General features: G+C 44.7%; 2 protein-coding genes across 7 annotated transcripts; one reads left to right on the forward strand and one right to left on the reverse strand.

Moving 5' to 3' along the window:
• Positions 1–590: 590 nt before the first annotated feature.
• On the forward strand, positions 591–2,317 carry rnf128a (ring finger protein 128a). The gene has a single exon (XM_034581836.1). It carries the CDS (start codon positions 1,100–1,102, stop codon positions 2,186–2,188), a length of 1,089 nt encoding a protein of 362 aa, XP_034437727.1. The 5' UTR covers positions 591–1,099; the 3' UTR covers positions 2,189–2,317.
• Positions 2,318–24,432: 22,115 nt separating this feature from the next.
• On the reverse strand, positions 24,433–45,884 carry sema6dl (sema domain, transmembrane domain (TM), and cytoplasmic domain, (semaphorin) 6D, like). Of its 6 annotated transcripts, XM_034581829.1 has the most exons (22): positions 45,737–45,884; positions 44,741–44,800; positions 38,338–38,506; positions 37,701–37,812; positions 36,677–36,737; positions 36,367–36,429; positions 36,139–36,240; positions 35,803–35,893; positions 35,394–35,513; positions 34,975–35,063; positions 33,941–34,158; positions 33,719–33,850; positions 32,936–33,091; positions 31,885–32,058; positions 31,422–31,562; positions 31,162–31,239; positions 30,961–31,019; positions 30,302–30,358; positions 29,595–29,777; positions 28,394–28,635; positions 25,067–28,288; positions 24,433–25,012 (listed from the first exon to the last, which is right to left on the reverse strand). In XM_034581829.1, exons 3-21 carry the CDS (start codon positions 38,456–38,458, stop codon positions 27,146–27,148), a joined length of 3,342 nt encoding a protein of 1,113 aa, XP_034437720.1. In that variant the 5' UTR covers positions 38,459–38,506; positions 44,741–44,800; positions 45,737–45,884; the 3' UTR covers positions 24,433–25,012; positions 25,067–27,145. The 6 variants fall into 6 exon arrangements, with proteins under 6 accessions (XP_034437720.1, XP_034437719.1, XP_034437718.1 ...); XM_034581828.1 differs by lacking the exon at positions 45,737–45,884 and having other exon boundaries at positions 44,741–44,879; XM_034581827.1 differs by lacking the exons at positions 44,741–44,800; positions 45,737–45,884 and adding an exon at positions 43,745–44,007.
• Between the last annotated feature and the right edge of the window lie 26,205 nt (positions 45,885–72,089).

Raw genomic sequence — 72,089 nt, forward strand, 5'->3', positions numbered from 1 at the left:
GAATTCACTTCCTCGTGGTGGAATATTTTGATAGTGGAAAACTAAACATTTTCCATCTTTAGATAATGCGGTACAGGTCCAGGTCTCACATGGTGTTTGACCTTCCGCTGTGTGTAAAGTAATTATTTCAGTTTCAGGAACTTAAGTGTCGTAGCAGTGCTATTGTTCCTGTTATCAAGGAGTGTGAGCTGAAGTAAGAATAAATACCAGGCTCTCTTTTATTTACAGATTTTTGTGCCAGTGAGATATATTATTCAATGGAGGTGTGTGTGTGTGTTTGGCAGGAAACTTTTCCATCTCATTTGTCAGTGGAAGCTTCTCTGTGTGTGTGTGTGTGTGTGTCTGTGTGTGTGTCTGTGTGTGTGTCTGTGTGTGTCTGTCTGTGTGTGTGTGTGTGTGCGCGCTTTCACTTGAGAGTAAGAAGATACAATGGAAACTTGACACCAGTCTGTCCCAGCTCAGTTGTCACTGGTATGCTGGCTGTGTGGAATACGCCTCTAGCTATAAAGTGAAAACCTATATTTAGTCTAATGGAGTGTAAGAGCAGTAGGTGGAGGAGCAACACTTGTCACTTCGCTTTTTGACAGTGAGGTCGGTCACAAACAAAAAAAGGGGAAGGAAACCAGTCAAACCAGATAAACACGTCCAGTTGCCTTACTCATCGTTACACAAGGAGAAGTCAGCAGCTTTTTTTAGTTTTACTGTCTGGCTCAGTGTTTCTGACCTATGGCCACACGTCCATATCGCTGGCTTATCACGTGTTGCCTCCTCGTACGTTGTTCCTTGGCTCTGGAAACAGCAGGTCTGTGTTTTTATGTGCACTTCAACTTGTTGAATACCAGCACCCTGCCCTCGACGAGGAGTGCTCACTGTTCAAGGTTCAGGAAGATAACGAGAGGTGAGTGGCTGACGCAGAGCTGGTGTTGTGTTACCACAGGCTCATATCAGATTACCGTGGACGGCAGGTTGGGTGAAACCGTAGCAGTCGTCAGATCGCTGGGGATTGAACAAAACAGGAACTAGGAGCGACAAAGGATTTTTTGGAAAGAAGCTAAAGAAGCTAACACAGGTTGCCTGTTGTTTTCAGGAGAGCGTTACCATGGGCGAGACGACACAACACTCTCTGCTGCTTCTGCTGTGTCTGTCAGGGCTTGTTCACCTTTCAGCTGCCTTTGTGTTTTGGACAGCCGAGGTGGAAATACACTATGCAGAAAAAGACAACAAGACCGTGGACAAAAGGTGCGAGTGCGGGGTGTATGGTCGTAACTCTCCCCTGGATAGTGTCACAGGTGTTGTTGCACTTCCCACGAGAGACCCCGAAGGCTGTGGGCCGGATCCTGGCTACAACCGTAATGCCAGCTTACCAGGCTGGATAGCCCTGGTCAAACGGGGCAACTGTACCTTCAGCGAGAAGATCAATGCTGCCAGACGTCTCGGAGCAGTTGGCGTGGTGGTGTATAATGTGGACGGCAGCGGCGACAGCACCACTCACATGTCTCACTCGGGTACAGGTGAGACCGTGGCTATCATGATTGGCAATTCTCAGGGCCTGGAGGTATTCAAGTTGGTGGAGAATGGGACAAATGTGGAAATGACTATTACAGTGGGCAGCCCCCATGGACCCTGGATGGACACCTACTGGCTTTACTTCCTGTCCATCGCCTTCTTCATTGTGACAGCAGCCTCAATCGCCTACTTTGTGTTTATCTCTGCAAATCGTCTGTACAGCATGAGACAGCAGAAGAGCTCTGACAGGAGGCTGAAGTCTGAGGCCAAGAAGGCGATCGGCCGCCTCCAATTGCGCACACTCAACAGGGGCGACGAGGAAACTACGTCTGATTCCCACATGTGTGCCGTGTGCATCGAATCCTACCGGGCCGGCGATGTGGTGACGGTGCTCACGTGCGGCCACATCTTCCATAAACCCTGCATCGAGCCCTGGCTGCTGGAGAGGAGGACCTGTCCCATGTGCAAGTGTGACATCCTGAAGGCACTGGGGATTGAGGAGGAGAGGAAGGAGAGCATTTCCGATTACTCACCAGAAGAGGTCACTGTGATCACGGTGGCAGGAGGAGAAGCCCTCTACGACGTCCCACTGACTGGCCCAGGGAGCTCCGACCCAGCGATAAATCAGCATCGCTATGACAACAGGGCCTATGAGGAAGACACAGAGGCAGCGCGAGTATGAGCAACAGCAACAGAAACAAAACGGCAACCGTGGATACGCTGAACCAGCAGAATTATAGAACTTTAATCTTCCAACAGGAGAAACTCTGTTCATCTTGTAGCCTAATGCAGGCGTGCTAAAAGAAAGATTAAAAAAACAACAACAATCCAAGGATTTTAAATGTTAATGGACGTTGTCTAATTAGCTTTGCATGCAACTGCATTTTCTTTGCATCCATCTCGGCACAAGTGTGTAATTATTGGTAATTATTGGGTTTGTTGATAAAGTGACCTAGAGGTGGTTAGAATAGATTCTGGAAACTGATCAGTCGTGGAGTGATGCCGGTGTCAAATGACTGTTTTGCATAGTAAGCACACCGGTTAGGGAGGAGGTGCAGCAAAGCATTTGAATACGTGTTTGAAATCAAGGCCAAATTTTCCTCCTTGTCAGCTTCTCTCAGTCCCTCAGAACCGTCCGATGTCTTTTCAATTCACAGAAGACTTCGTTTCTCTCAGTTGATTTCAAAATGTTTCACTTCCTCCTGATCTTCTCTAAATGGAATTTTTTTGTGTTTCCATTCTGGGTTTTTTTTCTCTGTCATGTTACCAAACGTGATTCACAAAACACACCCTGTTGAACACACCCTGGACTGGAAGTGCAGCATGACACACATTGCACTGTGATGAGTTCGAGACATCAGCCTGAGAGCTTGGCATTCTTCCAAAAAACAAAGTCCATAGAAACATGTTTACCACACAAGAGTTTGTCTAGTCCTTCCTGATTGCTGGCTGGTTTATAGCTAAATTCTGAGAACCAGAAATATGGCGGTGCAATAAATGTCATAGGAACTGTTGATGATTTGCCTCAGAATGTGTGAAAGTTCTGGTTTTTTGAAATAATATTCGGTGGAGCGGTTGCACTTTTCACGAAGTTCAACCTGTTAAGTTAAAGGGAAAACATAAAATATCTGTCATCAGTTTTCATGTCTAAACAGCTGATTTTCATTTAAAGTACCAATTGTTCTCTTTAAACAGGTTTTCCAGGTTGTGCCTTTTTGGTTATATGGAAATGTGTATACAATCCCTGTGGTTTATTCAATCCCTGTGATTTATTCAATCCCTGTGATTTATTCAATCCCTGTGGTTTATTCAATCCCTGTGGTCTACCTCTGAGCTCACATATATATTATACAAACACTTAAAGATTCTTCAATTCCAAGACTGAGTGTGTAACTCGGTTAATGACGAGACTTATTTCATTTCTTTGTTTGCTGGTGGGGATAAAGTGATTATGGGACTTAACATAGGACTTAATATATTTTTCTATATTGAATCATTTTCACGGCTTTTACAGATTCTTAAGTCTTAAATTGTTCTGTTAAAAAAATGTACATGCCTTGTTGTATTAAATCACATTGATGCTTATTAGAATGCAATAAATCCCTCAAAGTGAGGCCAAGCATCTGTGCTTGTTAGACTGGTGTTTCTGGATGTGTGTGTGTGTGTGTGTGTGTGTGTGTGTGTGTGTGTGTGTGTGTGTGTGTGTGTGTGTGTGTGTGTGTGTGTGTGTGTGTGTGTGTGTGTGTGTGTGAGGGGGGGTATACAGTATGAGTGAGTGCGCAGGTGTGTTACTCTACATCAGGCAGGTCTATGTGGGGTTCCAGTGTCTCTCTCTCTCAGAGTTATGGTTTTGTTCCTGTAAACTGTAATTACCTCTGCACAGGTGGGAGCCGGCCCGCACACACCCCGGGCCTGAGCTGGATAATCATCATATCACATAAAGGGCCTGGCCGGGCAGGCACAGATGTGCAGCTGGGTGGAAGTGGAATGTGAATATTAATTATTTTTTTTTATCCTTTGGCCTTGTTTCAGAAGTACGTCCACAGTAAAGTCTGGAATGAAGATGCAGGATTTTCTCAGGTGTTTTTTCAGCGTCAGTCAGGACTTTGGTCTTGTGTGATTATAACCAGCTGATAAAGTGTAAAATGAGCTTGTTCTCTACAGGAGAGGTTCTCAGCTCAGTTATGGCCCCTCAGGACAGATTGTGGCTTTGATTGTGACATAAGATGAGTGAGCAGTTGAAACACAGTCTTTTATCTCCTCTCTGATTGTCTCACGTATCTCATCTATCTCTATATATCTGATATATCTCAAATTTGCCGAGGAAGTTATGTTTTCTTCTGCGTTTTGTCTGTTAGTTACCAAGATAAAGGAAAGACTTTATTTCTCAGAGATTAACTGATGGATCTTGGTGCCAGAAATCAGGCATCTTTAGGGGACTGATGTTTGTGAGTGTAGGAAATGTGGTACAGATCCAAATAAAAATCGGATCTAGTGAATTTAAATGTGGTTTCATAAGGGGACTGTTGGGCCTTGGCAGAGCTACGAGTCTCTGAGTTCTCTACGGGATATGAAATTTCTCATATTGAATATTTCATTTTTAATATAAGCTTCTGTGCCTATAGGGCCTTCTTATCTAGTTCTGTGGCCCTGCTGGTCAGTGGGCTTCAGGCAGTAGCTCCATATTCTTGTGTATCCGTCCATCTCTTCGGGCTCTGCAATAAATATTCATAATTATCACAATATCATATTCATCTGTGTCAATATAACAAAGGTTCAATATATAATGATAGATTTCTCATGCATTGTGCTCAGCTAGGAGGTAAAACACATAATGTTCTACCTCAGATTTATTAAATGTTTAGCTGTTTATCAAGTTTTTGTCTTTGCTCGTAAAGAATTTAAAACTACAACCGTCACTCAGGAGCAAAAATCGGTCCTAAATATATAATGTGACATTTATTGTGATAATTATTTGGAATTATTATTTGGCCATATTGTCCAGCCCTATTTTCACCTCCGTATCCTGCTTTTTGATACAGTCATGCTTAATCTTTGAGTCTGTGTGTGTGTGTGTGAGTGTGAGTGTGTGTCTCTGTCTCTGTGTGTGTGTGTGTGAGTGTGTGTGTGAGTGGGGTCAATGCCAGTGATGTGTCGTGGCGAGGGGGGGGGGGGGAGAGGTGAAGCCGCAGGAAGACGAACAGAGAACGAGCTGAGGGCAGAAGTTTTCAGCAGCGGCATCACGCTCCTGAGCCCAGACTGAGTGAGACGAATCTTTCCCCTCGGAGGCAGAACCCAGACTGGATCTCACCCCGGTGCTGTGACCTTAGCGTTCATATAGGTGAGATGGTTATAGTGGTTTCACAGCAAGACAGAGAATCGATAGAGATCTAACTGGCCGGGCTGGGAACAGCTGGCGAGTCCTGGGTGAGAGGCCCAGGCTGCTCAGCGGTGGTGCTCCTCTGATTTATTGCAGTTGTTAAAGAGAAAATTGAGTCAGAAGGTTTTCATTTAATGGCATACTAGTGTGTGGCTGTACTCTAATACCACACTTGACCTTCAGCTTCAGATGGGAATCAAACAGTGGAATGAACTCCTGCGGTGGCCCAAGAGCTTATCTGCTCAGTCTAATCACAGCAAATATCTGCTGTTTGCTATTCCTACAAATGAACCTGCAGACGAGAGGCTCGGGACTGAATGAGACAGAAAATAGCAAAGGAAGCAAGGCCACGTTTAAAAGAGCTAATGTTTCTGATAGTCCTGCAACGCCACCTGGTGGAGAAACCTGCAAATTACAAAGCATTTGAAGTGTGTGCTCCATTCTTGCATTTTTGATCTTCACGTACAAGGGCAATTTCTTGGTCGGGTGGAAAATACAGAGTAGTAAATCCCACAGTAATGAAACAGAGTACTTTACTGGCCGTGCACTTTACTGGCCGTGCACTTTAATGGCGGTGAGTTCTTTCTTTGAGGAGCCTCAGAGGACCGTGGTGAGACGCGCTCGGCCTCATCCTCTGAAACAACAAGGCACACAGGCCCATGTCCGCCCAGGCATCCGTCCTCTCCCTCTGCAGTGCACCTTCAGCAGAGCAAGAGAAAATCTCTCTGATTAAATTACAGTCTCTCAGACTCTCGTGCTCCAGACCCCGAGTAATTATCCTAATGAAGGGAGGGAATTTGATTAGAAAAGTGCAGTGGGACACAAATGAATCCATCAGACAATGTTGTAAGTACAATATAAAACATTTATTTGGTCCTCTGAATGCTTGCTCACACCATTAGACCACAAGCCCGAGTACATATATGCAACCTATCACTCCACATTTTATTAGCTCAATGATGAAGTGCAAATATTGATGATACACTTTCTCCCTTCAGAGTTTACGACAAATACGTTAACGTCCTTCTCGAAAGATTAGTTGACGTTTTGCTGACGGTTCAGTCGCCTCATATCTGGCTGCGTAGTTTCGGTGCTGCAGGGATGTTTGCTGCCATTATTATCTAATCAGGAAAAGTCTGCTCCACGTGCTTTGCATATATTTACTTTATTATAACAGCAGCAGTGTTCCAGGCTGGTCCAGGTGAGAGTCTTGCAGCCCCTGTGTGGTGTCGTCGGCCCTTCCTTCCTCTCGTTGTCCTTCTGGCAGATCAGATAGTGCTGAGTCCACTGGACAAAACAACTCTCATCCTGTGTCATTGTCGTTACAGCCCTGTCCTGTCCTGTCCTGTCCTGTCCTTTGACACACTTGCTGGCTCACCCTCCATTGCTCTCTCCGTCCTGCTGACGGAGAGCTAAAGGCCAGGCAGGCCGACGTGCGAGGTTAAAGGAAAAAGAGCGGATGTCCGAGGATGAAACGGCTCTTCCCCTCAAGCTCAAAGGCTGGGGAAGGAAATGATGTCATGTTGTTATCAGTGTCCCACACAATGGTTCCATTGGAGACCATTTAAAAACTCCTCCTGTTATTTTTTGTGTATCCTCCATTGTAAGTGTTGAATCTGGTTTTGTTCAGCTGCTAAATGGGCAGCTCTGATTAACAGTCTGCCATCTGCTGGAGAAATATGAACACAGCATTGTGTTGACGATCTGAGAAATCAGGGGAAACACTGATGATCTTTAGAAATTGTGTGATGTCTTGATTTCTGTGCCTTTGAGCCACATTTGTGTGTATGTGGTGGAGGATGGAGGAGCACATGTGTCACTGGTAATAACCCATTGTACAATAAAACAGAAAATAGACTGAAATATTTTTTTTAAACGAAGCTATTCATCCATAGATGAATAGACTTAATTACAAATTAGTTTTATATTGAAAAGAGGAATTATAAAAATAATTTACAAATGGAATATGATTCCATCAATAGATAATTCAAAGAGGGGTTAAAAAAACCCCACCATCAAACAGTCAATATGAACATCAATTCAAATATGTTAAAAAATATTCACAAATAAATAATGGAATTTGAATGAGAATGACAAATCTGGATTTACAAATTGAATAAAGAATACAGATTTGAATCAGGCATTTAAAGAGGCAACTTCCTTTCTAATTAGCATTTCCATTTCCTCGCTGCTTTTCCTTCTCATATCTGCCATTTGACTGGTTTCGGTCATTCAGCTTCTTCTTTTAGCCTTTTCCAGACACTTTGGGAACATGTGCTGGTAAAATGAGCTCCAACAATAATGCAAATCAACCATTGGCTGGGTCAAGCACTGACGTCGATGTTGGTAAAAAGGTTTTTCTTTTGTGTTGGAAGAGATGGCGGGTGTGGCTCTCCGACCAATCAGAGAGCTTGTTGCATTCCCCAAAGGGAGGCTTCTGTAAACCCCTTTCAATTTGAACTTCTCATTGATGGATTAATATTTAATTTGTTCAATCATCATTTTATTGCCCATTAAAATATCAAATACAAATTTAAATAATCTTAAAGGATGAAGTGATATAATGGATGGGTAGTTATTAATTAATGATGTGCTTTATTTTTTATTTCTGGGACACAAATGTGCATTAGCTGGTTTGGTGTGGGCCACACAAGGTTTTACTGGTTTGCTGCTGCAGATTCCAAACATTCCCAACATTTGTGCAGCTCAGTCCTACAGCACAACACTTATACAGAGTGTGACAGTGACCGCACACTTTTAGAACGGCTCTGGATCTGGAAGCAAATCTCAAAACCTTCATTTTCTCCATTGAAGTTTCATAAAACCCTTATAAAACCCTTTAACCAGGACGACCAGCTATACGAAATGAATCGAGACCATAAAACATTTGATTCAGAGCAAAAGAATGACTGTACTGTACATTAATTTAAGAGTGAAGGAACTACATATCCCATAAATCATTGCGAATGATCCCTTCCCAGCGCCTCTTTCTGACTTCATCCTTATTGGAGTGATTTTCAGCCCTTTGAACTCTTCTCTTTTCATGGTCGCTCTGTGGTAAACTCAATGTAAAGCTGAACAATCTGATGGTAGCCAACAACATTTTCACGGTTGTGGTGAACATTTCCATGGTAACAGCGAGCTCCACCAATCTCAGCTGTGGCTATTACACCTGAGGATTGTGGGTAGTCTATCACTTCTTGACATTCTTGTCATTTTTCTTAAATTCAGTTTATATCATATGGACCTGTAGCTTCTACAGGATCAAGTGTCCCTTGGATGGTTAGAACAGTATTATTATATCATGGCTGATAATCAGAATGTGAAAGGGATTTTTTTTACTTAGGCAAACCTTGTTGTTGGGCTCGAAAGAACAAAGACAGAGAAGGAGATGCTCTGTTTCCCCTCAAGAGAAAAACATCTTTAAGATACAAAAGATCTGAGGAAGCAACATGTTCACATTGAGAATCCTCTTCTGTCAAAGTGATGTGTCAGCACCTGTGTGGCCCCAGACCTGTGGTCGTCATTTGGCTCAAACCCGACTTCACAAATCCTGTTTGTTTTGACCACCAATCACTTTATTTGTATATATTTCACAAAAAAACGATTTGTCAGCAGCCGTTGGACTCAGCGACCGACTCACACACTGGAAAAATATCCTCCTGTCTCACTGTGAATGTTGATGGCCCCCGAGGCGACGTTTCCACCAAAGTTTCCTCGTGGAAGAAACTGCCACTCAGCACAGTCTGACGACGGGAATCAATGATCAAGCTGCTTTTCATCAACTCCTGCCATTTTCTGTAATTTTATTCATGCACATCTTGCTGGAGGCTCGCGCTTCAGAAATGTCAATCGTTTGTGTGTGTGTGTGTGTGTGTGTGTGTGTGTGTGTGTGTGTGTGTGTGTGTGTGTGTGTGTGTGTGTGTGTGTGTGTGTGTGTGTGTGTGTGTGTGTGTGTGTGTGTGTGTGTGTGATTGTGTTGCCTTGTTTGTATGTCAGGCTCTTTCCCAGCAGTCCATCCATCCTGTCTGATTAGCTCCTCGTGTGACCTGTTGCCCGCGGCGATTAATTAATGACCCATTTGCTTAATTGCAAAGCGCAAGGATAGGACAAAGAGAAAAGCAACAGAGGAGTTGCGTTGGAGTCGGCGGGGGGGGGTGATTGTGTTAGGGTTTAGACATGAGGGAGAGAGCAGGTGAGGCAGAGTTGAGAAAAAATAGGAAAATATTTTCTTTGCACATATCCCAGGGAGTTTTTCAGCAAATAGGTTACAGGCTGCCGTGTCTCTGCCTGTCTTTTCTGCTGCCGTGGTATATACATGTCCCTTTGTGCATGTGTGTGTGTGTGTGTGTGTGTGTGTGTGTGTGTGTCCCCACCGTGGGGTGTGTACGTGTCTAAAGTGACACAACAGAAGCTTTAGGTTCTTCTCCTGTGTCTGTTTTTTCTGTGTCACCGTGCTGAGTGTGCTTTTCCTGAACGGGACACACATTGTCAACAGTTACCAGTTCACTCCCACCATCTGTCACAGGCCTGCCTGGGCTTCCCTGCACAGTTTGTCCACAAGCTGTGGCTGCCATTTGGTTTACTAATAAAAGTCACTGCGAGGTTTGTCCTCATTCTTCTACAGCAGGGGTCATCGCTAGGACACGGCTGGACCTCATGTTTCATTATGAAAGAAACGGGGATATGTTTAAGTCAGAGGGTTGCTCGTCTTTTAGTGTGAACATTGAGACCTGTCAGTATTTGCATCCATCTAATATTGCTAATTGTAGATCATGTGTTTTTGATATTAATCTATAAAAGAACAAAGAATAAATAGGAAGTTCTCATCATATGGATAATACAGAGCAGACTCAAGTTTAATCTGTGTTTGAATCAGAGAGATTAATACAACAGGACAATTGTCTAATTAAGTTTTTTATTAATACAAAGTCACATAGTTCTGAGTTTGAATCTGCACACTGACCTGATTTAAAAATGCACTTTATTAATTATTATTTCCAATTTGTATTTGTTGATTGTATTCATCATTTGGTTATTATGTTGATTATTTGTGAATTTGATCGAATATGACTTATTTACTGTTATTTTAATTATAACATCCTGTGGATATTGACGTTATTGGACTTTGCTCCTTCTGTCTCTCCTGGGCTTGCGTACCCCCCCCCCCCACCACACACACACACACACACACACACACACACACACACACACACACACACACACACACCCGTCCCCCCCACGGTGCCGTCTTGCATTGCTGAGCAAACAGAAGTGCAGAAAAGAGACCAGAAGACGTGTTTTCATGTCTACTGCAGGATCCCTTACATCTGCCTGGGTCTTCACCTTCTTTCCCTGCTGGTTTACTTGTGTTTAAAAACCTGCATTTTGGTTTAAAAGATTTATATGTCAGCCCTGTGATGAACTAGTGACCTGACTGGGGTGCACCCCGCCTCTCGCCCAATGTCTGGCTCCAGTCCCCCCCCCCCCCGACCCGCAGAGGATAAGCATATAGAAGGATAAGGTAGAGATAATGGATGGATGGTTAAAACACCAAGTCAACATGCCAGGCTGGATTATATCCCCCTGGCTTAAGTTGGCATATAGAGCAGATGCTCTTACATTGTGAAAAAATTGAAAGTGGATGGAAAAGGCAGAGAGAAGGCGGGGGGGAGGATTGTACAGTAATGGGGGAGTAATTGGAGGGAGAATGCAGAACTGGTCAAATCCAGAGGACAAGTCAGCACAGAAATGTAGATGTTAAGAAAACAGATGAACCGAACACAAACTCCCTGCAGAGAGTTGTCTTCGCTGCAGAGGATAGATGTGTTGACCTCAGGCACAGAACGATCCTGGATGGTCTCACTAACCAGATTTGCAGATCATTTGTTTCACCCGTTGCATATCTGTGTTGTACTCACAGTCAAAACAGTTTATAGGTTTTGCTGTTTCTCCTTCTCCTGACAAACATATATATTCAAACAAAGTCTTTTTTAGATTCTCAAACCTTTTGTTTCTTTCCTGAGAATCAGGAATGTTAAATTGCAGTGGATCCGCTCGTGTGCATCGGGCAGAATCTCAATCAAAATGTCTTTCATTGTTTTTCCCCACCTCCTTAGTTTTGTTCAGGAGAAATAACAGAATCATCTTTCTGTTTCTTTATGACCTTTTATGAACATTTATTTGGGACAATAACATTTTTACACAGACCAGCAACCATATAACCAAACAGTCAGATAAACAGAAAAGGACGAAAGTTAATGATTGAAGATCCTGATTGTAAAATTGTAAGAGTGACTTTCTTGTGTTACAAACTTTTACGTTAAGACAGTTGTCCAGAATCTGCCGGATGTATAACACAAACTTAATTTAAGTGCTGTTTAAAAACAACTTATTTTCAGGTTTTTACTTTCTTTTTATGTATTGCAAGTTGGATCTGGTGACTTTGTGTATTTTAACACAACAATATTACGACACAAAAGCGCAAGAATCACTTCCAGGGACACTTCACACTTATTTTTACACGGATATCACGAGCGATGAGAGGAGGTTGGGGCGGGGACTTGGCTTGTTCAAGTATCTCCAGCCCCCCCAGTCAGCCTCACAAATTAAATAACTAATCGACTCGGTAACTGGTTGTCATCCTGCAGTTTTAATTTCTTATGCTTTGTGTCTAATTTAACGACGTATGTTTTTGACTCTCTGGCTCTATTTCTCTCTGGCGAATGCAGAGTATTTTCCATTGTGAGAGAAACACAAAAGGTGTTGTCGCTGGAGGAGAATAGGAGGCTTTGTCCTTACTTTCTATATGTGCAGGCATGAGTTACATCCCAGTGAAGCTCCCTTTGTCCAAGCAATGGGATAGCTGTTCTGTGGCTGAACCGAGGCCCGGGCGGGGGCGGGGGGGAGGAGGATGTGTTGCCGGAGCTCAGAGAAATATATGAAACCCTGGCTTCAGGTAGGGTCATGTAGAACACCATGTGCTGGGCTGTAAACAAAGCGAGTCTCGGCCTCGGGCTGGAAGAGGATTGTTCTGCCGATAAGAGAGAAAGAGGGAATCACTTGACAAAGTTTGTTTGTGTTCACCTTCTCCGAACTGCAACCGCAGCTCTTTGGGACTTTTCCTGTGTGGTCTAGACTGAGCTGGGATTTGCGGTCGGGGTAATTTTAGGACGCCACCAGGGAATCAAACTTTTACTTGGTGTCAGAAGTAGTGCCACGTTTTTTTCGAACACAAATTGCATAGAGGGACTTCAGAGAGGATTCACACTCCTTCATTTTTTTTATTTAAGGGAGATAAATGTGCCATTTCTTTTAATCCATAATGATTTTCTCTCTCATTTACAAAAGTATTCAGTATGACCCTGTTCAGACCTGATGTCAACATCCATCCTGAGTGATCTGACGTGTTCAGTTCTGAGTTCAGGTCTCAATGCACCAAAATGTGTCGTCAATGCTAAGATCTGATCACTCAAACCACTTTCTTTGTCCTGTGTGAATGTAAATACGTCCTGGGCCTCATACGGAGGCCGTGTCCTCAGCTGACGTCACAATGAACCAAACATCTTTATTCGCTTCTGACTGACCATACTGTGATTTTACTATCAACACTGGAGAAATGAGATCCGGGGACAGGAGACACATTCAGCATTTTAATCTCAGGTGTGAACAGACAAACTCAATTTGTGATCAGATCTCTCTGGATGGATGTTAATACCACGTCTGAACAGGACCTTTATGACACTTCAGATTCTCGTCAGGTCAGTGATCAGGTGCATAGTGTTTACTTTATTTATCTGTGACGTGTCTAGAACTTGATCAGTGCTGATGATCCAGGCCCAAACAACGGGAGGGGTTCACACCAAACACTGCACCACTGGCTCCTTGTGAAAAAACCCATTTCCTCCATCATCATTGCACCATATCAGCTTCTCTCTGAGCACGTTTTAGTCTTGACTGTTGGTTTTGGGCATGAAAATTTCACTGATCCTTGTTTGAACTCACGTCCTCAGTCGACGAAGGAATCTATTTGGTCAGACAACTGACGCTTATTTCCTTTGAATATTTCCTTTTGGTGACGGCCTGAGGAGTGAACCCAAGATGTCAGAGCTCCAGCTTAGTTATTTTACTCCCACTGCTATTTGAAGAGAAACACTTGAGCTCTATGTCTCAGAGATTCTGACTCCGTTGGACGCCGGACTTCAAAACTCACTGAGCGTCCTCAATTTCCTTCAAGCAGACCTTTAAAACCTTGAGTTATATGTTCAGACAACTGGCCTGTATTTTCTAGGGCCTCGGGACATTTACTTGGGTGTTGGACTTCAAAATTGACCATTTCCATTCAAGTTCTAAATTCAACACGCCTCACAGGGATTAGAACCCATCCTAAAGCTTGTAAATTCAATTAAATTCAAGTAAATTTTTGTTCTATAGCGTGAAATCACAACATACACTATAAGGTTGAGGCCTTACAATATTAGGAACTTTTTTTTTGGGTGCAGGACTTCAAAGGACAACAAGTTGCCTGAGGATCAAAACCCAGAACCTCAAAACTTCTAAATGGTCCTGGTACTCCAACGGCCTTAATGTGTGGCCACCAGGACACTGCTCAAAGTTAGTTAAACATTTGTAAAACAAATCCCTGTGAGACAGGAGCTGAGCTTCATCAAACTGCACTCAGTGTGAGGTTTCCAACATTTTTTAAATTTCAGTGATAAGCTGACCTTGAGTTCACACTACATAACATTCAAAGTCGTCAGATCGCTGTACACTACACGACCTGCTGTCACGACCTTGCAGTTGTAGTGAGTTCTAACTACATGACAGTTTATCTTTTAAAATGCTGTCTAACCATTTTAAAACAAAAACGTATTATTGTGGACATGAGCTGAATGAGTTGTTGAAATCCCTGCTCCGGCCTGTGGAGGCAATGTTGAGTCTAAATTTAAATACAGAAACAACCGCTTGACTTCAATTTAAATAAATAAAAGAGTTTTAGTCACAATTAGGACATAATTTAAGCCACGACTAACAGAGGACCTCTAAAATGTCCTCTTGTGGCTCATTGGTCCACTGTCGATGAGCGTATAACAACAAGGAGACCCACTATTTGCTAGTTAGAAAAGCGCTGCAGACACACACACACACACACACACACACACACACACACACACACACACACACACACACACACACACACACCACGCTGACTCTTATCTGCCGCCTGAGGGAGTCAGTCAAAGTCAGCGAGGTCCCCTGCACAGATATAGTCGCCCTGGCTCTCCACGCCTCTTGATTACCGCTTTAGATCTCAGCAGGTGAAGGACAACACTGTTCAGGCATTGTATGAGAATCCCAGCCTCCACCCCGCGGTCCTACCTCCCATTTGCATTTGTTTCTGGCCTACTGACTTCATTCACCTCTGGATCGCTCCACACTGAAATCCCCAAGGAGACTGAATGCAGATTCATTATGCATATTTTCGTGCGGAACCATTTCTTATTTATATTCGTCGACCAGCCTTAATTGTGTGTGTGTGTGTGTGTGTGTGTGTCTGTGTGTGTGTGTGCGCGCACCTGACATTAAATGAGCCATTGTTTGCAACTGGTCATGTGAAGTGATATGTGACTGTGGTAACCTCAGGCTATGATGGGATCTTTTTCCTTGTGAGTGACTCGGTCAAGATGTGATTCTCTTCAGGCCGGTATTTTGTATTTTTAGCCCTTTGAGATTGTCGTCAGATTGTGTGTGTGTTGTTATGAGAGTGCTTGACTTCTTGTATGTATGTTTGCGCTTGTTTGTGTGTGTCGAGAAATGGTTAAGAAATGTGCCTGTCAGAAGTGAATGATCAGACTAATCAGGTGGAACCACAGCAGACAGCAGGATTAAGACACACAGGAGAGAGAAAGAGGTCAACACACACTGCACGCTAGGGGGGGGGGGGGTGTGTGTGTGTGTGTGTGTGTGTGTGTGTGTGTGTGTGTGTGTGTGTGTGTGTGTGTGTGTGTGTGTGTACATACTGTAGACCTAGTCCTGTGATGCCCCCCATGATAGGCCCCTTTCCCATCTAATCGCTTTACAGTGTTATGACACAGGAGTCTCAAAAAATCTATCAACATCCCTAACCCTCTTTTTTTCTGTGGTTTTGTTAGTTGGGAGTTGAAACACACACACACACACACACACACACACACACCCACAAATCAACAACAGCGGTCACACTGACATCCTGTATTATCTGTCTTTTCAGTCGGACGGCCTTTTTGATCACGCTGCCAGCAAACAAACACGCAGCTCTTTTGAAGACGGACCATTTTGCCATTAGCCCTTAATGGCATTAAACTGTCCAGCAGAATGAGTTGTTTTGGAACAAAGCCTGACACGTTGTACACCTCCCGTCACCATCAACCTGCTCAACATAAATGAACCTCACATGCCTAAATGGAGGGATCATCCGCGGAGAAGACAACAGGCTGCATTTATCCTCCTCCATCTATTCATTTAGTTACCAGTCACTGATAAATGCACCTTCTCGCACTAATTTGCTCTGACAAATATTGATGCTGCTGTGGTTCGTAATGCATCGGGATAAAAAACAATCATCAATATTAATGGCCACTCTATTTGTAGAAAATGCTCACATTCATTATCATCCATTAATGTTTGTTTACCTAATGTGATTGGACTATAACCCCCACAAAGGCCCTCATCAGCGCTGTTTTTGTGAGGATTCCTGAAAGTGGGAAAGCTAATTGAACAGGAAGGGGAATCCACCCCTGTGAAAGTTATTCCTATTAGCTGCAATTTCAACCCAGTGGCATGCTACAGAGATTCTCCTGACACCGCCGGGGCTAACCTTTATCATATTTCACATCCTGTTGTTATCATTCACCTCATTACGCTTCTAATCAGACTTGCGCAGCATTGCCAAGCGGCGTGAATCCAGTGTTTCTCTCCTTCGTCCTCTTTCCCCACAGTGATTATGTTTTCTTTTTCATTTGTCTCTTTCTCGTCCTCATCACTCATGTTCCTCCATCTCCTCCTCTCTCTCTCTCTCGGCTGTCTCTCCAGAGCTGCTCTAATTAAACACGGGGTCGGTGGTGGTACAGAGTCTTCCAGCCGAGCAGAGGAGAAAGGCTCTAATTCCAGCTCTCAGGATGGAACTCTGACACACAATGGCCCTGCCATCCTCTCTGCCCCCCCATAGATTCCCAACTGAAAGCCCTCTCCTCAGGCAGCTTTTTAATAGGCCTCCCCTCACCCAGCACACACCCACACACGCATACAAACACACATGCGTAAGCACACGCAAAGCCACTTGCACCTATGCAACAACACACATGTACACACCGTACACACATACACAAAAGCCATTGACCCCCTGTGTGTGTCTGTCACTTGTGCTGCAGCAGCTCACACTGCTTTGGGCTTTTTGAAGTGCTCCTGAGGCCAGACGACAGCCTTTTAACTTTCCACATCATGCAGAGGCACAACAGCTGAGCAAAGCCCACGACTCCGACGAGCCGGTCTTGTAAGAGCTGCACTCAAGGGCAGACTGTCGGGGACTAAAGGTTCCTCACATAATTTAGATTTTAAAAGCACTTGATGCAGGAAGATTTGGCTTGAAAAGCTATTGTGAAAGCAGGTACCTCTAACTCGGTGCAGATTCCCTGCGATGAAGTGGGATTGAGGTCCATTCATTTGTGAAAGAAAAGTAAATCGGAAGCTGTATTTTCCATTGTAGAGCAATTACAATGTCATTAGTTCCACTCTGTTGGGTTTAAGTTAGTGTAGAATATTATTGTAGCTTTTTTAGCTGTAACATTTTTCCAAAATCTAAACTGTAACTTCATTTACGATCTCTGATTATTGAAGGAAACACGATTCTTTAGAAAAATCAAAAAATTCTTTGTCTAAAAATCCCACTAAAAAGACAAAATAAACAATAAATTGATCTTACGACTAATTATTGCTTGTGTAGCCAAAGGGAGATAGTTTATTTCTCTGTAGACTTCCAAAAACATGTAAATGAGTAATATAATTGCCTTTGCTGACATGTGCCCTGAGAGTTTACTAATAACCCGCATCTGAAAATAGACCCAGATGAAGTTATTCCTTTTTTACTTTTTGTAAATTGCCTTTTTTTTTTTCAATAAGGAAAATATATCTGTTTCAGTTTACGTGCTCAGGAGGAACAAAGGGGCTCGTACCACAGCCACTGGAAGAAAATCTAGTTTTTGAGGATTGTCATGCAAAAGCTTTTACGTATGGTTGACGTGGAAAAGTTTATTAATTGATAAAAGCAAAATGCTACAAAGTGTAAATGGGATGAGTTCGCTATTAAATTATGATGAACATGAATCATGTGACTTATGTGCCACATTTCCCCACAGGGGTTCGACTTTTGCACTTTCACATCTGCCGTCCATTCTACTCTGTAGTTTTCAAACACTATTGTTGTTTCTCTTCAGACACCGGCTGCAGAGAAGATCATCTTCTTCCTGTTTACTCCAGCGTTTACAGTTTACGTGAATGGCCACATGATGATCAGATGTGTTACTGATGTTGAACTCGATGAACCAACTCTTAATAATCACATAACAGTAGTCAATGAAACTTTATCATAGACTTTTTAGTTTCCTTCTAGATTGATTTCCACCTTAACAGAAAAACACAAAATAAGTTATCCTTTAAGGATTACTTCACATTCTAAAGGTATATTATGGAATATAATTTTTCCTGGATATCTTCAGAGATGAATATGACTGAAATCTTCCATCAGGTAATGTGTGGGTATGTGCTGTCAGGGATGGGGGTGGCGCTAAGCTGCATCCTGTGAGTCCACGGCATTGGATGGTTGTTGATGTGTTTTTGCCCTGAATGATAATTCTGCCTGTTGGAAAGACTATAGGGTTGTTGTGCAACATCTTGGCACTCGGCTCTTCCTCCTTTTCGTGCCATCTTCTCTCCTCTCCCTCTCTCTCTCTCTCTCTCTCTCTCTCTCCATCCTCACTCCTCTTTTTCCCCTCCAGCTACCCTCCGTCAATCCCTCGCTCTCTCCGACACTATGGATGTGCCTTAACAACACAAAGAGATAGTGTTCAATCAGGACAGGAAGGGCGAGAGAGAGCGAGCTCATCTGCTCGGTGCGATGCCCATTATGTATTGATCTGGACTCTGTGTCCAGGGCAGCGAGGGCACATCTATGTTCGTATCGATAGATGAAAAAAAAGGGAAACAACAACAGGAGGGTCGGTGTCTCGGCCTTGAGCTCAGGATCTCTTTTCTCCTCTGTGATGACCAAGGTTGGTTGGGGGGGATGAGTGCAGAGCAGAGGCAGAAAATTAGGCAGCTGATGCACTAGCATGCTCGTGAAATCTCCCTGTGTTGATGTGTACGGACTATAAGCCCATTGATCTGTTGGGAGAATTAATCTGTTCTGGCACTAATGCAGGAGGGAGCTAACTTCATGTTGTTAGCCAGTGTCAGATCCGAGCTATGTTCAATTAAGCCTGTTAACAAAGGCGGAGTGCTGCACTTAGGACCGCCCCTCGTAATCTGATCCAGGAGACATACTTATATTCTACTATTCTTTCGTGGCCCGTCTCTGAGAAGTTGTGCTCTGATCTGTAATTTTCCTCTGATTTTATCATTCCTATCTGAACAGCAATTAAAGGGGCTCTTTGTTATGTAAAGAAATATTGCTGCACATGGCGTAAGCTTTTTATCATTATTACAGCATCCTGCTCCTCCTGCTGAGCCATTTGCCTGAGGGTGGGTTTACACCACAGGCTGTTTAAATATATATATGTGTGTGTGTGTGTGTGTGTGTGTGTGTCTGCATCGGGGGCTTTCCCAGGCTCCTGGTTTTTGCAGGTGATCCGGGTCCCGTCGGCTGCCATGTGCACCTTTTCGTCACCCCCTCGGGGATAAGGGTGTGTGTGTGTGTCTCACGGTGCGTGACTGGGAAGATGTGATTTCCCAATGACAAAGCTCCATAATAGCAGGCTAGACTTTAGTCATAAAGCAATTGGGATAATCCTCTGGTTTACCAACAAAGCTCTGAGAACACCCACACTGTAAAAGGCCTGAGTCAAGCTGCGGAGTGGGGGTGAATAAAGAGAGTGGAAAGAACCAAAGAAGAAGAAAGAGGGGAAATTGTGTTAATTCAAAGTAGATAAAGCAAGTTGACGGTTATAAAGCAATCAGACGGACGCGCTGTTGTGATCGTCTCTAACCTGAACTCACGATACGGCTGCCACAAGACTTTATTCTCAGGTGTTTACAGTCTCAGTGGGAGAATGTGTGTTTGATAGGCCTGCTGCAACTCGCCCCATCACACACCTCTCCTTCAAAACACTTTAAACACACACACAGACATATCAAATCTGACACATAAGCACCTTTACTTGCAGCCACAGGAGCTGTGTCTGGGTTCACATTGTTTTTTGTCTGCTTCTCATGACACTTTCACGACCAGACCGGCTCGTACAGTCGGGCTGATTCATTTTTAATACACTGACTGACTCGTATCCTGATTCAATACCATGTTGCTCTAATTTCCACACTTAATAACAAGCCAAAGATGGCACTCGCCCCTCAGTGACGCACTCCGTATGTTTCCGACATATTTTCCAGCAGTGGGTGGCATCGTCGAAGGGATCCGTGACGTCACAGGTGTCCGCAGGCTGCCATCAATGATAAAAGGTCAGGGCAAAGAGTTGCTCTAATAGCATAATATAATACAAATGCTGTCATATCGTCTATGTTTATATACAGTGTATGGTCGTATCATCTTCATAAACAGAGATCGCTTTTGTCTCTTCATTATTTACTATGAATTATTTATTAGTTATTTTTTTCCTGTAGTGAAGTTGAGCTTGGCAGGATAACAACAGGATATCTTGTTGAATGCATTTCTTTGTTCATAGTTTGAATTGAGTACAGCGGAAGGATAATTTAATATTAATGAAGTTACACATATTTAACTCACTACAATGTCGTATATCACTGCTGATCGTTTTACATTCTCTATATGTTTCTCACTTCAGTTTAGTCTGTGCTGATAAGAAACTGAGAAATTAATTATTCGAGTGTTGCACATAACTTGTTTTATATAGTGACAGAGCTGCTTTGTTTGAACTGCAATAAAACAAAGGAAAATAAATGAGGAACAACATCGACGTTCCAATTTTTTTGTTTTGGTAGTTTGTGGATGTGATTGAATAACGTTGTGCATTGTCTTTGTATCATGTTCATATTCATCCAACTCATCCTGCACCTCAGTAACCATGATACAACACAGGTGGCAAATGCAGGCATAAAAAAAAAGTATTTCTCTAGAGGTTTCCTGGGAACACATGAGCTATTCACTGCAGGGAAATCTGAGCAGCCATTACGTAATATTCCAATGAATTAAAATCACTGGAGCCTTCTTCTCTTCCTCTTTCCATCTCTCCCACTGTCTCTCTCCCGGGGGTCAATGCAGTTGATTGTGGGGCTGGGCTGAATCTCAGAAGGAAGTGGGAACGCCCCTGGATCTGCAGTACTTCCCTCATTAAGCTGCTGTGTTTATAATTTATCCACCATCCAAATATCGTAATCTCTTCGTAAGTGCATAGTGAATAGTTGATGTCACACAGTAGAGGACATAGCGCTACCAAGACCTAACACTCCCTTGAAATTCAATCAAGCTGCACCAAACTCTACACACGCAAATTGTGTCTGGACATTTTCTGGACGCACCTCAAGATCTTCTGGGTCAGACGGGAGAGAACGTATAGATTCCGCTGTGGAAATCATGTGCTTTTGTTTACAGGACAACGTTGTTGGTCACGTAATGGAAATGTCCTCAATACTCATCAATACTCCCGCTTGCATGAATTGAATTACCAGACATTTTCCTCTTGTATTCTCACATGGGCTCACTTGGACATTTTCATTGTGAGCTTGCAGCCACTGACTCTGACAACATTTATCGAGATCGGCCCCAAATTGTAATGGCGTCTCTCTTGACCCACGTCCCGTCCTTCCACCGAGTTGCGTGGAAATCTGGTCAGTGCCTTGTCATTATCCTGCTGACAAACCAACCAACCCACACACAGACAGAGGTGAAAACATAACCTCCTCGATGGAAGGTAACTACTCTCTTTTCCGACTACACTCTTTTTACTTCTTGCTTTTGCTTGTCTGCCTTTTAAGTCTCTTTTCAAGCCAGTGGGAGCCATTAATCAGCCGTCAATGTGAGGGCACTTGACACACGGATTAGATTTTGATGGCTTTTCCGGACTGTGTAGCCTGCACTGGAGCGGTGTCAAAACTTTTTCAGTCCGACACTAAAGAAATTTGGTGCTGCTTCCCTGTCATTTAATACCACTTTGAAATGAGGCATTACCCTGACGCTCAGTCCGACTCGAATGCGTCAGGGAGCGAGCACGTGCACTTGTTACAGCCCACAAAGAATCCGTCTGAGCACCTTTCCATGACCGAGGCTTGTAAATGAAATTGCTGGTTTCACCTCTGGGCTTTTAAGAAAAGACGACGGGTAGGAGCATAGATGGATGATTTTCAGTCTAATCACCATCTTTAAAATTCTAAAGAGATGCTGCACAGAAAGCAAGAGAAATGGACCAGATCAGCCCCGTGTCAGTACGTGCTGCTGCTCTTACTGTGTTTTCCGTTGCTGTATTAAAGCTTATTTTAACCCGAACTTTCAACTTAAGCAATTTACTTTCATCTTCCTGCATCGCAGTGAGTGGCCTTGATGTGTTCCACTTAAATTTAGGTGCATTTGCTTCGTCTGTCCCTGGAGAAATGGAGGAAACACACACACAAACACACACACACACACACTGACACACTCACACACATACACACTCGCAGCCATGTCTGTATAACAACAAGCACATGCTTTTTGTCGGCAAACAGTCTGTGCTAGTAATGAGACTAAGTGTGGCCGGGCGGACGGACAAATGAATGAAACGGCTACAGAATCACTGGCCCTGTTTGATTTGCCTCCACTAATTCAAAGAGACCATCTGATAAATTGAGAGGATGGGGATGTACAGCAGAATAGTGAGAGGCGCGCTCTTTGTTGTTTCCCATTCCAAACCAAATCACACCCCAACCCCCCTGTCAGAACACCCAGAGGGGAGAATGTTTCCCTTGTGTGTGTGTGTGTGTGGGGGGGGGGAGGAGAGAGAGACAGAGCTGGGTTGCTAGGAGGTGTGAGTTTTCGGGAGGTCCTGTTGAAAGCAAATGAAGGAGCACTTGTGTCAACATTGCGACGGCAGCAGTGAGCCGCAAAGCCTCCGAGCCGATCGTCCAAACGGCCGCATCCCCTTCCAGGAGCAGGCGCTGTACTGCACCAGCCCTCCTGGTCTGGATGTGCAGATCCGTGAGGGCCCACATCCCTCTCACTTTCTATATTTGATAAACGTGTCTGTCGTTGTTGACACGAGCTTCTGCCACAAGTTAGCGCTCAGAATGGAGATTATATTAAGTTGTTTGTGTTGTTTTTACCTCCACCAACAAGGTTATGTTTTCATCTGCCTTTGTTTGTTTGTTTCTAAGCAGGATTATGCTAAAAACTACAGGACAGAAGAACTTACTAAACTTTGGTGCGAATCCGGATTTTCTTTCACTTTCTTTAACAGTGCAACATTTTCATTTTTAATTTTAGACAACAAACCTCTATCACTATAAGTCTCTATCGGACATTTTCTTATGTATAAAATACTTTGAACGTTGACACACTTTTCCATTTTGTTACAAACTGTTTCTTCTGATCAATCTTGTAAATACTGTAATTTTGTCGACGTGTTCAGCTACACGCAGCATCTATTGCACTTCTGTCCGGGAGAGAGATCGCTCACATGTGGCTCTCTGAGGTTTCTACGTTTGATTCCCCCTGTGATTAGTTGAGCTCTACAAATAAAATTTGATTTGATTGATTGATAATTAATGCAACTTGTGGCACGTTTAGAGGACTGATATCTGAGTGTGTGCAGTTTGATGCAGATCCAAATGAAAATAAAATATTCATGATTTATAAGGGGACTGTCGTGCCTTGGCGGGGGGTCTGCACGCTTCTGAGTGCTATTCTATTTTTAAGATTGTGCTTTATTTGATAGTAAACAGTGAGGAGACGTGCAGGAAATGTGTGCTCGGGGGGGATGACATGCATCAAAGGTCCACAACCGGATTCACACTGGAAGATGTTGCTGTAATGCGGTCTGGGTTCTGCAGCCCGCTAAGCCGCCGCGACATCCCGTGTTTATGATTTGAAACAAGTTGGTCTGATCCGTCCTTTTCTCGTTTTTAACAATAAATCCTGTTTTCACATTTTATTGTTCTGCGTGCCTGTGTATTTATGGGACCTAAATCGGGAGTTCAGTTCTACCCCACATGAAGCATATGTGCTGCACAGTGATCGTATGTGCATGAGAAGGCAATCGTTCTCCTTTCTGTTTATCGGAACCACACGGAAAGTAATTATCCTCCATCCAGCTGTTGCTCTTTTATGCTTTGTTGTTGACAGCCGATCTTAATCACGGCCGTATCTGTGCACAACATCTTGCACTGGAGTGTAAGCTACATGCATCTAAGTGCTCTGTATACAAGTGTGTGCATTCAGCCGCAGCTTATTGGTGGCTTAGATCTTGTGCCCTGAGCAGTGGTAAGTCCAGATGTTTGGTGTCTAGAGGAACATACTACTTTGGAAACTTTCCCACGTGCTATCTGGAGTGGTTGACTCTGGGCTGGCCCTCAAACTTCAAAACAACCCCGCTCTAAAAATAGCCTGAAGCCCTCAATCATTCGGCAGACTCTTAATGTCTGATACCTCGCTCACCAAGCTCAGCGAGGACACATACGTTTGACCAACAAGTACTGAATACAGTGCATGTCCCTAAGATGGATTCAAAGCACTAACATGGGATTCAGCTCTCCGCTACGCTCTCGCACCAGAAACACACGACGCTACATCCAGAGAAACCCTTTTAAAACCCATTCCATCGTCCTTCACATTAAAAAACTCTCAAGACCTGTTTCTGTGCAGTAATGTTTTATTTCAACTATACATGCTGTGTTAAAAAAATCAACAAAAAATATCATGAAACAAAGACCATCATTATTATTTACACATTCACAGTACAACTTTACAACCTATCTACATGCTCAAATACTCTGGAGATCAGATATATATATACAGCTGGCCTTGCATCACCATGTTGCACAGTATGTAAATCAACGTTACATGACAAAAATCCGGTTCATCTCCACGTACACAGAGCTCAGACTGAAATATAAAGGCTTCAATTTAGATTGCAACAGAAAGACCCAGTTCATATTGCAATGTACAAGGCAGTTGAGCAGTGTGTGTTGAGTGTGTGTGTGTGTGTGTGCGTGTGCGGAGTAGAAAAGAGCCCAAAACACTGGTCAGATGACAGGCGAAGAATCTTTACATACAATCATCACTTGTAAACAAAAAGTGGCTTTGGGCTAAACAGGCAACTGACACTGGGATGGGATTGCAGATGTCATCCAAAGAATGTACCCGACGCCGAGGGGAAATGATCCCTCGGTCGTCCTTACTGGCCAATAGAAACGACTCCTGCCACCGCAATCCTGGTGGATTTACAGATTCTGCGTGATCGCCGCCCCCCCCCCGTGCCAACAGACGGACTTTCATGTGAACACTGTGTTAATACATTGGCTGTGGGCAGGATGTGTGCAGCATTGAGCCGACTGCTCCACAGTGCGAGATCGAACCACCCTACATCCCACTGTCAAGAAAATACATTCACTGCATGGCACCTCTGTGTGGTGGACTAACATCGCTCTTTTCAACACCAGCAGTAATAGAGAAAGAAACTGATTTATACCCCAAATGCTTTTTTTTGGACTCGTCCTTTTGTGTGACGACCACCCGCTTGTGGTCCGTTTGTCAATTTGTCTCCACATCACGTCGGATTCGGTCGCGACTTCCCAACACACGTCCGGCTGAATTTCAATTGTATAAAAAAATCTTTATATAGTATATGACAATAACATACAGAGGACCAATTGACATTGCCAATATTATATACTGTAGTAGTTCATTTTGTGAATAAGGCACACAATGCACAGAATCAGGTTCACTTGCCTAAAAATATTTATAATCCTTATTTATAGTATTTAAGTATTTACAGGATCTTTGTCATTCCCAGCATGACTCATTTGGACACATTGGTAAAATGTTGTGTTGATTGTACACTGGCCACTCGCAGGGAAGCTGCACAGGGAACACGGCACGACAGATGACAGAGGTGTTACATCCATGTATTGTTCTAGAGTCAGTTTAATATATCCGTAATAGGATTTATGCAGGAGGGAAATTATAGTGCTCCCCTACTAGAGGACACAAATGTTCCAATACAGCAGAAGTGCACTGAAATGTTGAATTCATACACATGAGCTAAACCATTGGTGTTGCTTTAGTTTCATTCTTTAAATAAAACGGCAAAACATGAGAAAGGCAAATCATTTTGTTCGAAATTCTTTTACAGAGCAAGATGTGAAATGTATTTTTTTTTATTAACACTTAAGCTACATAAAGACGTCTCTGGAACCACCAGTATAACTCCCAAACGGGGCAATGGAGCTTTCAGTCCAGGAGAGAAGCATTTTTCTCACGTATCAGCTTTAACAGTGCGTTTGGTTGCCAAAAACTGTTTCACTTGGCCTCTGTCTGCAGTACAACACACACGCTCACACACACACAGTAGCAGATGTGCACACTCATACCAGGGGCTACCCCAGTCTGGTCGAGAAAACAAATGCATCAAAGACAAACCACCTATGTCTAAAATAGCAGCACATGTACTAAAATTTCCCAGTGAGTTCGCGTCAATGTCCCAACTTAACCCAAACCCCATGGAGTGACACGAACACATATGGTTTAGGCTTGCTTCATTTGGGTTCAAATATGACCAAAAAAAAGCTGTTGAAATGAAAGACAGTGACTTGGGTCTTTTACAGGTCTTAAGGTGCATCCTCTGGCATGTAGCAACACTCTAGATTTACCAAGTGTGAAGGCCTAATGTGTGTGCTGGCTTTATATAAGCCTGCTTTCCAGTCAACACACACACACAAATGCATACATCTTCACTCTTCCTTTGTTCGTTGGTTGCTGCCTGATTCAGCTGTTTGTGGTCATGTGTATCTCAAGCAACACGAACCCCACGATAATTGATTTTCCTCTCCTCTGCCCCAGGTATCCTACTAACAAAGGCATGGTCTACCTCTCCTCTCTGTTCAGTTCACATTAGTGGGAAGACAGTGCTCAATGGCAGTGACAAATGACACCCATTCTTCAAGTATTCCACTGTTTGGACCTAGTACCACACACACAGACACTGTAGCAGGCCCTGCTGGCGTCCTAAACCTTGTACCTAACTGGGACCGGTCGACACCCAAGCGAAGATACAATGGGGAGCAGCAGGTTCACCACTGTCCACTATTCATATCTTTGTGGCTACCGTGACAACTGAGGGAGATGGAGGCGTAGGGAGCAGAAAAGCCCCAAGGAGTATCTTTGGCCACATGTGATTTTCCCTTTTTAGTGTGAGTGACTGTGCATATCATTTAAAGGGGAAACACACCTCAAGTCAATACACAAACACACACTCGGCCCTACCCCATCGATAGCCCCCCCAAGCCCTTAGGGCTCAAAGCTCTACGGTCAAGGCCAACAGCTCACTGAGAAGTGTTCATGCTATTTTAATAACTGTACTTATTGACAACTCGCATCTGTGGACTCTGTGGTGAAAACCCGTTGGGTTTGGGGGGCACATCTGGCTTTAGCGATGGGGTCCGTTTAAGCCCTGTGCGAGGGAGCGAGCCATGCCCACTGTAGTTGCTCTGTCGTGACATAGAGGACGGGTGAGGGGAGTGCAGTCCTGCCGCCATCATTCCACTATGAGAGTCAAGTCTGGAGGGGGGTGTTGGGGGCATATAACCACCTCTGTTCATACTGTGTTGGCGAGACAAAGACACTCCCATGGTCACCCCATTTGGTGAGGTGGATAAGGACTGCCTATGAGACGCACTCCGGTGGAGCTGGTACCCCCCTCTTTGCCGCTCCAGAGTGCCCCCCATGCTCAGGCTACCTGTTGGTGTGGTGGGGGTGGTGGGCATGGGGACATCAACCCTCTTAGTGGGGCTGTGCCTCGGCAGGGAGGAGGAGGGAGAGTACAGGGAAGCCTCACGGCTGGGCACCCTGGGGGGTAATTCAGTCAGCTCCTCCATGGGCTCCAGTGTGAGATGCTGTCTCGGGCGAGGCCCTGATCCCTCTTGAAGAATGGCCTTGGGGTTGGCCACAGAGTCATTGAGGTGTTTTAAAAGGTCATTTAGAGTATTTCTGGCATCCACCGACCTCTTCTGCTCCTTCCTACTTCCCCTGGAATCTGGGTTCTTCGGTTTCTTTTCAGAGGAATGTGGGAGTGTATCATCACCACACATGACCACCTCAAGATTTGGGTGGTCATGTGTGGCATTGGGTAAAACAACTGCACTCGGGATGTGGGAGTGTCCTAGGGCAAGGTGGGGGTTGGCGTTGGCGTTTGGAGGAGCAGGAGAGGAAAGAAGGAACTGAGGACTCTTTGCTGCTGCTGATGAGTTGGACTCCTTGCAGGGCCCACTGGCCTTGCCCTGAGCCCTCTCCCACTGGTTGTTGATGGGCTGGAGGCCTTTCTGCTGAAGCACAGGGGTGGACTCCGGCGTAGGCAGGGCAGCAAGCTCAGGGGGCTGACAGCTTTCCCGCAGGATCATGGTCTTGGTATCACCGTTGGGCGAATTCAGGTCTTTGCCATTGCTCAGCAGATTGCTGTACAGCTTGGGGGACTCAATGCTGGTTTGGTATTCCTAAAAACGTTGCAATAAAATCAGAAAGAAAAAGATTAGACACAGATTCACTTCTTGTTCCATTCAGACTTTCATAAAGCACTGGAGCTGTTTTTATGGCTGTACCTTTACTGGACTGTCAAAGAGGCCATTGAGCTTGATGAAGCTTCCAGTGGAGTCAGAGCAGGATGGTGCCGACTCTGTGTCCTTGTGGACGTGTCTCGGCTTACGGAGGAATGAGTCTCGGTAGCAGAAGACAATCAAACCAGCTAGGAGAGCGCCCATGAGAAAAGCTGCAAACACGCAGGTGATGAGGATGTTCATGTGGACCATCTGGTTGGTCTCACCTGCTTGGTTATCCCACACACCTACAAAACATTGAAGCATTGGTTAACCCCCTGGTGACAAAAGTAAAGTGCTCAGTGAAGCGTCCTTCCCCATTCAAGAGCAGAAATGTGCATGTTTGAGTGTGACCCCAACCATGCATCTGTTTCTGCTTTTTTATCTACAGGGTAGCCGCAACCAAATTCCATAAATACGGACACATTGCTATCCAAGAGAAATATGGTTAAAATTGGCAGAAGTTGTTAGGTACCCACATCCATTTCACCAGCTATAAGAGGCAATGCTATGTTAGTTTAGAGGGGAAGAATTAATGTAATAAACGTTCCCTAGGGGCATTTTGTCATGCGTTCTAACTGCTACTACAGGGTTAGGAGTGCACTCTTAAAGAGATAAAGAGCCAAATCAAGCGATCAACCAGAATGAAGATTGTTGGAGTAAAGAGAGACGAGAGTTTTTCTTCCAGGTGTTGAGATAGCTGCTGCTCTACGGAAAGTTTGTTAGTGACCACAGACATTGAAAGAGTTAGTCATCTACCATGCGGCCACAACAGTGATGTGGCAGAGCAGGCCCAGTCAGTGATGTGCCAGTAGACAGTTACTATATCTAAAGTTAGATGACAAATATATGCACCGGCAGAGACAGAATGTAAATCCAAACAAAGGATTGTAAAGAAACAACATGAAAACAGTGACTGGAAATAAATAATCTAAAATGAAGTAAGACTGAACATAGGAAAATTACAACTTAAATGAGAGAAAACAAAAGTAACATGAAAATATGGAAACATAAATTATGTATGAACATAAACACTTAATGAAAAATGTTCATGATAAAATGAAAATCCTAAATAGCTGCCACTGTTCATGTGATTCTCTGCATATGTACAAGTGTGGATTCACATTCGTGTGCCTTAGAGAGAATTGCGGGCAGCTATCAGATCGGGCTCAATGCAGCGTGCTGGCTGCCTCCCTGTGGGCCTTACCCTCTTGGCCCCCTGGGATAGAGTCTAAAGAATGGGAGGTGGCTGGGTCATCCTGCAGCACAAAGCCTGAGCCGTAGAGCTCTGGACCAGGCCCAGGGCTGGGGCTCTGAGTGGGTATGAGTAGTGGGGGGTGTATGGGCACACTGGGCTGGACAGTGACTGGCGTAGATGAAAACTCCATGTCTGTGGTGACAAACAAATTGTTAACAAACCGTGTGGACGTGGGTAAAGCATACTGTTATCATCCCAGTTAGTAGGCCATGAGCAGCGTGTCATTTTTTAAGGTTAGTGTCCAAACAAATAATGAATAAACGTTATCATGGTTTAACAAAATGCTGTTTTGACATTCACAGACCAATGAAAGTACATTTTTGTGTTTTATTTACAGTTTTGAATGGGGAAAAGAAGGGGATACCGAGAGGAGGTGTTGGTACACGACAGTAAGGATGCGGAGGGGTGGTGGTTGGGCATGCAAGAGGGAGGAGGAAGTGATGAGTGAAGAAGAGGAAGTGAATCTGTGCTGAGATAGAGCGCCGACGTTGCCTGGAGGAGTGGTCACATGTGACGATGAAAATGAAGCAGGTGGTGTTAAGCATTCCAAGAGGTGTTTGGTGAGAAAAGATGAATGGAGGCAGCGGTGGAGAGAGACAGGGTTGGAGATGCTGAACTCAAGGAAAGAAACCATTTGAGTAAAAGATCAAACTAACCAGAGGTAGGGTCGCCAAATGATTTGTAATCTGGCGCTGAAGTAGAGCCCAAAAACGCTAAAAGAATTAAAAAGGACAAGAAATCAGTATAAGGGAATTCAGAAGTTAAATCTAAAAATCAAATAAAGTAAAATCCCAAAGAGACACCAAGAGTGCAGTTTACTGGGTTTAACAATAAAGATATAAAGCACTCGCTGACAGTGTCCTTTTCTCTGGAGGCTCTGGAAGCCCTCTGGTTCGGATCAATACTGAGGTTCAGCCTGGGTCATGTTCAGTTGGTACAAACGGAGGGGCGGATGTTTGAAAGGAAAACCGGTAAAGGCCCATTTTCTGGCCGTGAGTGATCCGAACACGTCTGCCTTTTGCACCAGCTGAGCATGACCCTCGATTGTACATGTCCATGTTTTCCGCCCCAGCAGGCAGCATTAGTTACAGGTGGCCATGTACTGCATGTAGATGTGTGTGTTAATACTGCACATAGACTCATGTCGGGGCAAGTTACTGGAGTGGTTACTGGTGTGAGTGTACAGGCTCATGGTGTATGTGGCAATGAGTTTGTGTTTCACTTGTGTAAATGTGTGTGTATATCTGTGTGTGTGTGTGTGTGTGTTTGTAAGCATGTGTCTGAGGATGAGACGGCATGGAGATGAGACTCGTACCGTGACAGTCTCCCAGGTGAGCAGTGTTTCCAAGTTCAACGTCCTGCTCATATCCGGTCCTGTAAAGAGAAGAAGAAGCAGAACGAGACGCGTAAGCAGAGAGATTTATCCACCCCCCCACACACAAAACAAGAAATGCATTATCTCATTTTCTCATCTGTGATATTTGCACTTCATATTGCAGCTGGGACGTGAACTTACAAAACACCAGGCAGTATCCTCTCACAAGCTCCGGGAGATTTCCAGCCACAATAAGGATCCCTTGATGCAATGCAGGACCTGGATACACACACACGCACACCATGATAAAGTCAGGTTTAATCATTCTGGAAGGTGCAGTATAATCATTTGTTTCTGATTGAACATTAACCACAAGGTCTGTTTTCATCCTCTTTATGACACAACCCTATGACCGACCGCACCGACCACATTCTAACCACTAACGTCAGAGTGTCACTTACTTGTGGCAGGAAGTGTGTCTCTCACAGCGACTCAGGGGAATGCGGATGACGCAGCTCGAAAAGGCCACGTACAGGCTGTGTGTGTCTTTGTCCACATGCAGCGAGAGGACACGCTTGTCGTCTTCATGGTTAGACAGGCACCTGGAAAGGGAAAAGAGAAACATGATCAGAGGTTTATCAGATAAGTCTGGCTACAGTTTCAGTCTCGGGCAGATTCAATCACTTGTTCAGTGGAGGGGCCACAAAAAGCGTCTCTCTCTCTCTCTCACAATTTAAGCAGATTTTAACCTCTGAGAAACAGAACTGTGCCAATTTATATCCAAGCACAAAAGAAATGTGGATTGTGCATGTGCATGAACTTTCAATATGAGAGTAGCTGACTCCTCAGACAGAGGACAGACAAGGAAGAGAAAACGAGAACAGAGGCCGACACAGAGAGAGGGTAAAGGGCATGTGTTCCTACTTTGCCCTGTTGAAGACGTCTATCTCCTCCAGAAGCAGGCTGTCATTCAGGGACAAAGAGGTGGTCTTGGCCAAAACCTTGAGGACGACACCTGACTCTGCCCCGATGAACACCACCGTGTAGTTCTTGTGGGGCCCTGCTTCGTTGTCCACAGCCAGCGACGTCAGCCTGTACCTTCACACACAGCAGGGGGGGAAGTGTTATTCACCGAATTCCAATTCAGAACAGGAGAGATCGTTTAATTCAAGGTCAAACTTTTTATCACTTCATCGATTGCGCTTGATATCAACATGCTCTCTATTCACCTCCAGTGGACATTGTGAGACGGGCGTATTATTGTACAAGTAAATCATTGTCCTGTATGGTTAATTGCTCAGCTATCATGTGCAGCTACGTGTTGAACCTTAGTGCTTTTGAGTTCTGAACCGAAACACTGACTGAATTTTATTGTTGAGAGTTTGCATCGAAAGATTGATCAGATTCTCAGTCTTGTTTACTGCTCAGATTACAACTTTTCTACAATTTATGTTATAAAATGTATAAATTATGAATTTATAATGTAATCCAGTTTGTTAGTTAGCAGGATTACGCAACAACTACTCAACCGATTTCCAGGAAATTGTGTGGACAGATGGAGCATGACCCCGATAAACAATCCATAAAATGTTGGTGCAGATCTGGATCAGGGGGCAGATACAGTATTTCTATTTTTTTCACTGACTTTAATGGTTGCAAGAGCGTTTTTCAACATTTTCGTTGATTTCTCAGAGATTAATTTGGGATCTTGTGGAAAAGAGTGTGTTAATTTTAGTGCAGATCCTAATAAAAACTCTGAAATTAAATGTGGTTTCATAAGGGGATTGTTGGGCCACTGAGAGTCATTCTAGCTTCGATTTTTTTTCCTAGTTAATAAACACTGAACCATTGAGGTAAATTAGGCTAATTTTGTTAGATGAAAAAGGGACCTTGTAGTGTTAGTATTCATGATTAAAAAGATGCATGTTTATTTCTCTCAGGTATTTCCATCAGGACACTCATCTGGTCTATTTACCTGACACGTGTCTTGGTGAACCAAGGCTCGTCCCCGATGGAAGGCACAGCTGTGTCCATGAGGGGGTGCGACTTGATGAACTGCAGGGTGTCGTCCGGGAACTCGATGGAGCTCTTAAAGGACGCAGCTGGACCATGACCTGCACAGCTCCCGGGTCTGGGATGAAGGTTGCACAAACACACACAGGGCAAAAGGTCAAAGATCAGCCCATACTATCACACACCAGAGAGTCATAATAACGTGCATTGAAAAAGTGCAACAAGAGGGTGGGGGGGTGGAGCAGGTGCTTATTGGGATCACAAAAAGGGCCTCAGTTGGCTCACATAAAATATACATATGCGTGGTTATCCTCCATCAATGATTTACGGGGGTAATGAGGTGCGTCGTGGACTTTGTGTTTGGGACACAGGGCAGGGCTACAAATATACGTGCTGGCTGTAAACAGGTTAAATATGCAACGGGTCTAATTATGCCAAATTAATAATTAATTCATCAGCAGATGGTGAATGTGTTTGCCGGGTCAAAGCTAATAACCCGGGTCCCTTTGCTGAAAGATTTGATTCCATTGGGTTTGACCTGGACAACGAGGGGTTAAAAAGGGAGAAACATGACAGGTGGTAAACAGCTGCAGAGTCAAGTGGCACCACCTCAAAGAAAGTCAAAGAGAGCCGTGTTTAAAATCTGAATTTTCAGATTAAAGCCCCTTTCTGAGTCTTGGCTCAGTGCAGCTGTAGACAGTTTTGAATTTTTTCTTTCAGAGGAACAGAAATGTTGCGTCCTTACCGCGGTTTGGGAAGCTTCTCCTCCGGATATGCAGTCCACACCGAATCAGGAGTCTTCTGCTCTTTGAACCGACCCCAGAATACTTTTTCTATGTCGGCCATGGAGAAGGCACACACTGCTGACCCTGGGATACTGTGGAGACAAAGAAATGTTGATTTTCAAATTCAAAATTTCAAAATTCTGTCCTTGTTCATTCAGCAACTAACAGCGGCCGTGGCTTACCTGTTCATCTGTGTGGTGAACACACCCACCACCGAGGGAACCCCGTTGATGTCGATGATGTCAGTGACGGACTGGAGCACGTCGAAGTAGAAGAAGGACTCCCCCGGCACAGAGCAGTTCAGCCTCGCCTTCACAAAAGACGTCCAGTGCTTCTCTAGCACTCGCTGTGACCCACCGACGTCATTCTTACAGATCCGGGCCACGCGAGAATACACAACCTGAGAGGAGCAGGGGTTTAAGAGCAGACAGAGGCGGGCGGAAGAGGAAAGCAGCTGAGTGAACATCGCTAAAAACACTTCAACATGCTGAATAATGCATCTGTCCATCCTGTAGCAACTCGGCACAGACGACTTAGCAAAACACACACTCTCATATTTAACTTTGTGTGTGGAGACGCTTCCCCCTGACGGGAGTGCTCGATTTAAAAAAAGATGAACACACACAAATGGCCTTGAGATGCCTAACGCTGCCCCATGTGACTGTATGTTCGATGGCACATGTGTGTGACCAAGGCCTTGAGTCTAAATGAAGTGTGTGCAGCAGTTGGCCGGGACAGATTTAATAATTTACCAACGCAAACCTCCATCAGAGGCCAGGTGTCGCCCCAGCATTAGTAGGTTTGAAATATTTATTAGCCGGTGGCTGACTGAGGATGCTGGCTTCCTGCAGCTCTGCCAGACCAGCTGAGGGATGAGCCACGTTCAAATCTGTAGTTGGCCTCGAACACAGAACATCCTAATGCCCTCAGCAGGCAGTCCGCAGTGTCTCGGACACAAATCGTCCCACTGTGTAATGGTATTACATTAGCTGAATATTCCCAGCAAATGCAGGCTGTTGAAAATTCTCCTGTATTCTAATGTGACGTATTGTCGTCGCCTGAATGGGCCCCTTTACTACTGGGGCCATTTGTGGCACAGATCCATGCACTGAGGGAGGTGTAAGCCTTTTTTTGGGGGTTCAGATAAAAGGCCCTGCATGCTGCGTCCGTGTGGAATATGTAATAGATTACGAACGACAAGTGCACGTCCTCTCACCTTGCCCAGATTGCTGTGCTCCACCGCGATCTCCCGGTAGAAAAAGTACACATAATTCCCATACTCGGCTGCATGCAGGAAATGAGGTTCTGAGGGAGAGACAGAGAGGCAGAGAGTTGAAGTGGATTTCTGCACCGTCACCACCACTGTGCATGTTGAATATTTCAGGGATTTGTGCAAGGCTGTATATGACTAGGGGTGACCTAGATTGCCTGGGAGAGAACAGGCCATATCCCCATGGAGCTTGGCAAGGCGGGAGCGCTGTGTATCACTCCAAAATACTGCTCTGACAGCCAAGTACACACACACACGCCATGCAAAGCCGCTGTGCGTATTAGGCTAGGTGGCAGGTCGACACGTGTACCTCCCAAGAAAAAGCAAGACTAAAGATTGAGAGCGATGGAGAGGCGTTTGCTTACCTTTCAGCCATTTGGAGTCGTATTTGATGGTCCTCAAGGCCGATCCATCACCCATACTGCGATAGATGACAGCGTCACTGGCCTGGAAGTCAGCCACGGTGGCGGAGTACAGCTTCCCTTCTGAAAAACGAACAACGACAAGCAGCAGAGTCAACAAAAACTGCGATTCACTGCTCTTCAATGCTTTGTTGCTCTTCCTCTTTTATAAGGCTTAATTGGCTGAGTTGTTATCGCTGCAGGCCCAGTTTAACTGTGGCAAAGACACAGAGGTGATAATGAGAGCGTAAGTAGGAACACACCAGTTTTTCTTCAGAAAGACTGTGTGTGTGTGTGTGTGTGTGTGTGTGTGTGTGTGTGTGTGTGTGTGTGTGTGTGTGTGTGTGTGGGCGAGTGTGTGTTTGACCCGTACCAGCGAAAAGAGCGACGTTGGTTTGCCTGGAGTCAAACGGGCACCGTGCCAGTCCATAGATCTCTTCTCCATCTAACTCGAGGTTATCCAGCTGAGGAGAAAACAACGGCCGCCCACACGTTAACGGAGGTTTGTCAAGAAACGCCGTGGAAATGAGCACACATAGAAATGAATCAATGAAATGGAGTCAAGTCGTATGTGTTTAAAAGGAAATAAAGATTGCGTTACTTAAGGATATTAACACAAAACTAGTCCGGATTTTGTTTGCGTTCCTTTATGCACATCTCCAGTGTCCAAACTTTGACTTATGAAAATGTAAAGGCACCGGCTACTGACCCTGTAGTATCTGCACATGGGGTTGAAGCCGTTGGTACCGCAGATGAACACCAGGTCGTCGTTTCTGGGAACCAGCACCTTTATGAAGTTGTGGCACTCGTCCTGAAAAAAACAGAGACGCAACAGCGTTTTTGAGAAGCAGCCAGCATCTCTGTTCACAGCTCTTTGTCCGTGCGGTGGGACACGAAACGGAAGCTATTAGGTGAATGATTTTCTTTTTATACGTACTCTGTGTTTTCCCTTGACGGCACACATGTCTCTGTCAGCTTGGCCTGATCGCCACGTTAGCTTCTGTAAGAACCAGCATGGAGCATTAGACACTCGGCACACACAGAAATACACACATGGGCTTGCACACGCTCACACACACGCGCACACACACATATACACACACACGCGCACACACATACACACAGTCTTTCCTTTTCCAGTTTCTCATTTTACAACCTGTCCATTCAGTGATGAATGGCTCTGTATTTTCTATGGAGCCCTTTTACTGTTTGTGGATTGAGAGAGCAGCTTGTGGCGAGAATCTTACCCGGTAAGGAATGATCTCATTCCTGTAGGATTCTCTCAGACTGACTAGGTACACCTGATCTCTGTGGACACACAACAACAACACAACACAGCTTAGCGACACAGCACAACCAGGAATATGTTCATATAAACTGTAATCAGGGTTTACTGATAATCTCTTCTGTTTTGAAAAACCCTTCCTCTATGGATTAGCTGTTCTTTAAACATTATTAGAGGAAAAGGCTGCAGATTCAGCCGCTCACTTGCCGTGTTTGTCTACTTTAGGTATTTATTTGCCGTTATGAGAATATTTTCTGAACTGTAGCTGCCATTTAAAGACCTTATAACATTGGTTTCAGCCTTTTCTTACAGCGACAAACACTAAACTTCTCTTTCCCAAAACCTGAGTTAGAAAAAAATGAAAATTATATCTGAATATCTGTAATATGTGTTGCAGAGGTTTTTTTTATGGCCGTTACATAAAAACCTGAATGTCCGCACTGCTATACATTTTCCGATGACACGTCACTTATTGCTCCGCTTATGTCAGCTGGTTTTATCAACAACTACAGAAAAGCATTTTGATTCCCTTTCAGTGAACACATCGACTGCCCCAACCCGGCAATAGGAGGATCCACCTGACAACAGTGATACATGTGCCGGTGATTGCGGCGGCTCGGGAGCTGGGAGTTTTATACTGTAGATGTCGAGGTGATTTCCTGCAACATTATTAGAGCTGGCGGTCAGATTAATCCCAGTGCCCATAAATACCCAAAAGACATGTAAAGATGCCAAGAAACCCCTGACAGAGCGTCAGGCCGGGATGATAGACCTCTTTCCTGGATCAATGCTGCCTATATACATCAGACGCAGGCCTAGAAGCCATAGATCCAATAACACTAAGAGCTTTTTACCCCCCCCTTTACGCCACTGTTTACCTGCCAAGGAATGACGGAGTATATTGGTGTGGGGGATGTGTGAAAGAGCAAGAGAGAGAGAAAGGATGATGGAGATAATTGATGTGTGTGTGTGTGTGTTGAGTTTACCTGCCAGCGATGAACAGTGTGTCCTGTATCTTGGTCATCAGCTGAAAGTCAAGGCGATGCTGCGACTCGTTGCCAGAGGGCCGGCCTCTGAACACAGGGTACTTCCGTGTAACTGTGAAGATATCGCACACACACACACAGTTAATTGGAAACTCATGGTTAAAGCCGACACTGCTGCGTGGGAAAGCCCCACTCACTTCTTGCCACATTTGAGCTTTTCTACAAATCCCCCTTGCAATCAGTCATGAGTCATAGTACAGTACCAATATCTCCTGTATTTTCCATATTATTATATCTGTGTGTCACTGTGCTTTAGATAACAACTGCCTATGTCAGCACATCTCTCCGTTCTGCCAATAAATCACAGAGATGAAAATGAACTCTACTTAATGGTACAACTGGCCATACAGCAGATTGATTTTATTACTATGGATATGGCATGATAGTGTCTGAACTGCTGATATGACTAGAAGTAGGAGGTTGGTACTTGTCTTAATTCAGTGAAAATATTGTGGAGCAAAATACAAATATACGTGAGGCACATAAAGGACACTTGTTGACTTTTTCAACGACGTTGCCGTTATCCTAGTCTCTACTTCTCCGTGCCTGCTGAGTTAATTTGTGTGCGTGCACTCACAGTGTGCGTCGACGACATCGAGGGGTGTGCTGTCCTCGGGGAAGCTGACTGCGAGGAGAGTGCGTGAGGCTGTCAGCAGCAGCAGCAGCTCACTGAGCAGAAGCGCAGCTCTCTGGCCCATGGCTGCTCACAGACGACACTTCCTGTTTCACACTGGTGGAGTTGTTACCTGTGAGCACACACAAAATGCATTATTGTTGGTTAGCGTGTATAACATTTCATATTTCCCCCTACTGCAAGCTGTGGTCTTATGAGTCAAATACAAAGTCATCGTCCAACTCACAACAATGAAAGTACAAGTTCTGCAGCAGATTTTTCTTTTCTTGTCGCTACACGTCAAATTAGTGAAATGCAAAGAAAGCGCTCTCTGGCTTATTGACGAGTGAACTGTCAGTGGCCCTAGCCGCTTTCCCCCTCCACCTCTCCCTGCATCTGCTGTCTCAGGGAAGGTCAGCCAACTGACCGACGGGGCTCCTCTGTGAGTGTTGGATGCAGCGGATGTCCACTCTGTGAGGGACGTGGCCGCCCTGCTGCGTCTGTACATCTGTGCTTCAATTGGTTTGTCTTGGGCCCGGCTCAACACTAATCAGCACATTTCAACCTCATCACCATCACTGGTGCAGCCCCCGCTCTGACCTTAGCTGACTTCTATTAGCGCTCTGTTGGCTGTTATTGCTCCAGCCTCTCCTCGGGGCTACTGTGCTTTATTGCAGCGATTTACTCGTCTTTGTGTTTGGGGGGCGGGGGGGCCCAGCTGCGCACTGTTGTTTTGACATTGTCATTTTTGTGGATAATAGTTTGCAACGCATCTGATTGCAGACATGATACAGCAGCGGCTACGTCGGTAATAATTTATCGTGGGAGTGGCAGGGGTTTAGTGTGAATGTTAGTGTGTTGAGAAGTGCATTAAAGACAGACTGTGTATGTGCATATTAATGATCGGTGTATGTTGAAATATTTATGAGACAAACAAATTATTCATGCTGGCAAAGCCTGAACGGATATAAACAATTTACTGGGAGACGTCACACGGGCTGAGGGATGGATTAGCTGGGAGCACAGTGGGATACACACACACACACACACACACACACACACATGGCTGCACATACATAAACGCTCTTTCAAATGGTGTAATGCAAAGACTGAAGCATGTGTACGCGCACAAACACACACATGGTATCGACTCGTTTTTCAATTAGCCCCAAAGCACACCTGCTCCAGTGCTGTCTGAGAGCCCTGCCTGCCAAGCCATTAGTGCTTTGATTGATCCACACAGGAAGTGCGGCCCATCAGCGACCAGCGAAGCCAGTGTGTGGACTTCACCACGTCACTGTGGCCCCGAGTGGGAATTTTTTGCTTTTGTTCTCGTAAGAGTTTAAAGATTTCTGAAGAACCACCACACTTGTGAAGTAGAGAACTCGGTTCTTGGCCGACAGAAACGGTATTTTAGCTAAATATAGAGGGATAATCCATCACATGACGTGGCCACGGAGTGTTTATATCGACAGGCTGATGAAAAGTGAGCAGCCTTTTTACGAGACGGGCACTAACAACCCACTTTAGGTCTGAACAGTTACTGTACGATGATGTGTCACCAAAAAATGGAAGTGGTGGTGAGATGGGATCAGAGTAATCCTGGCGTGTTTTAGTCATCAACTGTGTGTAATCATGGCTGCTCAGTTTTCTGTGGAATACTGAGGCCTGTGAAAGAGCAGTGTCATTATGGCTGAGTTAATGCAAGGCCAGGACGAGGAGGCACTTCATCTTAATTAGTCCACTTAATAGTTAAATTACGGGTTTGGTGTTTTGACGGAATAGAAAGATTTCTCTTTCAGCAACTGCAAACGTCAATGAAGCACAGACTCACTACACTCTAATCCAGATACAAATGAATGTCTGGACACAAACAATCGACAAATCTATGCACACAGTCTCGCAGATCTATATCCAAAACCAACTGTCAGCAGCTTAATCTAAACCAGAAGTGATGGCGCTGCTCGGCAAAGAGCAGCTATTTCTTTTTATTACCTGGTTCAGATGCTCTCACACCAAGAAATGTACTGTGTTAAAACCCAAGCAATAAATTGCTGACTTTCGAGGAGAAGCCTGGGACAGGAATAGATACCTCACGCACAACAACAGAAAAAAAAAAGGGGGAGCTATGAAAGGTAAATAAACCCAGCTCGCATATCAATTCTATAGTGCTATCATACAGACTGCAGGCTGCGCTGCGAACCTGAACTTGGCCGTGTTCGCGAGTAAATCATTTCCTCGCTTGTCAGAGTTTAGAGTCCTGCTCTGTATCGCCTCTTCATAAGCTCGCGCGTTCACACCACTTTATTCCTGCTATTCTCCTTCACTAAACAATTCAGGAGAAAAATCAGTCCAACCACAGGCAGAGGCTCAGCTCTGATCCATGATTCCTTGCATGGTAATAGCCACGCTGCGGAGGCGAAGGCTTTCCTCAGAAACTTTAATGTAAAACAGGAACAGAAGACATTCAGAGGTCAGCGATCTAAAATTACTTCTCAATCTCTAGTGAGCCCAGCGTGTTTTCTATTGACTATTCCTTTGCACTCTCTTGTTCCTGCCCTCCAGTGTGTGTGTGTGTGTGTGTGTCTGTGTGCGTGTGCATGTAGGACTCAACAAGCCTAGAAACGCTGGGCTTGTCACGCAACTCGGTGCCATTCAGCCTTGCCTCACTCTACCTCTGTTATTACAGGCTTTTCAATGTCCTACAACCGCGCTCTTTCCCTGCTGATGTTGTTGGCTCAGGCCCATGGAGTTAAACACGGGGAGGGGGTCGGCTGAAATACTGTCTCTGCTGGTCTGGGGGTCTGCAGCTCAACACTAGCAGAAGATTTAGTGTTCCGAGTTTAAGATGACGGATTAACACATTTCCCTCTTAGCTGTGCTTTCACTGGCACATGTCAGCCGTAACCTCTCCTCCACTTCCACACAGAACGGTTTGTCTTTTTGCAGGAGTTGGGGCTAATAAAAAGGAAGGCAAAACAACAGAGGTGCGTGACGTTTCGTAAGTTGTGTGTGAATGTGATGGGTGGATGTAATCCCAGCGGAACAATGGCTGCTGCTGCTTGAGGCTGCTTGACTTGTCATCTAGCACCATACTGAGCTGTAAACCTAACAGCGCAGGAAATCAGATAGCACAGGGGTTCGGTTTCAGGCGCTTCACTCCTCACACTCGGCGAATGTATGCACGTCAAAATGCATCTGCAGGCATGCGCGACTTGTCCGTCCAAAGCTGGATATGTCTGAACTCTCAACTGTGGCTCTGAGAAAGTAATCAAGATTCAGCCACATAGGACAGTGAGCCAGCCAGATGATTAGAGCAGCCAGCGCACAGGCCCAGAAATGATTGCTACCCCTTTCCCCACTTCAGTAATAACCGCCAACCTGAAGGATCACTTCTGAGAGGCTCGGTTGGACTTGTTGCTTCAGAGATTTGGCCGAAGGGAGAGGACTGTGCCACCCCAAAATCTGCTTTCCTGCCTTTCTTCTCTACCTTGACAAGAGGAGGAGTGAAACAGGAGAATGGCTGTGCTCAGCGGTAGTTCTGCTATAGTGGAGCACAAAGGGACTGAGCTGCAGGTGTGACCAGGAAACAAAAGGGGCTTTGGGCAAGTCAACACAATGGAACCCCACCCCCGGTCAGTGGTCCTACGTTCAGGAGAGCTGCTCTGGGGCTCGTAAAAGGGGGGGTTCAACAGAACAAACTATCTAAACATCTTGACTGAAAATGTGCACAAGGTCAAACATTTATCACTCAGCTCAGTTGAGAATGTAACAATATGAATCGAGGCGGCGGTTTTATGGAAACCATAAGGCTGCAGAGGGGTTAACGCTGATCACTGCATGGTTTAATGGTGGTTGTTCCGGGGTTACAGCCGGCTGAAGTGGGGGTTAACGGTGGTCGTTCTGGTCGCTAAGTTTTGACCCTGCGGCCAGTGAGGCGGAATGAGATGCACCAGCCAGCTGTGCTGTCAATGAGCCCAAAGCTGGTTCTGATGTTGGACCTGGCTGGAGTTTGGCGCTCCTGCCATTTATTAAGTTTGTAGTTTCAGTTACTAAGTCAGCGTTCTCCTCTGTGACGGAGATCAGGCACTTCAGATTTTATGGAAAATCAACACAAATGGGAGTTTATGTTGAAATAAATTAACTTGTGTACTTCTCTTTGTAAAGCAGCTGGTTTGTGACAGTATTTTAACCAATGAATTGAATAAACATTTAATAAGAGTGTGTACTTTTACCCTGCATTTAAAAAACATTATTTAGCACATCGGGTTAGTCTATCATGTTAACTTAAGCATAGCCATTTTTATTGTATTTTAATAATTTACTTAATTTGGCCAGTTTTTTAATTATAAACTAAAATGGAACAGATCCTAAAATGACTGAAAATTCACACATTCCTTATTAATCATATGAACCATTATGTTTACCCATCTTCCTTCATTATCCTCTTTCCTTTCTTTCATTCGCTTGTGTTTCTTCTAGTTTTCCTTGGAGATCTTCCGCTCCTCTTTTACGCACGCAGTCCACGCAGCAGCCCGGGCTCTAATGCTCGCATTGTGTCGACCGGGGCGTGAAGGCATTCAAGTTTTATCCGTGGTAAATCTTTTCAGGTCCCTTTAGTCCACATGTAGGACTAATACAAAAGACAACAAAGACGCGGGGGACAGCGGTGGAGTGACAGCAGTGATGGGGCTGCGTTGAGCTGCCTCCACAGGGCTGGGCTTCCGTGCTGATGTGCCTCCCCAAATAAAAAATAAAAAAAGGTTCCGAGCGCTTCTCCAATTCATTATGCAACAGAAGAAAACCATAATGAAATTGGGAAATACATTAAATAGATGAGGGTCAGTCGGGAGCCTTTAAGTCAAGCTGCGCATCCTGTGCGTCTTTTGTTGTTTATTACTGTATTTAGCCGCGTGCTCCGTCCCATCTTGTGCACGGTGTTTTTATTTCCAAGTTGATTTTGTGGAGATGCAAACACTTTAATTCGCGAACCGTTTAACTCCACTCGGAACCAAATACAATAGAGATGAGCTGTTGGGACTGAAACTGTAAAGGACACTTCTCTGCGTGCAAGGTGCGTTGGAGGACTAACATGGCGTGGCTCTGATTTTACTGTGGGTTATTTTTTAATGATGCACGTTTCAGATCCATCCGTGTAAAAAATAATTTACATTTTACTTTAGCACGTATAAGTACCTGATCCCTTTTTATAGACTGTAATCACTAGAAAGTCGCTCCCCGGATGGAATAACAGCCAGGAGTGATACAGCCTGAATTCCATCCTGGATCCACGTTAATAATAATAATAATGAGTGAGTTTGCCCTGAAAACACTCGATATATTAATTAAACAAATAATCGAGGACACCTACCTTGAGTATCCAATTTCACTCATGAACTGGGCAATCCAAACGCATGTCACATTATTCCTTTGGTAATCCATTTAAGAGAAAACACCCAGCGTGTGTATTCCTGTTATTTCATTCTCCATCCGGACCCCACTTTGCTCTCTCTTATCCACAGTTGCGCACAGATTTCAGCTCCGCTCGCCACATAAGAGCATTTCGGATTCCGCCTGCTCTTCCTCCGTCCCCGGGCCCCTGCGCTCTGATGACTGATCTTCAAAGCTCTGGCCACGACCACACAGCCCCCTCCCTCCCTCCCTCTCTCTCTTTCACACACACACACACACACACCAAGGAACCATCCCCTTCCACTATACTGCTAACTTTGGAAACGAAAGGGGGGAAAATACATAAACATTAACGACGGGCTATCCTCGCTTCCCCGCGCTCCGACTTTACGCACAATCATTGATTTCAATCCCGGGATAAAAATAACAGAGGGCGTGTGGACCGAGGGGGAGCGTGATACAGCACGTACCCGGCGGAATAAAGGAAAAATACTAGAATTACGCACAGTTGCGCTTTACACTTTTCTGCGCTCGTTTATCCAAACAGGGTATTGGTTAAATAAATGAGGATTTATCAGTGGGATGCACGTTCTAATAATGCGACTTTAGTAGAAACACTACACAGATTTACGACAGAGTCAAAGAGAGGATAAAGTGCCTCACACATAAAGAGCGGAGCAGAGTATTTGGATTTGGTTTGTTCTCTGTTACGCGGCGGAGAGGCGCTGCACAGATACATGGAGAAACGCTGCCAGGTTTGAAATGAATTGATAGAAAACTGCATTTGAATTACAAATCAAAAGATAACAGTCCGGAGTTGAACTATTTCTGTTTTGCAAGCATCAGTTTTGCAGAGCGACGTGGGCAGAAGAGATATTTCTTTCCCAGACACAAAAAAAGAAAAACACTTTCGCTGCGTAACGCGGCGCATTAAAGTCCATCCACGGGAACTCACCTCATTGGAATCGCTTGTTTTGTATCCTGATTTGTTGCCGTAATCCACAGGAAGAAAAAAAAACACACACAATATTGTGCGCGTCGTAGTGAATCAACTTCTCCTGGCTGGGAGAAAAACAAACTAATGCACGACAAATGGTGTAATTTGACCCGTGCTAAGTCAATCCATCCAGATAGAGCGAGCCGCAGCCAACCAATGAGCAGCGCTCCTGCTCCAGTCCCGCCTCCCCTCCCCCCCACCCCCACCCCCCACCATCCCTCTCTGCTCGGTCGGTCCGGGCTCCTCTGCTTCGCTCTGGCTTCCTTCCTTTCTTTCCTGGAGCCCGCAGAGAAAAAGCGACCCCCCCACCCCCAACCCGGTTTTCCTCCTGTGTGACCCCGTATTGCACCCCCCCCACTTCTGTTAAACCCCCATCCCCCCCCCCCAAACTCCCAAGTCAGCAAGAGCGCCCAGTTAAAAACCATTTCAGCAGAGTTGTGGCCAGCTTTGGTAAAACACAGTTGTGGAAATATTTGGACTGAAGAGGTTCTGCTTTTACTTCTGCAGCTGATCATTAATAAAAAGAGTAAAAGTTGAACAAAAAAAGTATTTTTAAATATCTACTGATTCAGAAAAGATTCTCGAAAACTCCTTTGTCTGTTTTACATAAAAAACAAACAAACACAAACCTCAAGTAGCTTTTTTTCCTTGCAAAACAAATAACTTAACATTCCTTCAAACATCTTAATCTCTATGGGAAGCTTTATTGCCCCCTATTCAGTGCTTTGTTTGCTCGGTCTATACATAGGCATTAGGTATTCTGCATGTGTGTGTCAGCATCGGTGTGAGTACATGTTCGCGTATGCATGTGAACCGGTGAACGTGTCGGGTTATTCCAGCCTGGTGCCGCGAGCGCTGGGACAATGGAGGCCCATTTGCACCCCATTAGAGAAGCAGGTTAGCAGATGTGTGAGAATCTCTCCCGCATGAACGTCCTCACCCACTCACCCCACACACACAAACACACGCACACTCTCCTGACAGCCCCCATTATGAGTGGAGAAAGTGGGATCTGCATCTCAATACTCGCACAGGAAACACTACTTTGCACTGCTGATCTGCCTGATCCCGCTCTGGCACGTCTTCCATGTCTTTGTCCTTGCTTGACCCTCACTTGTCTCACTCTCTTCCTCTTTTCTTTTTTTTCTTGAATTACTATCCCGTCTCTTCATTTGCCAGAACGTCTTTTCTCCCTCAGGCCCCCTAGAGTTTCTCTTTTCCCTCCAATCTTATCTCCGCTGATAGACTGAAGGCTCCATCCATACTAATACGTAAGTTTAAAATCTGTGTTTTAAAACTAAAACAATCTCCGTCCACACAAACTGGAAACGTATATCACTCCTGACCATTCACGTACACTGGGCATGAGTGTGCCAGTGTCAACAGGAAGCAGATTGGTCTGCTGTTGGTTGTGTAGTTACAAAATAATACTGCAAATGAGCAGAAGCTATGGTGGAAAGTAACATGAAGGATTCATTTTCTTTGACCCACGACAAGGTGGAACTATTACTGACAGTAATTTGTTTACAATGTTTTGTATTCACGGCCGCTGCTCGAGTCGCGACTGATAAAAAACAATCAGGAATTGAATGTGGTAGACAGCGCCATCGTTTTCAAATGTCCAATGACCACAATGAAGACGTTGCGTTTTTCAAACTAGTACATTTAAGGCACAAGGAAACTATGGAGCGGTGTGAACGGCAGATGTCACCTTCATTCTTCTCAGTCTTTTGCACTCGACGTTTCCTTAAGTCCTGGGTTTCTTGTGTGTGATGCGTCAGTGTCCTGCGGGGACTGAATCAGCATGAGCATCTATTACTGTGGCAGTGGGGGAAGATGGATAGATCAATGTGTCGAAGATTTGCGTAGACGCAGCCACTGAGTGTCAGGTTGGGTGAATAGATATATGGATCTGTGGGTGTCTGGTGATTGGTGGAGGTATTGATCGGTCTTTTATCCAGTGAAATGGCAGTTTTACTGGGGCTGTAATGGCAATGTGACACCATTTCAGTGGGTTCTAATGGGTTTCGTACATGACTTTTGGCTTTGACAATTCTTAATCTGCTTGTGGAATGTGTTTCTCATCATAAAGGTAATTGTCACCGATGCAGGGAGATTTATTAAAGGATAACTCACACACCCAATGGTTTAACTTCGTCATACACACATATACATATCCACTACATATATCATTTTGGGAGGGAATGGTGATTATTTAAAGAAGGTATTGAAAACGCAGATGCCAAAAAAAAGGGATGCTTTATTATTTGGATTCCTTTGGCAAAACTGTGCTGAATCTTGAGTCGTGGGAGAACAGATGATTAAATTGCGACGGCATTTACAAATATAGCCGTGAAGCAGATGGTTGGATGACAAAGGTCTGAGAGTCTGAGAGTATGCTGGGATTGATAGTGGGAATGGGCAGATGAAGGTATTGATGCAGGGAGATGGAAAGACGGATGATGAAAGAGTGGAGATAGACAGAGGACAGAAGGCCTCTGCTACCACTAAAGCCTGATACGCTCCCCAGGGGCCCCTGCAGTGTGTAGGTCGACCCCCGGGGACATGTGAGGGTCGGCCTCGGGGTGCAGAGGAGAATGTGAGGGCTTGGCCTGAGGTTGGGCCTACCAGACAGTGCACTACCCTACACTCCCTTCTTAACTGCCTGAAATGCTGGTACAGATGGCCATGTGTCAAGGACGGGGGCTGCCGACTTCAAGCTGGGGCGGAGGCCAGAGAAGAGATTTACTCCATCACCACTTTCCACCAGCTATTCAGAGGATTGTGAATATGTAATTCCAACAAAGAAAGACAAGGGGATACATCTTGAATGACAAAAGGTACAAAATCAAAAGTTGTCAAATTTAATTTACGGCTTCAATGCGTTGCCTGTTTATAAAGATGGAAGGAATAACAACTCCCCCAAAAATGGAGCCAAAGCATCACGATCGCCCCCTGGTGGCTGACTGTATAAGTCATAAACCGCGCCTCCACCATGCTAACGAATGGGACATGGACCAAATTAAAGTCAAAATATATGTTAAATACATTTTTCTCAAAGATGGTTTCCGTCATTTTAGGTTGTTCTTATCACACTGATTGGTCAAGGGTGTGTATTGGTCGGACCTGGAAACTGTGGCTCCCTCCCCCGACCGTCCTGCACAGACCCTGGTTCCAAATGGCGTCATCATCGCAAGATTGGCAGCGTTCGTATCCAGGTTATTTTGGTTTCATTTCTGGACAGTGGAAGTGGAGAAACATTGTCCATCTTTATAAACTGTCTCTGGTCAGATGCAACTCAATATCCCGACTGTCATAATGAAGAAAGAACACAGAGCGAGTGGGCCAGTTCTCAGAATTGATGAGATGACGGTAACACAAACAGTGTTGTGTTAAGTAGGAGAAGAGGTTGTTGGCGTCTTGCTTGGCATTGAGTGTTCTATCAGATGGCCGCCCCTCAGGGTGGAGGCAGTCAGGACTGAGCCTCCATGGTGACCTCTGATTGATTAAGAGGCCATTTCTGGCACTCGACTGGCCCGGGGAACCATTTGTCACCTGACTGTGCAGCCCTGTTGAGAAGCTTTGTGTCTTCCAACCTACATGGAGACCTTTTCTCTAAATCCCCAGCTCAGCTGGATCCATTCCGGCCACCCATGTCCAAAATCTGTGCAGTTTCTCTGGTCCGCAGCCTTTTGGATTAGAGTAAACACCAAATGGTAATTTAAAACGTAACACATGTACATTAGTGGTGTCAGAAAAGAACAATATGCTTGAGTTTTGCAACATTATGTTTTGATTCTTTATTGATTCTCAAAATGTGAAGATTTATTGCAGGGCCTGGTTTAATTTGGGTTGTGTTCAATCCTCCCATCTGCTCGATAGCAGTTGTAATTTATCTTCAACATAACAATGTATCTATGTGAATGATGGTTTCTTCTTCTAAAAGTTTTACTAATATTAGATTTAAAAAAGTATCAGTATTGCAATATATCATAATATATAGAAAAGTAACAGGGTAACATGACACACACACACAGGTCACAATTCTATAGACATATATAAATAGAGAGAGCTGTTTTTTTTAAAGCTGATTTAAAGTCATACCTAAAGGAATAAATAAAAAAAGAGGAATAAACATGTCTCAGTGTTTACAGGCTTTATAGGACAGTGACGTACTTCAGTCAACACCACAGTATTTGACATTGCATTGCAGACAATGCCGGCCGTCAAGGGTCCGTCACCTCCTGCTGTGGGAAACAGTCAGAAGAATGGGGCTTTGATCCAGAAAACTATTTATGTATATGTCCTCCCAGAAAAAAATGCATAATATCAATTTCAGTTTGACTTTAAGTAAGAAGCAGTTCATAACTTTTTAGATCCAAATGTCAAAGGGTTATTATTCCTGCTCTTTAGGTGAGCGGCATGTCAAAAATTGTAGATTTGATGATTATGCCGCCCAGTGTGCTTCACCGGCTGCTTTTATAAAAAAATAAAAACCTTTAACCAAAGGTCAGAGAAAGGTGACAAGTTTTATAGACCACGGTTTAATGCACCGACTGGAGGTGTGGCTGAAACATATATCTGTAATTTGCTGTGAAATGACCTGTGCTCTGTTTGCACATATTGCTCCTTCACCTTCCTTTTTTATGAGATTATTTTTTTGCCGAGGGAAGGAGGTAAGCAAATCTATTTTGTCATAACTTGTTCTCTGCTCTAAATGACTCTGGTTTGCCTTGATGCAATCCCGGTGACTGTCACATTTACCGGAGGAAATGCGCAGAAAGGTATGTGATAAATTTTGATATAATGTAATTGTGTTTATTGGAGTTTTCTTGGAGAAAATGAGAATGCTAATCATATTCATAGCCAGTGCTGTGGGTAATTTGCGGCCTGCGATAAGCTGCCATATCACTGGGAACTGCAGATGATTGAGTGACGCACGTGACATTTTCCACTCATTATTTATTGATCCCATTTCAGTTCCTATCTAAATGTTTTAATCCGCTTGGTTATCGAAGCGCTTGCGTACGAGAGCTATACGGAATGTTCCTGGATTTGAGCCGATGGTGACACAGTTGCCCTCCATCTTATGCATGAAATGAATGATGATGTGACTTTAATGCAAAGCCACCTTGGCACCATTAGCGCAATGTTTCCACCAATTAAGCATCATGTCCAGGCCCAAGTCGAACACTGACATTCACTCGGCGTGGGCGGGAGCCCGTTGTTTGAGGGCACGAGTTTTATTTCTTCTGATAATGATAATAAACGCGGACTCCCACACACTGTGTCCTTCATTACGGCATTGATCCCATAATGTCTCTGTTAAAATCTATCAGCGTAGCCCCATTAATGAACGCTGCAAACAGAGCAGGCAACCACGCAGATGATCCACGTTCCCAGTAGTGAAGTTAATGAGCTAACAGAGAAGTCAACATTTTCAGGAAGGAAGGAAATGACTGGGTTTAGATTGGAGGAGGAAAGAAGCAGGGTTTAGGGCGAGGCTGAAGTGTGAACAGGAAAGGAAGAGGTTGCCTGGTTCACACGCTCTGAAATATGGGTCTATTCTTGCGTGTGATCTGGCTGGCACCCATACGTACACAGACATGTGCACAAATGTACACATGCGGACAGGTGCTGTGTGTGGTACTGACTGTCTGGTGAGCAGCTGTGGGTGGGAGCTTGTGCTGGGCGAGGTGGGAGGTAGCTGTTGCATTCTCAGACCCCACCACCGGACGCAGCATTTGACACAGACACACACAGACAGAGGGCAGCTGCAAGGTGCCATTCAAGGGCCCCAAAGCCAACTGCAGCCACACACACAGAGAACACAGTGTCTCTAACATGATACTCCACCATTGAGCGTACAGAAAGATGAGCCTGCCGCGGCTGCACATCCCATCACAGAGGGAACTTCCTGCAGCTATATCCTGCAGCTATATATCTGTAACAGCCCTGCCACAGCTCTGACCCCAACCAGCCCCACAACCTGCCCCACAACCTGCCAATGTGGGCACTTAAAACCAACAACTGCTGGCCCAAATATTTACCTACCCTCTTACCCAACCCCAGCACCAGCCATATAAGCCCAAGCATCAAAAACCCCGTCCCACTAACCTTCCAGGCCGTCAGTCGCCAGCTTAGTCCTCCTTGGAGCTCGGAGGCTATCAGGGATTTAAGGGAAAAGCCCTTTATCCAGGACTTTCTCTACAGGCTGGGGCGAGCATATGTCTCATGTCAGCAAAATACCATAAATGCTGCAAATGGCATCTTTTCTGCTTCTCAGAGGTGGCAAAAGTTCATGGGGGGGGGGAGCAAACACGTGCTATATAGGTTGTAAGGGAAATAAATTATCTGGGGAGCCTCAGTTCACATTTCTGTTTACACATTTCATACAGCTTATTATTTATATTCTTAACTATGCGTGTGGGTATATATTTGAATATCCATGCAGGCAAAATCTTCATGTGCTCATAAAGATTTGCACTGGCGGGATGGGATGCTTCTTGCTGATTAACCCTTAGCTGGATTGTATAGGCTAATCCGGGGGAATAAGCTCCCAGCCCACAGGGATGCCATCGGCCACTAGATCCAGACCAGGTGTCCACACACAGTCAGCTGGGGGCCTGTGTGTGTGTGTGTGTGTGTGTGTGTGTGTGTGTGTGTGTGTGTGTGTGTGTGTGTGTGTGTGTGTGTGTGTGTGTGTGTGTGTGTGTGCGTGTGTGTGTGTGTGTGTGTTAGAGAGGAAATGGCAAGAATGGCCTCGCCTGCATGACAATAGCAAATGCTGGGATTTACAAGGAGGACCGCTATGCTGGAATTCAGTGGACCATCCTCAGCCCTTATCACATTAACATCAGATACCCTCAACTGCAGAGCAAATGTTAACGCTCACACCCACACCGGGCCGGCTCATGTTGCCTCATACCGAAACACACAGTCCCTCGCTCTGGACCCGTGCCCGTTGAACCAGCTCCATTTATTCTTTTCATCAGCTCCATTCTTACTCCTTCTCTGATCCAGCGTGTACAGGCAGAGTGTTCCGGGAAATCAGCAAATACAGGAAGGCCAACGTCTGGTGTTACTCTCGGGACATTGCATAAAAAGTCTCTCATCGCGTTACTGCTGCTCGACGTGTTTCTCCACGTCCAGTTGGTTGTGACCATAGACTGTGTATTGTGACACCCCTGATTATCACAGAGCACCAACAATGAGGAGTGAGAACCAGAGCCCGCGTCACCTGTTCCCCTTAATAAAGGTGGCATTAGGAAAAGGCAGCAGGGAGGAAAGCAGCTGGAGAAAGGTAATCCCGTCTCTCCAGGTCAGCCATCAGACAAGCTGTAGCAGGCCCCACTAACTGGAGCCTAATTAGCACACACCAACAGGGATATCGTTCTTTCTCAGACTCGCAGCGCAGCGCACACCCGTCTCTCCGGCCAGACCTCACAGGGTTAATGCATTCCAGCCTCCACGCTGGGGGTTCGACCGGCTTCGACACGCTGCTCTGTCACACCTCCTCAGGGGATGAAGCGATAGTGGAGAAGGTGGGAGCAGACACGACGCAGAACCACGTAAGATTTTGTGAAATTTCTGTGAAAGTTTATGTGTCAGCGTTTACGTCAGACCTTTTCCGTCATTGCCAGACCGAATTCTTTCACACACCCTCATCACAAAAAAATCTGTTCTTCAAATTTACTAAAAAAACCTCATTAAAAATTAAGTTCAGCGTCTGGTTACTCCAATAACTCACAAAACACGCTGTCCAAAATCCAATTCACTTCAATTATACTGAGGTAGAAGAAGAAACTTATTAGCCAATAAACGTCAAATTAGACCAAAATAATCAGAATGAATAGGGATCAGAAATGGAAAAAAGACTGTTTATTTTGATAATTTGTGCCATCAAATTGCACTCACCACAGTAATTGCAGAAATTTGAGAACACTGTCACAACAAAGTCCAAATGGAGCGGAGCAGTGACCATACAGGTTGTAAACAAGCCAACTGTTCAGCCAGATAATCTCCACCACTTATAACTCGTCTGTCACAAATGACAGTTTGGGTCATTATTCTCCCATTTGGCTCAATCGGGATCAAAAATCGATTTATTTTTCAATCTATGACCGTCGTATTACATGAATTAGAATACTTTTTAGAACATTTGCTGCGTTCCAAGATCTGAGGTAATTAGTAGTTTTATTCACATTATGCAACAAATAGCTACAAATAAAGGTGATCCATTACAAGTAACTAATACAGACATTGGAAGGACATACTAGGCGACTGGCTAGCAGCGCGTTTTCCCTTTGTCATACATCGTTAACCCTTGAAGTTATAGCCGAGACGGTTAAAGCCACGGGTAAAGAGGATATGACGCAAATAAAAAGGCGACCAAAATGAAATGTCCTGTTATGTTTACAAGTCGACAAAATATATAACATAGCTCAAGTTGTGTTTAGACATTTTCATGAAGAATTGTTACAAATTGTATCCTTAACTTTGAGAGTACAGTCGTATTATGAACCAATGAAAAGAAAAACTACAAACATAGAAGTAGAATGTGTCTATTCTGTGAAACTTTCACTCTTACCGACCAGGTGGAATGTGAAACACACACTGCCACAAACACTTGGAGACAGTCCTGTGTGTGTGTGTGTGTGTGTGTGTCTGTGTGTCTGTGTGTGTGTGTGTGTGTGTCTGTCTGTGTGTGTCTGTCTCTGTGTGTGTGTGGTGGCGGGACAGAGATGGCAACCCTGGCGTCTGACCCCTCACACACTCCTCCACAACACCACTGATCTATTTCTCATCCCCCTCCCACACATGCCCTTCTTCAAGAGTGTCTCCAAATGGTGGTGGTGGTGGTGGTGGTGGTGGTCGGGGGGGCGATGGGGGCGTGAGGGTATCAGGTGTCATTTTAAAAAGCAGTTGTCAGGACTGGCTGAAAATGGGGCATGACTTTATTCAGTCTGAGCCGCAGCCTGGTGAAAACAACGTGGCCCCTCGGTGCCCTAACTTCAGTGGAGTGGCCATTTTCGGTGCAGCACAGAGAGCTGCTGTAATGGAACTATATTAAGTGCTCTGTTTTTATGGGATTGATTTTTTCTCCTTCCTGTTGCGCCAAATGAATATTTCGATAGATTTCTGTGCTCCTGCTGGATGCCAGCTGTCATTGAATCCAAAACACGCCTTATATCTCCCACAGGTTCATATTTAAATGAAGTAGAGTGAAATGATTTCTCTGGCTTTCGCATACACACACACACACACACGCACACACACACGCACACACACATGCCCGGCGACTCCAGCTCTTTTCTCTCTCTCTCTATTAGCCTCACACACATAAGTGCATGTCTGCACACAGCTGGCGGGGATTACAGGAGAGGAAGCAGAGCCAACACACAGGGTTTCAGAGTCAAAACAATGGAGCTGGACTTGACCTTTGACCCGCGTGGCCATTCATCTGGTGATAACATCAGTCAGTTTCATGCGACAGCTCCAGAGTGTGTACAGAGCATTAAGTGAACTCCGGGGCAGACCGACAGATGCCTTACCGAGAATCGAAAAAAAACCTCGTCCTTGACAATGCACACTCCCATCTAAAGGATTAAACTTAAGATAGTGATGACTGCAAAGTATAAGGGTATATGATAATGAATGGCCTCCATTAGAGGGAAAACCCTTTCTCTGCACTTTTTCCTGGTGGATGGAGTGCTGAAGTAGCTTATCTCTGTGTTTCTGTCCTACCTGGGGCTATAGACAAGTGGTATCCTGCATGTTAAATAAAGTCCCTCCACTCTCTGAGCCCCTCCTCCGTGCTCCCCACATTAAATCAAGTCTTCCCTGCCTCCTTCTCCTCTCTCTCTCCACCCAGGCACTGTTAATGGGATCCTTCCCTGAATTATGATATCCTGGCGTTCTCGTAGTTTTCTGCTTCTGATATTACATCTACTCCCAGTTTGTTGAGAAGGGAGTATTGTCTCTCTGATAAAGACAGAATAATGAAGAACATCGCCTGTGTATATACCGTATGTTATGTGTGTGTGTGTGTGTGTGTCTTTATCCCTGCAGAGACATTTTAACTGTCATCCGTGTGCATGTGTGTCAGCGCACTATTGCAGTGGGATGTTAATTTTATCTCCCATCAAGCTGGTGGCCGTGTCGCGGACTAAGTAGAGTCATTTACCAAAGGTTACAGCTGCAGTCATGGCTACCAGCAGATGATAAGTCATACCGATGAGCCTTATCTTGGGCAATTTCACTTTATATTCAGTGCTTTTCTCAATTTCTCTGTCTCCTTTTTCTGATGCCCTTCTTTTTGTCTGTGTCCTTTCCCCCCCCCCCAGTTTCTTCCTCTTTCTTTTATCCCTCTCAAATCCTGCTAATTCCCCAATCCTTTATTTTTTTTTTTTGCTAGAGAGGAGCTAACCAGTATGTAGCTGTCAGAGGGTTATTATACAGTCTGCCATTTTCAGTGGATCCACTCTACTATATCATATCCTCTGCTATGGCGATATGGAAATGAGACAGCGGATCTCAACAGGGGCTCTCAAAACAATTATCTATACTTCATAGGCAGGGATGCAGCCGGGCCTGTGGCCAGTGCCCTGGGCTTCCTCATCTCTCTGAGAGGTAAATGTTGCTGAATTGCCGCTTTCGCACAGCGACGGCCCCGTTACAAACAAAGCTGAATGGAAGCCTTTATATATTTTTTTACTATAGTGTGTCCTTGTGTCTGCAGCCAAATGTCAGAAACAACAGGTATTGTGTGAGAGTGAAGTTCGGGGCGTTGGTTCAGCAGAGTGGATCAGTGGAGAGAGGAGGACTGAGGGTGATAAAAAGGCATTTAAATTTAGTTATTTTTTAACATTTATAACCTATAACGGGAATCTGCTGAGTAACGTCTGATCTACTCTCTTCAGCCTAAGAAGGGCCTTAATCTAAAGAAAGCATTGTGAATATATATAAATACTTAAATGCACTGTACACAATAATATAGTGAGTATAAGGAGTGTAAAGTATTGAGTATAAGGGGCGATGCCTGTGTTGATGTCCCTTAAACAAAAACACGTGATTTCCACAGCGGAGTGTAAACATCATGTTCTGTGACTTTCCTTTTGTTGTGAACGCGTCTGTCCCAGAGAATCTCCTGGTGTGTTCTTCACATGTGAAACGCAGAGTCTAGAGAGAATCCCAAACCCGATTGTGCTCACGTGTTCCGGAGTTCACGTCTGAAAACGTCTTTTGTCTCAATCTCCTGTTCCACTTCACTGTTTCTTAACACACATAGAATGTTTTCTTTGACAAAACTCAACCGCGCTTTGTTCCTCCAATTTGCCAACGTTTTTTAAATTCTAAATTTGAAAAGCTGTATTTAAAGACTTTATGTGAGCTCTTGCCAGCTCTATTACTGCAGGCACTTTGATGTCAGTGCCAGAGCTTTGAAAAGCCAAAACACTTTCAAAATACCTATTTCATTTGTAGTAGTGTATCAGTATGAGGGAGAGCAGCCAAACCTGGCCTCTTCAACTCTCCCCCCCCCCGAAGCACCTGGGTGTATCCCTGACGGACCTGGAGGAGGTGGGGGGGGGGGGGGTCCCTGATGCATCACACGGATCACATGGAAGAGAACTGCTCTCTGCCCCTGTCAACATGTAGTCAGCAGTAAATCCATAATGAGCAGTTTGTGCGTCTGCTTTTTTTTTTGTGCCTGTTTGTTTGTCTGTTTGCCTGCCGGTCTCAGCCTGTGCGTACACGTAGGGCCATGACTGATGCGCGGCCAATCCCTAGACTTGGGGAAAGATGTATGTGGGTGAAAAGTAAACTCGGTAATGAGCACTCTGAGCATGTGTATGTGAAAAGATTCTGACTGTGTGCTTGCGAATCAGTCTCTTGCCCAAGGGGGTGCGGGCTGTGGTTTCAAGCTTCTGAACGGAGGGAGTGATGAGGCAAACTGAGCTGTGTGTCAGTAGCATGAGTCCCACCATAGAATGAAGGTTCTGTGGTGGCTGGAGTTCCCCCTTCATCAAGCGCACGCGGTTTTCAGATGACTGTTTTTAGCAGCTGCTGCATGAAAGGTGGAAGACAAGAAGGATTTTTAAAGACCAGGGGATCCAAACACACACAAAAAAAATGAAAGACTGAAAGCCATTCCAGCCATTCTCCTCGGCTCTGACACTTGATTGTGTGGGTAGACCTGATTTCGCTGCCCGAGCATGCCAGCGCTTTGGGCTGCAACACAGTGACACACCTGCCTGAGTCAGCTGAGTCAGTGCATGCACAGCTGGAGACAGGTGGGAGTACACATACAGTATTTATTCTCAGGAGATTGGGTTGAACTCGGCTTTTCTCCTCCTCTCTTGTCGTCACGCTCTTTTGTTGTTTGTGTCGCTGCTTTTTGGCACCACGCTGGACATGTTCCTGAAAGTTTCCTGCTAGGATAACGGAAACATCTGACTCAGTATTCCTGGCAAGTGAGAGGGCGTGTTGATGAGGTTTTTTTAATATGCGACAGTTGTGAAATTCAGGGAGTAATCTGATCGTTGATGATAATTATTTGAGTTGAGCAATAAAATACCCAATATTCCTGAGTTGTGATTCTTATTCTCATGTAAGAATAAACTGAATTTCTTATATTTAATCCGCTTTCAGACATGCAGTGAAATTTTCCTTAAATTTTCCGGAGGGGCTGTATGTGAGAACCCAAATGTCCGAGTCAGTTCCTCTGGACATTTTCCGGAACTTTTCCCTTCAGCCCCCGAGTGAAATGTCTAGAAAACGTCTGTGTGAGCCAACGTGAGAACACAGCAGGAAAATGTCCTGAAAATTGGGGTGGGCATGTTGATGACTTTTCTATTAAAACACAAAACTGGAATAGCACAAATGTCTCAGGATGAAGAGGAGGAGCCATACACGTAGAAGACGCAGATGAAGATGTCGACTCGATTCAAGAGCTTTTAGTGATAAGGGCTGTGTAAACAAAAACACTTTGCTTTCCATAGAGTGGAAACTATAAGTCATGTCCTGCCTCCTGCTGCTCTACCCAGGCGCCACCCTTCACCTTAATGTTCTGGAAATAATCTTGTTGTTGTGAACGTGTCTGACCTGGACAATCTCCTGCTACGCTCTTCATATGTGAAAGGCGAACTCATTGGCATTTTCCATAGTTGATGCTTTAAAAACAACAGCTTATTTCCCTCTCTGTCGCTTGTTGTTGTGCTTCTCCTCCTCCTCAGGTTGCAATGTGTTTCTGGAAGCTGTTTGGATGGAGATCAGCCCTCCTGTCCTCTCTGTTTGTGTCCCAGCAGCTGAACCACAGCTCTTTGGCCACGGGCAGCCAACGGAGCGCGGGACTAATTGAGCAGGTCACTGAGGATCCAGCCTCTCGGAGTCGTCCTCCTCTTTCTGCCTCCGCCTCCCTCACTTTGATGTGGTTCTACTCTCTGCTGTCCACTCAATTACTGCACACTAATGCATGACATCACAGTTTGCACGGCCACGACAAGTCAACTCTGACGTTTGAAACTACAAACCCTAAAAATGCATCGCTCCTGTGGAAGTTTCCTCTCGTTTTCCAGAGAGATTAATCACGTTGGGAATCCTCGTAAGCTTCCGCATTTTCTTTTTCCTCCAGCACAATCTCCGCTCATCTACAATCATTTAGAGCTTGTTTTGTTTCCTCTCCTTTTTTCCTCCTGCAGCGTGTGATGTAGGAAATGTTGGAGATGTTTGTCTTTTCAGGCGGGTTCCGTTGTCTTTTGTGTGTCTTGTCTGAAACAGCATGTCAGCCAGGCGGGGCGGCTCTGGGAGGATGTGTGTGTGAGAAAAGGGAGTGTGTGTGTGTGTGTGTGTGTGTGTGTGTGTGTGTGCTGAATAAAATGTAAAAAGCACTACGCCTGCCTGCACACACACACAGCAGCCTTTGGCCTAATGGGAGCTGACACTCTGACAGGCTCTCTGAGCTCTTTATCTGGGCCTCTCGCCTCAGAATTTTTGTGTATGTGTGCATGTTTGCGCCTGTGCATGTGTGTGTTGTGCGTTCCTGCCTGTGTGTGTGTATGTGTGCGCATGTGTGGTTGTGCATGTGTGACCCCAGCGGTGGTAGTCGCCAGGCCCCTAGAGAGTTCTTTAACCTCCTAACAGAGTCAGACTCATTTACATTGAAATGGGAGAGTGGCAGGGCCTCTTTATAGACTGTTTGTTTTCGCTCTATAGAAAAGCTTCGACTCCACCTCTCTCTCACACAGCATGTGCACACGCACGCACGTACGTACGCACGCACGCACGCACACGCAGTCACGCTCGCTACATGGGAATGTACTGGGGTGCAGCTCACACAGTTGGTTTTCCCAAACTGTTGGGCTGTTGTGTGCCCTCGTTATTGATCTGTGTTGTGTGTGCGTGGAGGCAGAAGTTATGTGGGCTCTGCTGGACCAGGTCTGCGTGACCGAGGCCTTGTGGTTGTTAGCGGATTGTTTTAGAGCTCTCCTACCTTCCTAATGACTGCAGGCCAGAGCCGATCTGGAGTCCCCCAGGTTCCCATCAACTTGCCGGTCCCGCACTTTAGATAAACGCTGCCCGCGGCGCGAGATGCCGGATCAGAGCTGCACCTCCTCAAAAGAACTTCCCTCGTCCTCGAGAGGGGAAAGCACTCAGTCTGACCCCAGACCAGTGTCTGTGCAAGCTCAAGGCAGAGAGGGTTCCCAGTGCTGCTGGTGGTGGCTGCCAGAGAGAGTACGGGTCTAATTATAGCGAGCAGGAAGTGAGTGGGTAGAAACTTTCTGATGATCCATACAATTATATTTCGGTCCTGGACGCGGCTGAGGAGGGGAGCATCTCCCCTCCTCCTCTTCTTTCCCAGTCTCACTGCCTCTCACATCTAGGGAGGACTTCTGCCCTTGTTTCCATCTTAATACCCTGTTTTCTCCACTATCTCCTTTTCTTATCTTTCTTTAAGGAAATAAAAAAGGAGAGCGGGGTGCTGTTTGAAGTCAAGTGGTTGGGTAAACGGTGAACACAGCCGACGTTTTCCACCTGTCTTGTTCTCTAATTTCTTCCTGCTGAACGTTCACTTACTCCAGCAAACCCCACCTCCCGAGTAAATGCTTCTCTTTAAAGATCTCAGAGGAATCTATATTTAGCCTCTTTCTGTGTGTATTGCATGTGCACGCACGTGTGAGTAGGAAAGCCTGCTATGTTTATAATGTCGTGCTCAAATGGACACATCAACTTAAAAGCAAACCTAACGCAGATTATTACGAGACAAAGTATTTCATACTGTCATAGGAGTTCGTTTTTACGCTTTGTGAGGAGCCAGCACAACAGGTGGTCAATAAATAGCTGGGTTAACACTGAGCCATTGGATCTCGCAGCATATGGTTAACTGCGGGGATTGAATTTGCAGCAGACAAAAAACTAATTGTTTTTCTGAATCTTCGCTGTAATTGATATATTTAAAATAAGGATTAAGGTGGGAGTAATTTAGCCGCAGGGAGAACGGCAGAATAGGTGAAGGATACAGTGAAGGGAGGAGAGCGAAGGAAGCCTGTTACTTGCCAGAAGATTGAGAGAAGAGAACAAAGGGATATCTCACTGTTCTATGCTTTCTCCTTGGCTGCTGCCCGTTCGGACGCTCTTCTTTCAGCCGAACACAGTATATAAATGTAAAAACACCCCAGAAGTAGAAATCAACACTCTGAAACCGAAAACCTGGACCTGCTCTAATTCCCCATCATGAATGAAGCGCCTGTGTGCCAGTTGCCATGCTACACAGTGGCAGCCACACTGTATATCAACGGGGCCGTGCCCTGCAGAGGAATGTCCCTGCGTGGTTAGCTTGACTTTTAAACTATGTTTTTAGGATGCAACAATTAATTTTAGGTACAGTTATACATGTTTCAGCTGCACGCCACTTCCTTTTCCTGTCTGGGATGAGTCATTGTGTGTGTGTGTGTGTGTGTGTGTGTGTGTGTGTGTGTGTGTGTGTGTGTGTGTGTGTGTGTGTGTGTGTGTGTGTGGTGAGTTCAGTCACCGCAGTAAGAGCAAGCCACTCTGCCTCCCCATGATGAGATCCAGATGGAAAGTTTCAGTGGATTTGCCCACTCTGCAAACCATTATGGTTCCCAAAATGTTCCCAAAAGGTTTTGCCTTCTTTCTCCCGAAGTCTCTTGTGCTTTAAGATTTTTTGTTTTATACAACAGTGGACACTTTTTTTGGGATCGCACACTTTCTCAATGACTCCTGCTTCCGCAGCAAATAAAATAAACCTAATACATCAAAGGGTTGTTTCATTTTGCAGCATCAAGACTTATATTATTGCCGGATTATCAAGAGCAAGTCAGAAAAGTACCTGCAGTCAGTCACAACAAGGGAGGAGGAGAACTGTTTCTATTTGTCTCAATTTCACCACACACACACACACACACACACACACACACACACACACACACAAACAGAGCGTTCTGAGCTGTACCAAACAAACCCACCAGGGTCAAAAAGCAAGAACGCTTTCAACTTTGATCAAGGGGTCCTCCACTGATCCCATCCATCAGCTCCCCTCTGGGTGTGGGACACAGATCCAGGGTCAGCTAACTGTTCTCAAAAGCACAACACTAGCTTTGTTGTTACATCAGTATTGTGAGGTAACACACTGTTTTTTTTGTTGTTTCCTAGTGGACATCCTGGTTGGGATTTTGTGTTTTTCATGTTTCTGCTGAGGTACAGTGAAGAAAAAAGTGTAATAATCAGAACTTTGGACCTAAAAAAGTTGTAGAAATATGCTGAAATATTAAGTACGATGTCTTGAATACTTTTATACAGGTCTTAAAGCTATGGGTCGGTAATACTAGAAAAGTTTAGAAACAACCGAGCCTCCCGAATCTTTAATTGTTTAATTATGTTAACCTTGATTGAATGCTACTTCTTTATTTTCCCAAGAGAAAGGTTTTGGCGGCATGCATAGTTTGTAATGTCTGTGTTGTGTACTTTCTTAATGATACAGATCAACAACAAGACCAATGTGGAACTGATAATACTACAACCCCCCCGGGCAAACACACACTCTGCTTGGCTGTGGGAAAGACTAAGGATACCTACTGTTTCTATCGCGGTATTTCAAGGGTTATTCTCTACCAGGCTACTTCACCTTATCTTCAGTTATGGGGAATCAAAGTAATTCCGGGACTTTGATATTCCTGTATATCGGTTGTACTTGTCAAAGATCTTGAATTTCATTCATTATGATCTGAAAAAGTCTCAAATTGAACTTGTTTAAACCTGCAGAAACCCAGGGGTGAATAAAAAAAAAAAAACTGGGCCTGAGGGGAAGGATGTGATTTGCCTGTTTGTGGTAATATTTCCATATGTAAAACAGAAAGCGTGAGAGATAAGATCAGTGTGTCACTTTAGAGTGTTCAGATAAATATGTGGCGATTACATTCCTATGTGTGTGTGTTTGTTTATAGTGTTGTGTGACACTGTGGTCTGTGAACTTCATGTTTGCATAAAAGAAAGCTCACGCAGAGAAAAATGCCAGCAGATGATGAATTCGTCCCCGGCACGACACGGTCAAGCAGTGACTTCGAGAACGCACATCTCCCTTTGTTGTTGTCCGTTTCTCCGAGGATGAGGAGGACATTTAAAAAAATTGGAACATGGTATCCTCAGTGTTCCAGACAACACAGGGGCAAGAGGAGGGTCTTCTTATCAGCAGCATCACAGACAGACACCGGTTACATTTAACAGGGAGCAAAGTAAAGCAAACGGAGAAAAATGTCAAACAAAACATGAATCTTCTGTCTCGCTCCTTCACTGACAGACCCCCCCACCCCCCCCACCCCCCTCCCCAGACCCCATGCCTTTTTACTGCCTACTAAAAACTACAGCATTCAAACTTTGCTCAAACCACTTTACAGCGTCGACCCTAAATCTCTGCAGGCAGGCGGGCTACGTGAGCTGTTGCGTAAATTTGTCTATTTTTATTATTTTTTTGTCATGCTTTGCTCGCGGTGAATAATTCACCGGCAGACCTATATATAGGGTTAAGACCACTGGGCTCTGTGTTGTTCATCTGGCTCCTGCTTTTATGTAAGGCTCTTTATATAATCACAAGTTTTAATGGTACATTTCACTGTTGACCTCACTCGTGATGAGCAGACAGCGGGTCGGAGGACTTCGCGTCGGGCTCACACTCGCACAGACACACACTCGCACGGCGCAGTGTGTGTCGTCGGATTTGCGCGAGGATAATGAGCACAGTCGTTTGCGTAGCTGTATAATTTTGTGCCGAATTTGTCTTTTATAAATATCACAGAAACCCTCCATCACCGGCTTTTATTACGAGCTATATATACCAATCTACACACAGCTGTAATATCGCACCTCTGCCTGTCCTGCTGATGAGAATGAGTCACTAGCCAGCAGGCGATGAACAGCCTGAATGGAGGCTGTGGGAGAGTTATTAGTAAACACATTTATCTTCCTGATGCGCCCTCTGTGAGAAGGGACTCAAGTCTGCGCGCACCAGCATCCAGCGGCTTCTTATCTGCAGCTAAATGGAAGTCGTGGTGATAACCACAATTAAGCAGGACAGCACAGGAAGCGAGAGGGTCACACACGTGGTAATTACTCCGTCTCCACGGCGAGGACAGTGACACTAAAATACTGGCTGCGGATCAACGAGAACCCCGACTGAGAGAAATGTACGCATCGTTGAGATACACAGTCAATGAAACGTCTGCACTGTGAGGGTGGTTCACGTCAGGTAGAAGCAGATGACGTCTTCATCAATTCTTAAAAATATCCAACAGAGCTGCAGGGAGGAAGAGTTTTTTTTTAACTCAGAGCTCAACGCACCGCAACTTAGGAAAAACACATGCTAATTAAGAAAGCATCTTCATCAGCTTGACAATACACACGCTGCAAATACACACAACACAAAGCAATGCACAGCGTGTAGCACAGCGACACCGGGGCTGAAAATACACAACAAATATACAAACATGCTGCAAATAGCACGGACGACAACAGGAGTGTTTCCCAGTGATGAACCCAGCTGGGACAAACTTGTTGTTCGATGCTTTGCGACTTTTGAAGTTTGTGAAGTCAGCTACTTCTCGGTGGTGTTGGAAAATCAGCTTTTTGGTTTATTTTAACATGGTGAGCACATGATTCAGGTAACACAGCGTTGTGACTTCAGCTTTTTGCCTAAACCCACCTCAGGTTTGTCACTTGTTTGTGTCTCCTAGAAACACCTCCATTGTCGTCTGTGCTATTTGTGGCGTGTTTATCTATTCGATTGTGTGTTTTCAGCCCACGATACTGTCTTAATATGCTTGTGTTTTGTCTATTCGCATGTTTTCCCAGGTTGAGCACTCAATTTTTGCTGATCGACTTCAGAAATAAATCCCGAATTACCTGAATTTAATTAAAATTGGGCTCTGAACTCTTGACTTCCAGCGGAGCAGCACATGTCTGGGGAGCTGTGATACCTTTGACTGGGCTCTCCCATTTGTTTGCTGTTCCACGGCGGAGGTGAAAATATTGAAAGTTATCTCCGGAGTGAGTTATTATTGCAGCATGGGTCCAGGCAGGTCCTCGGAGCCAAAACAACAGTGTTGGCTGGAGCGTCCTTTGAAAACAAATCTTAACTCTCCCTGGCACAGGACGTTTATTTATCCCACAGATACAGGCTCTATTGCTCCGGGCTGCCTGACACAGCCCTGCTCCATATTTCATATATTCACCCAGGATAAACAACACTGACTCTGACAGTCCGACTCATGCTGAAGTATGTCAGGATGTGTGTCTGTGTGCGAGTGTGCATGTACTGTACGTGTGTGATAAATGTTGAATTTGTGACAGAGCAGCTGCGCCCAAAGCCATCCTCGAGAAGCTGCTACTTCGTTCAATGATTGAATTGTCTCTTCTCCATATTTCTCCCTCTTCCTCACCCAGTGTGTTTCCATCCTCCCTCCTCTTTCTCGCACTTGTCCTGTGCAGCAAGCTTTGAATTTCTTCTTTTGTCGCCCAGCCTCTGCTATATGAGACCTGGTGAGACGCTCAGATTGTAAATAAGAGGTGCACTGTTCCTCCATAGACATATTGATCTCACACACACACTAACATATCAGTCAGGTGGCAGGAAAAAACTGTGATTGATGGTGACTATGGGATTTGATGCGTTTGACAGAGTTTGTGAGTCTCTGTGTCTGAGTGTGTGCTGTATGGTGTGTGTGTGTCTGTGTGTGTTGTTGTGAAGTGTACATGTTTTCCTCTTGGCTCAATACATTTTCTGGGATATTTACACCGGGAGTTGACTGATGACATAATTAAGGTCATGTAGTGATCTGTTGCGGCCGTGTTCCCGCTACACACACACACACCAAACCCGGTCAGTAAATAAAGCCCTGGCCAAGAGGCGATGTTGTGACACAACATATATTCAGCAAAGCCACACACACAAACACAAAATAAATAAATGATCACGTCCACAGTCATGTCACGGAGCAGAGATGTGGCTGTTTGCTGGTGCAGTGTTGTTGTGATTCTACTTTGTGACAAAACGTCGCTGATAAACGCAGCTGGTTATTTTTTGGAGGCCAAAGAAGTCACTGTTTTATGACGGCTGATAAATTATTCCAACAGGCACATTTCAGCCACATTAGCATCGCAGCAGTTCATTTTTCTCTGACTGGGTTTTATCAAGCTCCATTAAAAGCTCCACACGGACAAAATAAAAAACATAGTTAACGGTAAACTAGATGAATAAAGTGTCCTCGTTGTCGAAAATGAATTTAAACCTGTCGGTCAGGTTGCTTCTAACCCCGAGAGTAAAGTAAAAAATTTTATTTCTGTTATCAAAGCAGGATGCATTTTATGTTTGAGTTGTCGTTGTGAAAAGCTAAACTCAACTACAAACCTAAATTGGTCAATGACACTTCGACATACGCAAACATTTAATAAAACAAAAAGAAAAGAAATATCTCCCGGTGAAAAAGCGGTGTCTCACACGTAGAATACACCAACGACGATGTCAAGAGAGCTGGTGGTGATAAGAGCAGATGACGGTGTCGGGTGCTTTAAACAAAAGGTCGTGATCTACACAGTGGAGTTTATACGTCACTTCCTGTCTCTGCCTGCTGCACCCGGCTGCTCGTCCTCTGGCCGGAATAATGAAGAGGATTTGTTGGTGTTGTGAACGCGCCTGAGCAGAGAACCTCCTTCTGTGTTGTGCAGGCAAACTGTGGCTAAACTCCGGAGCCAATTCCCCGGATTTTACCCGGAGGTCATGTCTGAAACATCTTAAGCGTGAATCTGAGTGGGAATAATGGTTTGTCTCTATCATCCTTGTGATACGCTGGCGACCTGTCCAGGGTGTAGCCCGCATCTTTCTTAATGTCAGCTGCGACAGTACAGATAACAGATGGATGGATAAATGTAGTAATTTGCCTGAAAGTTCCAGGGAACATTCATAAACTGATATTCTGAGATTTATTTTCAACTGATATCCTCAGTAAGATAACAGTCACATTGAATGTATAATAATAATAAATATCAAACCAACAACCCTCTGATCTGCTCTGTCTCTGGATCCACAGCCTCCCTAATGTGGACATTTTAAGATTCTACCAAAAGTTGGGGAATGTCTGTGGATTTTCACATTACTCACTGGTATTAGGTTATGTTTGTTATTTGACCTTTTGAAATGTTTTTAAAATTGCTCTGATAAGATAGCAGTAACTTGGAAAAACAATGATGCATCACGTTGCTCTGCGGAATCCTGGCAATTGAAGTTTAGGAATGAAAGCCTTCATGTCTTTGAGCTCGGCCAAAATCAATGTTATTGCTTTATTTAATTTAATAAAAATGTGTCGTCGATGGTTTTCACCGACACAAAAACACTTTTTTGTGTTTCGTCAGGTTGAATCTACTAAATCTTATATATCCAGATCAAAACTATTCCTCCACCTAGATTATCCTCTAATTGCAGGAGTTAAGAAATGTTCTGCTTTAACTTCTATCTGTGTTAGTGTGTGTGAGAGAGTATGAGAGTGTGTGTGTGTGTGTGTGTGTGTGTGTGTGTGCGTGTGCGTGTGGGTGGTATCTCTTGAGAGAGAAGATCATCCCTCTTCACATGTTACAGACTGACAGTTCCCTTCACTGGAATGTTAATGGCACTGGCCAATCCAACTAATTGGGCTTTGTGTGTGTGTGTGTGTGTGTGTGTGTGTGTGTGTGTGTGTGTGTGTGTGTGTGTGTATGAATAAGCGAGGACACTTAAACTTGGTTAACTGCAGTTGAGTCTTCCCTCTTTCAACTTAAATGAGGTCTTGAACTATGAGAGAGACGACACTGAGCATGTCTGCATGCAGTTGGCCTCACATTCACATCTCCATCGACGGATCAAAACACAATCTTATCATGCAAATGAAAGTGTTAATGTTCTATAGAGCAGCCGATCCGTCTGTCAGGACAGACTCTTTACTATGGATTTTAACGGCCGACCCCTTTATGTTGCACGTAGCATTAATCCACATCTATATCTTCAAAGAGGAACGAAAAAAAAGCTTTAATCGTATGATCAAGACGGACCAGCCGAGCGCTTTCAGACTTGTGAGAGGATTAAAGACACTTTAAGACGAAAAACAAAACCTCCACATCTCAGCTGGGCTGACGGACAAGTAGGATGGAAGTGTGGGCAGCACTCTGTGAAGGCTGGGCGGATCTTGGCGGGGAGAGCAAAGGGAAACGAGGCGACAGAGGCCAGAGGGGGTTGTGCGGTCTATGGTTCTTTGTTACTCAAAGACATGATTTTGCTTATGTGAGCATTGACGGGTCCAGAATGTGTTTGTCAGCTACCACAAAGGTGTGGATGCATAATGGTTTTGGTTGTCACGTAGCGCTGTTGTTACAGTCGCACGTACTGAAAGACGAGCTTCTGCCTTCAGAGGGAAAATTACTGCAAATGAAATAACTCTAGATGGTTTCACAGAGATACTATACTTTGCTCTGCTACTCTTTTGAGAGGCAATCAACAGAATAATATACAACAGCCATCAACCTGTCACAGAAAACAAATGTTCCCTCCTGGTCTCCATGAACAGTTACTGTTTCACGATAGTTGGACATAATTTAATCGTTCTCAGTGACATTTTTAACTTTTCTTTTTCATACTCATCAACCAAAAGGCCCCTGAGTGAGCAAATACCTCCACCAAGGCTGATTGGTGTGTTTATACATTTATTGAGATCCGCCCCTTATAGATGAAGATCTCTGCATTATTTCTTGAGAAATGGATGAGATAATGTATTAAAGTTTAATACACTGTACGCAGCAAATGTTAATGAATAATCGTGACCCATTAAAAGGGACCAATACAACCAGTGGAAGGAGAAGATAGACGATTAGCTAACCGGCTAGAAGTGTGTTGTTTTTCTTCTTTTACATACGTTATTTTCCACAGAAGTTACAGCAGAGACAGAAAAAGCCACAGCTACAGTGGATATTATCTATTTAAAAGGTCTTTTACCTTGAATAAAACATTGTTGGAAACATTTTTGGATGACATAAGTATGCATGTCAACAAAACATATGTCATAGGACTAGTAGTTTTTAGACATTTAAGAATTGTTACATATTATAGCAAAAAAAAAGACCAGATTTCTCCCCTTTATTGAATCTCCTTCAAAAATGAATGGGTTCTTCTTTGGCACATACCCCCCCCCCCCCTCCCCCCTCGTTTCTCTTCAGTAGTTTTTATATAATCCAGCTGCAAACAGTCCTGCAGTAAAGTCCTGCAATATAAACATAACCGTGGTAATAAATATAAAATGGATGTTCCTTTTTAATTCCTGTTGCTCTCAGGTGTTTATGAATTGAAGGTATAGAAATGCACATTTCTGCTCTATTTTATTAAAACTATCCAAATGGTGAAGACCACTCCTGTGTATGCACAAGTATAAACCAGGCTTGACTGTGGAGGGAACTCAGAGGAAAAAAAGATGTGATTATAGATTTAGCCGGCTTAGTTCGGACGTGGTTCTACATCCTCACCATCTACGTCTTTTCATATTCCGTTGTGGTCCGTACGGGTAAATCAAGTCATATACAGCAGGTCCATTAACCTGCTGCCACCGGTGTAATGCTCAGTGAGTTCCTGTGCATATTAACTAGTTAGTGCATTACAGCTAATTACAGCAGGGGAACATCTTCATCAGTACAAATTGGGCTGTGTCCAACAATTCCTGTACCCCCCCCCCCCCCCCACACACACACACACCCAAAACCGACAATATGACATTCACATGCACTTCACATCGTGAATGTTAATCAGTGCCGAGGTGAGAGAGGAGCGAGGGTTGAACCTTCCTCAGCTTTTTTACATTGAATTTTTTTATTACTGACACAAATATTTCTGTCACGTTTTTATGTGAACAACTAAGTGCAACACCATGAATGCCTTTCAGGAAACGACTGTCTAAAACTGTGCACCCTTACCCCCCCCCATATTTAAACCATAGCACGTCCCCCCCCCCCCTCTGTGAAAGTCACTTTTTCATTACGCCCTCCAGTGCGGCTGTTCAGAGCAACTATGAACACCTTCAACTGGACAACACAGCATGCTAAGTAGTCCATTTTGGGCATAACCTGACCCTTAAGACACAAATTTACTCCCCTGTCTCCTCAGTTGTGTCTCTCCACCAGGGTAAATAATTAACAAGAGCTGCAGGTAATGTGCAGGATGTCATTCGGAGAATACGAAATAAGCAGCGAAGCACAGCAGAGAGGCACCTTTCCTCCGAGTTGATTTGCAAAATAAATCTCATCACAACAACAGCAGCAGCGGCCGCAGTGTTTGAGATCAAGAACATTGAGATATTATCCGAGTCAGCTGGTTTCATCAGAGGATTTACCCATAATAAGAAAGGGTAAAAGAAAACTCACTCCTTGGTCGCAGCTGCTGGTTCATCGAACTGGACCTTTGTCGGCTCATTGAACTCAACCTCTCTCTGAGTCTAGGAAATGTTCCTCTTTATTAAATATCTGGAACTGAAATTGTTAAAGCTGAATCCGTCTGTGGTCACATTCCTTTAACTCAAAGCAAAAGATACAGTTTGGAAAAAGGGGCAGGAGTCGAATTTGTTATGTCATTGCCGCTTCAGGCCTCACGAATGAAACCTTCAATTCGGCCACAACAATACCACATTTCCACCGCACGGTTGCGTAACAGAAGTCAAATGGCGGCTTTCTTGAGAAACACAATAGACATGCCAATTGAGAGCAATCATTCTGTGGTCTTGAAGGAGGCCCTGTGTTACCACGTCTAGTTTTGTGGGACCTGTCTCCAGCTCAATTCACAGAGCCTGAGGGTCTTTCATCTCCTCGGGCCTATCACTCTAAGCTGGGAAACAGGAGCTAAGGAACTCTCGACTCCCAGTACCCCAGCCCAGCTTCCCTGCCCTCAGACCCCTCCTGCCGTACTGGCCCTCTCAAAGGAGTCTTTCAGCATTGTGTTGAGGCCCGGTTCCAGGTCAATGGGAGCCCAGAGATTTAGAGCTGCGATCTGAGTGGGAACAAATGGTTTGTTTGGTGAGAAGCCTGAAGTAGCTTTAGAACTTCCATCAAACCGAAGGTATTGCTGACATTAGTATTTAGTATTACTGCAGCAGAACTAATATGACTGTGAAGACAGAGCTGCCGGTTCTCACTTTCAATCTTACTGGTTGGTCTCAGGCAGCGGTTGGGCCCAGATCCTCAAACGAAAGTTAATGCAATCTGTTCTTTTTTTTCATTTATTGATATCGCAAAACTTATTCAACACGTCTCAACAAAATGCCAGAAAATGTCCAAGAAAAATTAAAGCCGGTGACACCTGCTGTGGCATTTTCAGAAACACAATTACACTGACCTGCGAGGGACTGACATTTAAAAGAAACACTTTTCCGGCCATCAGTGGAATTACTCCGGCAAATCGGATTCAGGAGACACGTGAATACATCCAGCACTGAGTGAAGAAATCGGTAAAGAAAATCAGGCACCATCTACCGGGCTGAATCAGTATGTGTTTGTCTGTCTGGTCTCGTTTTGATTGTTAGGAACGCCTCTGCGTGTGGAAGGTCGTATCCTTGTGCAGGGTGTGCTTTCTCTTGTTCCCCCCCATCTGTCCTGTGTGGCAGCTCAGCTTCATTTGGGAGACATCACCCCTGTACTCTATCGCTAACTGTCTCTGCTCGGGCTTTTGTGCGAGTCCCAGCCGCTGACTGGGTTGTATAATGTGACTGATGTCCTCTGGGCAATCTGCTACTGGGACAAAGACGTGTTCAGGTGATCCACAGGCTGATTGGCGCCCGGCTAATGGAGAGGACACCGTGACCTCTGAGGCTGTCAGGTGCCAAACCAGCCTGTTAATTATGCATCCGGACACTTGGCCGCCGCTGGAGCCAATCTGCCACCGCCTGTGTGGCGTCTACACATGCAGGCCCCCAAAAAATTCACTAGAGCTGCTTTCAGACACTCTCTGAACTCTGGATATTTTCTTAAAATGTTTCCAGAGAGGCTATATGTGAGAACGCAAATGTCAGAGTGAGTTTCTCCAGACATTTTCCGGAAACCTTTCCTGCCAGTCCCTTAGTAAAATGGCTAAGTGAGACCAATGGACGCAAAAGTGGAAAAAAACTCCAAAGAGAATGCAAATATCTTTAGTTGAAAAAGAGTTGCAACACATGATGAGGACGCCGGCTAAGATGTCAACTTGGAAAGACGAGGAGATTCGAGAAGCTTGTGACGATACATCATGTCCTGACCCATGCATGCTCCACCAAGACGCCACCATGTTGTTGTGAACGCATCTTTCCCGGACAATCTCCTATTGGTTCTTCACATGTGAAAAGTAAACATTAATAAAAGTAAATATTCTGGATATTTCCCAGTGCTCCTGCCTCGAACTGGTTTAGCATGAAGACTCATCAGCGCTGCTATTCACTGAGTGCGTGTGTGTGTGTGTGAGTGTGTGTGTGTGTGTGTGTGTGTGTGTGTGTGTGTGTGTGTGTGTGTGTTTGTGTGTGTGTGTTCCAGCCTGAACTGACTCTGTGCTTTGCAAAATCAGAGTGGGAGGTACTTCACTTCTTAAAGGTGTGTGAAATGTCCATATTTCCGCAAGTCAAGATTTCATTGTTGAGCCATGTTGACCCTTCAGTCCTTCCTTCCTTTATGCCTTCCTTCCTTTATGCCTTTCTACCTTCCTTCCTAGCTTCCTTCCTTTCATGCATATCACTTCTTCTCCTGCCATTCTTCACATTGAACATGCATT

The sequence above is a fragment of the Hippoglossus hippoglossus genome, chromosome 3 (genome assembly GCF_009819705.1).
Source record: "Hippoglossus hippoglossus isolate fHipHip1 chromosome 3, fHipHip1.pri, whole genome shotgun sequence".
Lineage (NCBI taxonomy): Eukaryota > Metazoa > Chordata > Actinopteri > Pleuronectiformes > Pleuronectidae > Hippoglossus > Hippoglossus hippoglossus.

What these genes read in the sequence shown, in the direction of transcription:
- rnf128a (XM_034581836.1), top strand. Translation starts at nt 1,100, where the DNA reads ATGGGCGAGACGACACAACACTCTCTGCTGCTTCTGCTGTGTCTGTCA.
- sema6dl (XM_034581829.1), bottom strand. Translation starts at nt 38,458, where the DNA reads ATGGGCCAGAGAGCTGCGCTTCTGCTCAGTGAGCTGCTGCTGCTGCTG. An exon ending in CAACGTCGCTCTTTTCGCTG is followed by an intron (nt 35,514 to 35,802) that starts GTACGGGTCAAA and finishes TTCGTTTTTCAG; the next exon opens with AAGGGAAGCTGTACTCCGCC. An exon ending in AGGATACTGCCTGGTGTTTT is followed by an intron (nt 31,020 to 31,161) that starts GTAAGTTCACGT and finishes TTCTCTTTACAG; the next exon opens with GACCGGATATGAGCAGGACG.